This window comes from Populus alba, chromosome 10 (assembly GCF_005239225.2).
Source record: "Populus alba chromosome 10, ASM523922v2, whole genome shotgun sequence".
NCBI lineage: Eukaryota > Viridiplantae > Streptophyta > Magnoliopsida > Malpighiales > Salicaceae > Populus > Populus alba.
The window spans coordinates 5,433,935-5,506,023 of NC_133293.1; the positions used below are offsets into that span (position 1 = coordinate 5,433,935).

Genomic DNA, 72,089 nt, shown 5'->3' on the forward strand with positions numbered 1-72,089 from the left:
ACTGTAAAGCTTGAACCAAATAGGCACATACATTTATATAATCAGCTGAAGAATCCACATTCTGAGAATAAATAGTGGCATCTTCATCAGCAAATGCCGTTCCTTCATCTTCAGAATCCCCAGAATAATCAAAGGCATTACCACTTGGTGACCTTGGAGTCATTAACCTGCCCATAGATGCCAGTCTTCTAAGAGAACTAGAGTAGTTCAGAGTCTTATCATCACCTGCACAAAGCACAGAGGGAAAAAATATAAAAGGCTTGCCCAACTGAAGAAAATCCAATAGAACCATTTCTCCCTAAATTGTTACAATAAACTATGCCAATCACACCAGCGATAAAACAAAATTAACTACAGTTGTTAGCATAAGAAGTAACAGTAAAGGTTTTCACTGTGGGCAATAATCTCCTCAATCTACATATAAATAATTTACGAGTCTCACGAAAGAAACATAAGTAATACCTTGTCTTGGAACCGTATGCAGAGGCGGAAGCCCTAAGGGAATGAAATTGAGGTTATTGTCTTCTCGGTGAGAACCAAGGCCAAACCTCATTGATTCCTCATCGAACCAATCATTGCTCAACACGGCATTGGGCATGGAAGACGACATCCTCCTATAACTTGGAATTGCAGTATCATCATCCAAGGAATGCGACACACATATTTTCCGGTCAATAAGAATCAGTTCACCGTCTGATCCGTGCTCTTCATCTTCATCATGATTTTTATCATCAACTACAACGGTTCCCTTTTCCTTTTCTTTGAGAAGAGAATTGCGGCGGAGGGTGATGAGGCGATCAAGGACTTGATCGACGGAGCGCTTGTGAATGAAAAATGCAGAAATTGCCATAAGTGAGGCACCGACTAGAGCCGCCATGGCTAGTTGCAGAGAAGATGATGGCGACGGTGATGATGAATCCATGATACAATATCAGAGTTAGGAAGCAAAGGAGAACCCTAAAAAGAAAGGGAAGTCAGCGGTGAGGTTTTAATTTTGGTTTTATAGGTACAGTCTTTCGGCCTTTAGGTACGTGCCATACAACTGAGGGGAGGGGTGGGGAGGGGGGGGGAGGGCGGGGAGGTTGCACGGAGTTCAAAAGCCATTGGGACCCAGGGAGATGGTTTTATTTTATAGCTGCTATGCTGTACAGATTTTTCAACTCGCTTAGAAAAAAAAAAAAAAAAAAAGTTGAAATGTGAAATTACGAAAACAGTGTTGCAATTAGAATAATCATTTTCGATTCAGTTTGATTTTTATCAAAAAAAATTAATCAAATTAAAATTTTTTAAAAAAATCAAAACAAGTTTAAACCAACCAATTTTAATTCAATTTATTTTTAAAATAAAAAACTAGTTCAAACCGGTTTGGTTTGGTTTTCTCGATTGGCTCCGTTTTGGCTTGATTTTTCCAGTTTAACTCGGTTTTTTCAGTTTGGCTCGGTTTTTTTTCCAGTTTTTCTTGATTTTAGTTTGGTTTGTTTTTTCAGTTTTATGCTTATAAAACCGAACCGGTCGGCTTTTTCAAAATTTTAATCGGTTTTTTTTTTCATTGTTTGATTTTTCAGTTATTTTTTTCTAATTTTCTCGATTTATTCAATTTTTTGGTTTTTTTCTCGGCCCTAGTTGCAATCACAGCAAGAATGGAGTGCTGCTTTTATTTCCTTTTTTTCTCCTAGCCTCTCCATTTACATTTCAATAAAGGTCAAATATCTTAATTAAATTTTCAAATACACTATATAATCAATTTCCAAATTTTATTTAAAATACTATGGAATTAAATTTGAAAAATTAGTATTAAAATATAATAAGTTAAAATATAAGAATTCAAGTAAAACATCATAGTCACGAGTACTAGCATGGTATCAATCCCAAAAAAAAGACTAGAGTCACAGGTCATGAAATTGACTCTCAGATTGTTCAGAGTCAACATAACCTTTGATTTTTTAAAAAAACTTAAAACAATATTATTTATATATATATATATAAAATGGACCTTGCCTAGACTAGATCCCAAGTTAGCATATCACTATAAATTGATGGGTTCAGATTTAATTTTATAACTATAAACATAAGTATTTGAAAGATACTTGAAAAAAGAGAAAGCCAATAAGGTTGATATATTTCTTGAGGGAGTATGAGTGGAGATGGATCTGAGTGTGAAAATCAAGTATTTTTGCTTATTAACATGATTTTTTTTAAAAGAAGAGGAGTAAAATAACATAATTTGAAGATGGTGGGTGATTACTTACCATTGGTGACAAGTATGGCCCATCTCGGTTACTGTTGGTGACTTTCCATGGTGTTGTTGGAATTGTATAATCGAGATCTCTCTAATGATACTAACGGTGTCATAATCGAAGCTTTAAAATGTCTTTATAGTATTTTTCTTTTTTTTTCTTTTTTCTCTCTTCTCTTTCTTCACAAGTTATAATGAGGAGAGAAAAAAAATGAATAGACTATGGAGGCACATTAAAGCTTTAATTATGACACCACATGTATCATTGAAAAGATCTCGATGAAACAAATCAGATGGCACCAAAAATGTCACTAACAGTGACCACAGTGAGTCACACTTGCCGCCAAAGGTAACTGAGTTACCCGCCATCTTTGGGAGGCAAGTGTTAAACGCTCTGGTTACTATTGGTGATCTTTTTAAATGTCATTTGATTCCTCTTATCGAGATATTTTCAATAATACAAGTCGTGTTGTAAATAGAGTTTTGATGTGCCATTAGGATCTTTTTTTTTTTTCTTTTTTCTTTTTTCTTTTTTCTTTTTTTCTCTTTACCTTGTCCTCATTGTAATTTATGCAATCTATTTCATAATTTATTTGAAATGTCACGTTTATGAATAACAAGTTTGAAAATCATGTTTCCTAATACGACATTTACAAAATATTTTAGACCCTAGTTAAAGAGTAACACACCCTCTACAAGGTCTATGGTTCATTGGACTTCTATGATCTCCTATTCGTCAAGATTAATTTATAGAAGGCATACCCTCAATCAACCATTTTCGACCAAGTTTCATTTATAATGTTCCCAACTTTTGCTAAAAGTTTCAAGAGTTTGTTAGGCATATAAAAAGAGGGAAAACAAAAGAATAAAGAAAAAGAATGGTCCTAACATATTACAGGCAAAAAATAGGAAAGAATTCCATACAACTTAGTTTTGAAAATGAAAAAAAAACACCTTCAAACCCACAAGTAGTTTCACAACCACCTACCATTTTAAGGTTATAAAAGGTGAAGAAATCACATGGAAAAAAAAAAAAAGGATCATAGAGAAAACCATAGAGAAAAAAACAAAGGAAATACATGGAAATCAATAGGATACCTAGAAATAAAATTGAAGGGCAAGTTATAAAGATTGTTTGTTAAGAACAAAATGGTGGAATTTAGATTGAAAAGAAGTTGAAATTCAAAAGGAAAAAGCACGGAATCCAGATGAGGAAACAACATTCTCTTTGTTGTTACCTATTTTAGAGCCCCCTATAAACAAAAAAAAAAAAAGAAAAGGAAAGAAAAAATATTGAAAAATATTGGAAGAAAATCAAAAAATATATAGTAGCGAGAAGAGTACATCAGAATGCCCAAGAAATTGTTGAAGACTAGTTGAGGAAGACAAAATATACAAAATTAAAATATTTGACAATATATTTTTGACTGATGAAGGCTCTATTAGTAAAAAAAAAAAACTTTAATTTGAGGAGGAAAATTCAAAATTAAATGTTTAAAAACTTAATTACAATTTTTCAAGGTTTATTTGAATTTATTGAGGGCTTGGAAGTGGTTGTTTCTTGGCTGTAAATTTTTCTAGGTTTTTAGGTAATTTTTTTCGTATTCTTGGGGAGAACATTGCCTTAGACCCTTGATTTAGATCAATTTCTTTTGCACATAACCTTTCCTTATGCATGATTAACTAATAATCTAGTATTTATTTGTATCAATAACACGATTTAAATGGCTTTTAATCATAGGATTTAAATTTAGGATTGGGACCTATTCTAATAAAAATCATGATGTTTAATTGAAAATCGAAGTGAATGGATGTTACATTATTGATCCTTATATGATTTACAACATATATGTGCCTCTTGTTTTACCAAATTTGGTTTGTTTTGGAACCCACATTGATGGGTTCATGTTTGGTATTCTTGATGTTCTTTATTTTTTGTAGTTTTTGATCCATTTTGTTCAAGATTTTTTGAGTTTTTATGTTTTTAAGGTATTTAATCTATTTTTTTACTTTGATTTTGTTTTTGGGTTGTTTTCGGGTTAAACCAAGATTTTTTTGTCGGTTTATGGTCGAACAAAAATTTCAGGTCCACTTGGTCGAGTCGACCTAGTAAAACAAAAATCTAGGTCAAAGGGTTTTAATACCCTATTTAGTTTGCCATATTTTTGTTAAAGGGTCTTTTGGTTTAAAGGTATGTTTGGCAAACAACCATTTTAAATAGGTTTTTGCCAAACAAAGCCTAAAAAATATTTTTAAATTTTTTTTTTCTTGTATATGACAAAAAATATCCTAAAGTTGTTTAAGCATTTTTTTTTTTAAACCTTGAAAGAAGTCTCAATGATAATTAAGGAAATTTCACCTTTCCAAACTAAGTTCTTAACCTAGAAATTCAGAGTTTTTTTATCATAACAAACCCGTTATAATAGTTCAGTAGAAATAGACATCATCAGACCATAGCAAACAATAAAAAACAATGCAATTTACTTTAGGTAAGGCGTAATAAGTTAATACTTTCCCTTTATACAACCAGCCTCTTACTTAAAATCTTTGAAAAAATCCGATTAGGTTTCCTATTAGTCATAATACTATGTGGTGACTCTTCAAACAATCAAAAAAACCTTCTAGACCCCCATCTGGAAAGGGTTGTCATGACGTTATGCCTTCAAGATTTAAGGGTACGATAGGATGACGACTTCACTAAAGACCCTAGAACTAGGTTTTTGTTTGTTTGTTTATGCTATGTAAAAATTGATGCTTGTTTATTTTTTAGTTATGAATGGTTTAAAGGCTTTATCATGCGTCATTTTTTGTTGTTGTAAGGGCACACGCTATAAAACTTCATGTTAAATGGGGAACTAGCAACTTCCCTTATGACTTTTAATCAATGTTTAAGTTTGTGTAAACCCCAACTCTTTATTAAGTGCTTAGTTTGGTAATGATTGGTACACGTGCCTTCTAGTTGCCTATTAAGCCCTCCTATTTCCTTCACAAAAGTGATAATTAGGACAACCAGAAACCCTTTTTAGAGATCAAATAGTGAACCTACCCCCTATCTCTTATAAAAAAATTAGAACCTGCCTTTAGAGTGTATGCTTCCTACATATGTTTTGCATAAAGGCAAGCCTTTCATGTAACATCTTAAGTTCAGGACTTACGGGTGACACAATAGTTGTCACTCAAGAAATTTTTGTTGTAAAGTTTAGGCAAGAACTAAGATTCTTGTTCATCATGCAAGTATTATGACTATGTGTCACCCCTTGAATGACAAGTTCATATAAATACACGCTCATGCATTTAACATGCATGTTCACAGATTGAAATATAGGTTCTCCAAATATGGTTTTCTCTTGAAGAGTTAAAAGTTTTCAAAGTTTGATAGTGTTAAAAAGGATTTGTTTAACTTCTAATCTATAAGCATTATTGTGGTTTTATTCAATCCAATAATAAAAACCTTTGTTTTACCATGGACTCAGTTTGTCACCTATGCCCGGATATCATTTATGAAATTTTAATGAATTCATCAATGGAGACTGTGGGGGAAATGTAGGCTTCTTTCTAAGGAGTGCAACAAGTTCACTTATGAGTCCACTTTCACAAAGCTATACAACCAAAAAACCAACATTGTCTTTGGTTTCTTTATTTAAAGCATGATTAGGAATGAATATCATGTTTCCTTTATTTTGATTGACACTCCAAAGCCCCAACCTGAAATATCCTTTAATTTCCTACCTAATCATGTAAAGATTGTGGTATCAATAAATCAAGAAGTGTTACTCTACCACATATACAATGGATCATGTTATTATATGTGTAACCTGAATCCAAAAGATGAAATGAACCATGTTATTATCTAATGAAATGGACCATGTTATCAAACAATGATAAAAGATCCTGAATCCAAAGACACGGTATGATACTATAGAATTTGGCATAATGGTTGAAAGATCAAAGCTTTTACACTTCAAGATTGTGAGATTCTCGAAGCCAAGTTCTGTCTATATGATAAAGAATTTTATATGTTCCATTTCATTAGAGATAAGTTATTTGACTAAAAGAATTAGAGATTAAAGTTGATGGATGAAGTGAAGTTGCCACAAGAGGAGTCCCTTCATCGTATGAAAAAAAATATTTATGAATTATTCATTTAATTAGCTTACTTGGAAGAGAAACGTATTTGCATTTGATGTAAAAAAAATAAAATAAGAGCTATTGTTTGTTTCCACTTCCTCCACCAATCTCTGAAGGTAATGATAGCAAAGATAATAGGCTTTTTGAATACGAAGAAAAACTTATAATGGCTTGTATTGATAAGGAAAGCGATTTCATGAAAGTATGGATTATAAAGGATTACAATGGAAAACAATGAAACAAAAGACATTCAATAAACATAGAGGCTTTAATATGAAAGGAGCCCCATGCAAGTCCTTTGGCCTTTCACAATGCTGAAATTGTATTAATGAGAGAATATTTTCTTGACGTGATATTCTTTAATCTCAAGCCTGAAAGTATTGATGTGTTGTGATTAAGGAAGAGTTTACTCAATGAATGCTTCCTTTATTGTACATTTTTAATCCCAAGGAAAAAACACAATTAGACACAATATTGAAATTGTCCAGCCTTCAAAAACAATTACCCCAAACCACCATCCTCTAGGCGGTACACTAGACCATCCTAAGCATAATACATGATTGAAAATGTTAGTGAAACAAGTATATTGCCAGAGAAGCTTGATATGATCAAAATATTGATATCTTATCCTAAGTGCAAGAGTGTCGAAGTATTAAATAACTCGGCAAGACCGGGGTCGAACCACATGAATGTTAACTATATAATAATAATAATAATAATAATAATGAGTTAAAGAGAATTTTTAGATGTGAGATTAATGTGAGGATTAAATAATGATAAAAACAAATGTCAAGGTTAGAGGATCCACTAATGATATTTCAAATAAGTATAATATAAACTCTTTTTATTACTCAACTGGAAACTGCACATAAAGGAGGTTCCAATCGGATGATTTGTCATTAATAGCTCATTATAAATTATTAACATGATCATATTATTTATCTTATTTAAGTAACACCAATACTTTTAAATATTGTTAGAACTTCATGATGCTACAAATCAAGTTCCTTTCATAGCACAGATGTAGGTTATACCATATGGTTGACCATGAAAGTTCTAAGAATTTGTTGTACCAAGTGTTATACAACACAAATCTAGATTAACCATTTAACAAGTAAGGTATTATGAATTAATAAGATAAAAATGATAAGACATGTTAATAGCAACCTGTTTAGGATATAAGCATTAAAGTCCATATTGAGTTTATATTATACATATCTTAACACCATCAGTGAAACATTTTCACTTTGACATATTAAACTTAGCTAAACATTATGAATAAGAGAAATATAAATAAACAAGATGAGAACATAATTATATAAGTATAGTAAAGGAAATAAAAGGCATAAACAAGATATTAATGAAACTATAACATGAAATAAAACTAGAATATTAAAACTACAAAGAAAAAAAGCAAGTAAAAAAATGATCTTGATTTGAAAACCAAGATACCTAAATGCATGTCAAATGCCTCCTTTTATAGGCTAAAATTCGGAACTATTGATTTGATGACTAATTGTTGAGTGGGTGGCCACCTCTTGACTATCATAATCTTCTTGTTTGTAGAAAACGCCATTGCTAACATCAGAATTTAAATAGATAGTCTTTATGAAAGTTCTAGGAAATTGTCTAAGCTTTCTAAAAAAACAAGAATGAGGTCATTTGGACTTTTCAAACTCGAGATATGGGCTGGACACTGAACAATGTCCAGGCTGCAAGACAGATTTTAACTTCTCCATTGTTGCTACCATTTAAACTAAAAAAGGGTACTTTTAAATCCTGGACTCTTCATGAAAGTGTTAGGCCTATGTCTTAGCTTTCCATACATATAAACCAGACCTAAATCCAAGTTTTATAGCTCTAGTTATGATCCAATAACCGAATGGTGTTCTAGTTTGGACTGAACCAACATCTCTTTTTTAAGCTTAGCCCTCTCTTTGTCTTCTCAATTTCAATCGTTAAACTTATCAATCAATCCTTTGATTTATGTGATAGGCATGTATTTAAGATGAATATTTACCATAATTTAAAGGTATTTTATATTATTAGACATGTTATTATAAAACATGCTCTTGTTAAGGAGTTATTGATACTTTAAGTGCAAAATAATCATATAAAACCTTGATAAAAATACACTTTTAAGTAGTAATCAAAGCTAAACTAAGAAGGGTGTTGAATTACCAATCATGTTGCTATAGGACTTTGCTATTATGTTTTCCAGCATGTTTTTCATGTATTGGGATCACATCTCATCCTTTTAATAAAATATGTCTTTTATTTATCTCTTTGTTGTTTTGAAGTCAGTAGATGTTTAGCATTTTATTATTGACTAAGATATTTTGATCAAACTCCAACATGCAAAATTAAAGCTAATTAATCCTAAAAAATTAAAAGAGTTTTGATTGCATAAATGATTTAATGTTTGTTAAAATGGCATGGGGTGACCAAAAAAGTTTTGAACTCACATACAAAATTGAACCACATATCATGAAACTAAATTTCAGCAATATGCATAATGATATGTAGTGGATTTGACAGTTATAGACTTGCAAATCATGTTTCTTTATAAATCCAAATCGTTATACTAGATGAGGTCAAAATTTACATGTTTTGACTGACCTTGCTTGAAATGAGAAAAGACTATCTTTTTTATTCATTTCACAATTCTTAAAATATATATCTCTTGCAATCCCAATTTGAGCCTGATAGGATATTTCTTTCAAAAAAAAAAACCCTAACCTGGATCACACCACACACTGAGAACAAGTATGAGATTTTTAGTTGAAAAGATAAAGATAATGATAGATTTTTAGTTTTTAATGGGCTCGGGTACCTTGACCAGGCCCAACACTCTTTTGGAAATTTTTCCAGGACTTCACGTGGCTCCCTCAATATTTTATACTAATATAATACGTATTATTTTAAATAGAATACATCTCAAAACATCACAAGGGTGAAATTACACTTCATCGTCTCGTTTCCATAAAATGACAAAACTTATGAGCTATAAATACAGCACGAATCCTTCAAACTCAAGGTTCACAATCTCTTCATTCTTAATACTCTTAGCATATATTTTTTCAAAGTCTATCTCTCTAAAATATCATTGTACATTCTCTCTCTAAAAAAATATTGATTTGAGCATTGGAGAGTCCCCACATCCATTAAATACGATCTTTTACACTACCAGCTATTAGCTATCAGTCACCTTAACTAACTTACCAAACACCACCTGCTATCAATTACTTGTGCTTTCCATTTCAAGCTACCAGACACCTTGGCTAAGGATTATAAATCGAATTACTTGAATTAAAAGATTAACTTATTATCCATTACCTTAAACCTTATTCCTAAGTATTTTAAATTTTATTACTTGTCACTTTATTTATTCCTAACCTTGTTTTCATTGTAACTTATCGGTTTGAACTATATGAATCTCATGAGTTCTTGCAACATATTCCATTTTCTAACCTAAATTTCAAAAGGATAATATTGATTGATGGATAAAGCCAAGAAGAAAAGGTGAAAGAAAAGTATCTTTTATCAAAAAATTCATAATGTCAAGAAACATAATAATAATAATAATAATAAATAGATTTGAGAATGCAAAATATTTGTAAATGTGGAAAGTCATAAAACATTAAAATTTAAAAGATTTAAACAGACAATATTGATTGAATTATTTATTTTCATGCTATAGAATTTCTCATCATCAATGATAAGAAATAAATAGTGAATCTTTGTTTGTATCGTTATAAGTATATTTTAAAACATTTATTTGTGTGCAATGTTATACATATAGTCGTATTGAAACTAAACATTTAAATAATATGATCCTTCAAACATACAAAATGCTTATTTGCACAACCTAAAATACTTGATTTAATCTAGATTAATTTTTGTATTGCGTTTTAAAATTATATTTAAAATCATCATAATATTAGAACTAGCTTGGTTTAGGGATTTAACTCAAGAAACTGAGGTATCGAATCTTAAATTATATTTCAATATAAATTGAAATAAATATTGACCTGATCGAATTTAGTTGATTTAGACAAATCCAGTTCAAAACTCAATCAAATCAGCGCTATTTTTTTCAAAAAGGAACAAAATAACATAATTTTGATAAAAAATAATCAAATTAAATTTATCTAATATCTTATGAATTGATCAAATAACTCAATGATACATTGCTTTTCTCCAATAAGGTTAGGTATCGCAACCATGTTTAAAGACCACTTGGCATGTTATAGTTTCTGTTCTTTGTCCAACCACGTAAAATAAACATATTGGTTAGCCTAATAACTTTAAATTTTTGTATTAGACCCTATATATAATTGTGTTTCAAATATTATATTTATAAAAACTAAAATAATCTATTTTTCATTAAAAGGACTTGCTTTTAAAATTTATTTATTTTAAATGCAAAAATTTATTTATTTAATAATAATTTTAATCAAACACATGTTTTTTAAAATTTATTCTTTTAGATTTTAGAATTATAACTGCTATATTTTAAAGTACTTTCCATTAAATTTATTTTTAGATTATATTTTTTAATAATTTTGATATATTAATAGAAAAAATAAAAAAGAATTAATATATTTATTGATTAAAAAATATTTTACACAGCATTATCACAGTGTCCAACACTCCTTTAAAAACCAACCCGGCCAGTAGTGCACAAAGAAATTGCATTTCCTATTTACATTAAAAAGCAAAAGAAAAAAAAAAAATCCAAAAGGACTTTTGCAATCTTCCACATTTAGCCCGCACCAATCCTCTAAAACCCAACAGGCATACTCTTATCTCTCTCTAAAGTCCCATTCCGCCGCTTCCTGTTCCCACCTCCACTCCTCTCTAAAACCTCCACAGAAACCAAAACCAAAACCACCACCAACATCACCACCGCCATTTGGAGGTGCTTTCTGATCACAAACAAAAAAAATTAAAAATTAAAAACCCACCCCTAGCCTTTCATCCATAAGCAAATGGCGGCCACACCTAACTCAGAAATGACGGACGGACCGGTCCTCAGCCTAATCACCAAACGCCTTCGCGCTCTGAAGAAGAAACACAACCGAATCCTCCAGATGGAAGAGTCCATCGCTCAAGGCAAGCCTATCAACAAAGAACAAGAGGACTTCCTCCGTTCTAAACCCTCTGTTTCCGCCGCAATTGACGAGCTCGAGAAGCTCCGCCAGCCTCTCTCCATCGCTGTATCGGAAGAAATTGAGCTCGCTGCTCATCGACTCAACCCTAAATCTGACAGCACAGTTGTTCCGGAAGCAAGTGATGAAATGTTGGAGGATCTGTTGCACTTGTTGTATTTTGGGTCGTTGTTTGATGTCAAGTCACAGAACGATTTCACTGCCACCATGTTGACTCGGACACATGAAAGAGGTTGTTGCTTGACTTATGATTATGTCACCGATGATGCCACGGATCTGCTTGGCGAGAGGGATTTGGATATGATATCTATGTTGGGTGGTTTATTGATTTCGCGTCCTGGCAATACTAGCTTATCTCATAAGAATGCTTTGCAGCGTTGTATGGAGCACGCGAAGTTGTGGCTGGCTAATTCAGACCAACCTATTGATTCCACCACTAATGTTTCCTGTCTGTAATATATCTTGTTTTTTTTTAATTGTTGTTTACTTGTAATTTTTGTTTGTGTATTATGGGGTATTGAGGTTTTTTTTATTATTATTGTCTTTCAGATGCTGAATTGAGGGAGAGGCTGAACAAGATCATGGCTTCCGATTATTTTACTACCACACCGGAGATGAAAGCTCCGGTGGAAGTGGCTGCTGCTGCTGGCAATTACGTGCCTTTCCAGGTTCCTTTCTCAGTTCCAGTACAAGTGGATGACTCCGTTGCACAATACCAGCCAAAGGTATAAAGAATCATTTACTTGTAACTTTCATTTATTTTTTGTTTTGTTTTTTCCATGAATATTTTCTTGTTATGCGGTTATGTTAATAAGGTTTATGATTGATGTGTTTATTGATATGTAAAATGAGCTGTTATGGTCATTGTGCTATCTAAATATAGCTTAGCTGCCTTTTGTTTTCTCTTTTATTGATATTTAGTTTCTCTTTTCAATCATTAGACACATGTTGCTTAGGTATTTATTTTGAATGCCTTCTTGTCATTCAATACTCAGGCTAAAGGTCTTTTCTAGCATTTAGGTTGTGACCACAATAAAAAATAATTAGGTGAAGTGCATATTGTACTCTGCCAATTCTCTCTTCCTTCTCTGTTTAGATAGTGATTTGTAGAAATCAATACTTATTTACTCAAGAGCATTCAAAATGGTGGTTTTGGGCCCAAACATCAGAGCAGTCCTTGTTTAATTATGGTGATTAATCGCTTATGGGAGAAAGTCAGGTTTTATATGAAGAATGTTTTGTCATGATCAGTTTTTTAAGGTGCCTGACACTTGATCATCACTATATAATCAACCATGACATGGTGATGTAGGAGCAAAGCCAAAGTAGTATCTGAAAATCCGATAGTTTTCTGTTGTGCATTACCAAAGCAGGTTTCTTTGAATTAGGGTATTTCTGTTTCTGATTTAGTTATACACTATTTATTTATTGTATTTGAACTATTGGGATTTTGTTATTTTCAAGGGTTAGGATTTCTTTTTGTCATGGTTGTACTATCTATTTGAGGACTGCTATTGATGTGATGAGTATGATTGATCTTTTGAAGATAAAATGAAAACAATTCAAACAAAATAGAAGGTGAAATGATTGATGACTACTAGCCTCACAGGCTCACACTAATAGATTCAAGGAGCCTCTCCTTAATTGAGAGCATCACACTTCTCACATGTTAAGAAAAGGCTGCACTGTATTCAATGCTGTAATTTTAAATGCTACAAGCATATTTACAAGCCTGAGCTATTCTTAATCCTAATTAAACTTTGAGTGATAAAAAAGAAACATAAAAATTCCTCTTTGACTAGTCATATTTTATAATGGTACTCTATATTTTATATCAACCTAGTCATATTTTGGAATCCCTAATCCTAATCCTTGTAGGAAAGTAATCACTATTAAGCTCCCTGTCATATGGCTTATCATAAACGTCCTCTTTTCTTTCTTTGGTTTACTTTTCTATGAACAAGTGCTTTGTCATATTTATCAAGGTTGGTGTTGGCATTGATAGTTGAAAATTTTAGAACTTGGCATGATGCAGTATCGGAACCACGTTTTCTAATTTCAATTGGTATTAATAACTTGTTTGGCATTGAGGTTGAACCTGCTTTTCGGAAAATTTTAATTTTTTTGCTAAAATTGAGTGCGGTTTGTACTTTTTGGATCATTTTGATGTGCTGATATCAAAAATAATTTTTAAAAAATAAAAAAACATTATTGGCATGCTTTTCGGCACAAAAAGCTATTTGAAAAGCAACCGCTACCACACTCCCAAACACCCTGTAAGAACTAACTTGCAAATCAGATTCTTAACAAGTAGACAATTAGAACATGGAAGGAGGCTTTGGACGCTGTGACCCATTTACATTTGTGAAGAAAATTGTAAAAATACAAAATTGCTGTATCCCATCATAGAATACAGAATATTGTTGTATGAAACTATGTGAAACCAAAGAAAATATGTTATTCTGGCAAGATGGCCTATTCATTTGCAGAAGCAAACAACTCTATCTCTTCTCAAATTTACCGAATTATTTCGGAAGGATAAGGTTACTCTCTATGGCTTGGGCTTTTGTTTTGTTACCAACCCTTTGTAAGGTCAACATTGATGATTTATAACAAGTCTAGAGATCTAAGATGGTGCTGTCCTCAAAATCTAGATTCGTGCACCTTGCATTTTAATAGTAATGAAGCTTTGGGACCCCTTTTCTTGCATTGCAGTCACAAGTGAATGGAATGGTTTATTTTCGTAGTTTAGAGAGTGTTGACTAGGTACTAACAACTTGAATTAAATTCATTAATTTATTTTTTTTGGATGAAGGGAGGCAAGATTCTTTGAAAGTGTGCATTCTTAATTGTGATTTGTTAAATTTTAAATGTAGAATTTTTCAAGACAATCACTCTGTATAGAATTAGAGATGACAATTTAAACCATTCCAAACCGACTCAAATGGGTGGGTTATTTTGGTTAGGGTGTGTATGTGTGTCAAACATTTATATTTATTTAATCCAATATAGTATATACATATTTCAATATTGACACAATACACATGTATATAACATTTATAATTTATTTTATCATTTAATACACACACTTCAAATATATTTACTATTTTATTTTTTAAAAAATAATAAATAATAGTCGGATAATGGATACTCATGGATACCCGAAACTCGATGTATATGGTATATCTAAATTTTTTACTCGGTGAGTAATGGGTAGGGTATGAATATAGAGAAACCTGACCTGTGGTTACCCATTATCATCCCTATGTAGAAGTATTTTCCATGGCTTTGCCCTGTTCTTCCATGGACATTTTAAGATGAATTCCTTATTTGATTTATAAAGAGAATCAGCAAGCTCTCTGATTTCAGCAGTTATTTATCTGTGATGATGTCTTCTCCTTCATGATTGTCTCTTAATAAAATTCTTCTATTAGAAACATCATAGAAATAGATCTCTGTAAAACTGTTCTTGTTTTCTAGATCAAAATTCACAGGGCAATGTTAATTATCACACATGGTTGTTAACTGTATTTCTGTAAGAACTGGTGTCAAATTGTTGTTTACGTGTGTGCTAGTTTCACTTGTCAAAAAGGGTAATTGGGAATTTTATTTTTATTTAAGATGTGGCTAAATTATACTTGTAAGCATGTTTGAGAAAGTGCTTTCCATTTTGCTTTGCTTTGTGAAATGATGGGGAGTACTAACATCATCCTTTGTTGTTGTGAATTTTTGATTTTGTGCCTAAGCCACTTACACTTGTTTAGACATTGTGGTGCTTTGGACGGATGTGCTGTATTTTCTTTTTTCTTTTTTCAACTTTATATTTGAATTATTCAACCCAAAGGAGGGTTTATTCCCTTTGTCTGTCCTAGTAGGAGACTGTTCGAGGTGCTTGTGTGATCTAGAGAACTAACTTTTTAAACTTATCTAGTCTGGATAGCACATTTCAAAGCTTGGGCTTTCCATAAAGAAAGAAAACAGTGGGCAGTTTTAGTTGGAGTGAGGAGCAGGGAAGGTAAGGCTTATGAAAGAGGCCATTTCTTGTCGGTGAGAGGGGTAACACATCTGTTCTAAGTAGTAACATACTGTTAGAAATTGTGAATTGTGTTAAAAGTGGAGTTTCATACAGTTTTGTGGACGGTATGTTCCTGTTTCAATTAAAGGGGGATTGGATGAAAATTTTGAACCACCTCTAAAATATAATATAAGTGTTGCTTGTTTTACACTCCATCATATGAAGTGATTAGGGATCTGTTATCTATACCACTAGTAATTTGAAGCTGCCTTTATTGTAAGGACTGAATCAAGCAAAGTCATACCATTCCTTCCAGATGTGAAACATCCTTTCGAGCTCATTTTGCAAGTTTAGTTTGTCTCTTAAAATTAAAAATAGCTCTTCAAGAAGGTGCTCTAGTTTTCAGTCCTTGGTTTAACTGCTATTTTATGACTGCATATTATGTGTGTTTCTTGTCATTTAAATGAGTTAGCTATTGTTGATTACTTCCAATCTACTCTGTCCATTGTGCTAAATTAGATTCTATGTGATTTATTGTTGGATGTTTGCTGGTTGTGATTTGCAATTTCTTAAATCATCCTTTTGTTTGTTTCACTTATAATTTCTTTAGTAAGCCATCCTTTCATTCTGACAGTTCTTTGAACTTATTTCTATTCAAATGGAGTTTGTGCTATTGCTAGTTTTTGTTGATTTCGGAAAGGTGCAACGGATGAAAATTCTAAATTGCAATGGTACTAGCTCCCGTTGATTGCTCGATTGGAAATTTATTCAGCTTAATGGTGATGCATGTCTGAATTCTTAGAAATTTGCATACCTAAGCCAAATCTCACCTGATTATGCAGTTATTGTGTGATTTGATTTCTTTTCCTTTTTCTAGTTCATTCGGATTCGTGTCAGTTGGTTGGTGAAATATTCTCTTTGGGGAAAACTTCTTTGTTTTGTTTTGTTCAAGCTTTATATATTTTTCTTAAAAGACTTTCTAAATATTGTTGTTGTTACTTTTTGTAGGAACAAGAGACAGAAAATTTCCAACACGAGACTGGTGATAATCAGTCTAGTCCTACTGAGGAATCTCAGAAGGTGCTTGCACTTAGCATGATATGATCTTCCCCCTTGCCTGCATATATTTATTTGATATTGAATATTGTTGGTTTCTCTGTTGCAGGATGAACAGGAGACTGGAAATCCAGCAGTTGTCCTAGATCAAGAAGAGCAAGACAAGCCATTGACAGAAGTAGGGGTAGATCATAATCAGAGAGAGTTGGAGCCCGAGCAACAATATGTCAATCGAAGGAACTACCAGAACCAAAGAGGTGGTCGTGGTGGCGGCAATGGTGGTCGTAGGGGCTATTCAAATGGCCGTGGTGGTCGAAGTGGTTCTAGAGGAGGTGGTGGCTACCAAAATGGCCGCAACCAATATTATGATCAACCTGGAAACTTTCATCAGAGGAACTACTATAATAATCGAGGAAGGGGTGGCAGAGGTGGTGGGCACACTTATAACAACCATGGTTCGACAGGTCAAGGTGGTCCTGCTGATGTTGGGGTGGCTTCATGAGGGCACTCATTGTGTGTCCATAGGGTGTCAGGTTCCCAGTTTTATAGGTGGGTGGCGAAAACATTTCTTTTGCTTTGTGTGAGAAACTTGTCATGAATGCAGGTTAATGTTGATGGATAGACACTCGCCCTCGTTTTGTAGTTCGGCCAGCGAACTTTCTATTTAAAACTTGAAGAAAATGAAGTTCAACTTGATTTGCCAAAAGGGGGTTAATTAGCGAAAACATTTAGCCGCTTCTTGTTGATAAACTTGACTAGTGCTGATTAGGTTAGGCAGGGTTTTATGGCTAATGTATGGTTCCAAGTGGTGCATCTGGTCTGGTTTATTAGCCAGATCTGGAAGGTTTATTGTTATTTGACTATAGTTGACTAGCTGCCCGCTTTGATTGATCAGTGAATGTGATCCTTTAACCTTGATAGCAACATCACTATTTATATGCTTTGACTGTTTGTTGGATGATAATAATGCTGTGCAAAATGTATTTTAGAAGTGTTTTTCAATTTAAAATGTTTTAATTATTTTTTAAAAAAGTTTTTTCTTTTTATTTTTAATACAGTCATTACAGTGTTGAAAGGGTGTGGTGTTTTTTTAAATTATTTTTTTATTTAAAAATGCATTAAAATGAGTTTCAAATGCAAACGGTGAGATAGTTTACTTCTCTGCTTTTAACATGCCTATTGCCCACAAAATCAATGTGGAAGGAGGATGCTACTGTGATAAGATTATCACCCACCACCAACAATGTGGTTGATTAGTGGCGGAAGAACTTCATGCAAAAGTTTGCTTTCAAGTACAGATAATTGGATCAGGATATGGCTAACTTTTAAAATATTATTCATTGGAATAATTTTTTGTATTTATATATATATATATATATATATATATATATATATATATTTTTAATTTAACTCTTCAATAATCTAAATTTATTTATATTTTTTAAAAAAAACTTGTAACTCAAGTCATTACATTAAATCATTTAAATAGAAAAGTTGCAAAGCCCAAATTATTTTTAAATTTTTTTATTAATTTATCTTGATCTAATAATTTAAGCTATAAGTTTTGCAAAAAAAATTTAAATTCAAAAAAAATTATATGTATTTAATTTCTAAAGATATTTTTCTATTCATTAATAATGTTTTTTTGTGTTTTATACAAATGAACTTTAGTTTTTTAAAAATATATTTATTTTTAGATAATATTTCTAATATGTTCAGCCTTACATAATATTTTATTTTATTTTATTCAATTAATTTTATATTTATTTTAATTTCTATTATCTCTTATTAATTTTAATAAACAACCGGGTAAGTATTTCATTTCATAAGATTAAATATTTTAATTTACATCTATTAATTTTTCTAGTTTTTCTTTTACTTATTATTAATGATTTTTTTATTTATATATCAATTTACTTAATTAGATGATTGTATAAATTCTTTAATTTAAATTTTGAATTTTTATGTAACAAAAACAAATCAAAATAACGTGTATATCCAAATTATTATTATTATTATTTGAAAGAATCGGATTCGCGGGCTGGAAACAGATGAATTTCCACCATTTTGGACCTTATATAGAGCAGTCCCACCACCAGTCCACTTTTCAAGACAAGTCAAGTTTTTCCTCCATAGACAATACGGTTAGGGTTCTGAAGTGAAGCTTTATACTTTGTAGGTAGGCCAGCTTTGGTACTTTGGTTCTTCAGAGAGGAGCAACTGTGCCTGCCAACATGCAACTTTTTATTAAAAAAAAAAGAAGAATCTATTCTTTAAATGAGTTGATATCGTCATTTTTGTTGAGGTTTTAATTTCACGATTATGATATCACTAAATTAGTATGAACATCAATGACTTGTAAAAGCCCGATAAATGCCTTACCCTCAGGTATCCGACTACCTGTGGTCCTTCTTGTTATTGTTTTGTTGTTGTTATTTAGAAATATAATTATAGTTATTTTTTAAAATATTTTTTTATTTAAAAATATATTTAAATAATATTCTTTAAAATTATTTTTAATATTAATGCATCAAAATAATTTAAAAATATTAATTTAAAATAAAAAAAATTAAAAATTTTTTAAAAATACTTTTAAAAAACAAATACATTCGATACCTTATTTATAGCTGGTGGCGTGGGCGGTCCCAATTCCAATAATGCTCGCCGTTAACTAGTATTCTATCTGATTAACATCACCGTATTATTTTGTTACGGTTTCATCTTCTGGTGGTAGAGCTGGTGGTTGAATTCACGGCTAAGTCCATGCCCATGAAGGGGACTTTGTGTTCATCGGGATTGAATTGGACGTGAGAATGCTCTTTTCCTTCTGCAGCTACATAATTTGATCACACATCAGAAAGCTTGTGGCTCAGCAGTTTCACTCGTGAAGAAAGGGGAAGGTAGGTGGGGTCAAGAACTTGAGAGCAAGATTGAGAGACACAGGATATGATCACCATTCCTCTTAGCAACCAATGCCATGTCCATGGCGAAGCCTTGCTCGAGTGTGTGTATTTCAGTAGTGAGTGAAGAATTAAATAAGGCCTCGAAAGCAATTTGCTGAGGCAAAAACAAGGATCCTTTTTTATTTATTTAATATATTGCATTGCATTGCTTTCCCAGGTTCATTTTGTTTTGCCAACAGAACTCATTTGTCTCTCCATCCACTTTTACAAGAATTGCATTTGCTCCTCGGAAGGAATTGGTTAGGAGAGGGACAAAGCATCGAGCATGATGTGGAAAACAGAGGTTACTTTACAAAATCGATAGCTTCGACCATTTACGAGGACTCCATAAAACTTGAAATTGAAATACCTTCGCAGGTTCCTAAACTAGAAAGAATATCATGCACGACACTGTCAAGTAAAATGACTAGAAATCTAACACCTGTGTCCAACTCAAGCAAAATCAAGCGGTCTTCAGTTCAACCACACATGTTCCTGCACTGCTAGGACATGAACAGGATTCATTACATGAATTGGATAGAAAAACATTTAAACATCAACTTGAAAGCCATTGATGCATCCTTTTTCACATTCAACTTCGAAGCCATGAATGATAACAACTGAAATTAGATCAATAGTACACAAATTTAGATCAGAAGGCCACAGTCATCTCGTGGAAGCTTGGCCAATAGTTAACGATTACAGGTTCATCCGTACCAATAACGTGCAAATTCACAAAACGCCTTCAAGCTTTCTTTCCTACTATGCACAATCTTACACTAGGACAGTGGAAATCATTGCGTATTTACATTCAATTAACATAAATTGATGATCAGTGTTAATGGAATTAACTTAAATTGATGGATCAGTGTTAAATGGATAATTGACAACCCAAGCCTTGAGCTCTGAATTAATTATCAGGTGCACCTAGGGCCTTCTTGAGGTCAGATTTCTGTTCCGCGGTAAGTCTTGCTGGAAATGTGACGTCAAACTTGATTCTAAGGTTTCCTCTCTTGGCGGGCTCTTTTGAGATGGGCATTCCTTCATTTGAGACTAGCAACTCCTGACCTGGTTTGACAATATCTGTTACAGGGACTGGGAGATATCTTCCATCCAAGGTTGTCAATTCGATGGTTTTCCCTGTGAGAGCTTCCAATAACGAGATCTTCTGGTTGACCACCAGATCATTTCCATCCCTCTTGAAAACAGAATGGGGCTTCTCATCCACCACGAAAATTAGATCAGCTGGAGTGATTCCAGGTTCTTGATTGCCTTTCTCAGGAAAAGTGATTTTTGTGCCCTTCTTCCAGCCAGGCTTGATGTCTATCTTCAAGATTTCCTCCACGGTTTTCGGCTTGCTGCAAGAAAGTTACTAATGCATCAAACAACCGGAAGAAGAATGATGCCGACCAAAAAAAAAAAGTAGCAGCAAATGATAGCCGAAAGGGATAAAAAAAACAAGTAAACAAACAAGCTGGTGGGGTAGAAGTCAGTGCCATAAAATTCTTAATGCTCGCATTTCTCATCTCTGCAACTAGGACGGGTCTAGAGGACAAGATATTAACTTTTACAGTGCATTCCAACTCATTTCAAAGTGCCTAAAGCTATCTATGGCAGCAACGTTATTCAAAATAAGCCAATTGAATGTTAAACTTTTTGTATATCAACCTTGAATGACTTGCTCAAAGCTGTAAAGAACAGTTATCTCTGATATTAACATAAAACCCCGTCCAATTCAAGCTTTCAATTTTAAAAAGCACTAAGCCTGTGTTATCAACAGGACATTGCAGTTATACTATGTTGGCACCATATATAACTAATGACTTGGACTAATTGATGAATGGAGATTGTGCTAGCTCACTTCAGAGATTCATACTATGTTAGTTTCTTGGGCCATTTATCTCCCCAGAATTAGTTGGTCTCTGCTTTCCCCACAACTATGCATCCATTCTCCATTTGTAAATATAATGACTTTGAAAATTCTCTCATCCTCAGTATATCCTCATTGCTAAACTTATCAGTAATCAAAGAATGTGAAAATAAGTAGAGAAAAAAAAAACATGACGTTCCAAATCAGTCAGTAACCATAATGTGCCAACTACAATCTATATATTTGACATTAAAAAAAAAAAAATCATGTTTTCCCAAAAAAATAAATTTTTTTTCTCAAAAAATATAAAAACAACATCACGCCTCAATCCTAACACTAATTGGGTCGTTTTGCGCCATTCCCAATATCATTTTTTTTTAATTTTCTATAAAATATTAGAAGAAGAAAAAACCTAGACTACCAAGAGATAAATAAATCTAGAAAGTGCAATAACACTATAAAAAAAAGGAAAAGGAAGAGTAACTAACCCGAAATCATCAGGAACAGAACGAGAAATCCTCATCTTTCTTCGAGTTCCTTTATAAAGCTCTTCCAATGTGCAAAGCAACTTGCTTTCAACAGGCGCCGCTTTCCTGTTAAGCTCAGCCCCGTAATTATTACCATTATTATTCCGAAAATACCCCTTTCCAACACCACCGGATCCGCCACCTCCTCCAAAGAATTCAGCGAAAATATCCTCCGCATCACGAGGATTGAACCTGAAAGAAGCGCCCACATTGGTAGTTGGAGGTGGGATTTGATCAAAAGACTTGAGCCCTTCTTCACCGTAGAGATCATAGATCTGACGCTTGTTAGGGTCTGATAAGACATCGTAGGCTTCGGAGATAAGCTTGAACTTGGCTTCTGCTTCTTTCTTGTTTACAGGGTTCTTGTCTGGATGCCATTTCATTGCCAGTCTCTTGTATGCCTTTTTCATGTCCTCTTCAGTCGCGTTCCGGTTCAGTTTCAGTATGTTATAGTAATCGACACCCATTTCTTCTTCTTGATTTTTCTTTGGATTGACAGCAAATGCAAAGAGGGGGGGCGAGTAGAGCACAAAGGGTGTTTTCTTCCCTTTCCTTTCTTGCGCAAGAAAACCGGCGAGTCGGCAGGGCGGGCAAGGAAGGATAGATTAGATTGTTGTGAACGCGTACCGTGGGATATTTTTTAAGGAGTAAAATATAATCTAGTACCTGTTTTTATTATACTTCTTGGATTTAATCCTCTTTTCTTGAAAATAAGAAGCTAGTCCCTTTAATACACTCTATTTAAAATATTTTTTATTTAAAAATATATTAAAATAATATTTTTTATTTTTTAAAGATTATTTTTCACATCAATATATTAAAATAATATAAAAAAAAAAACAAAATGACTAAAAAATACAGAGAGATTATTAAGTTATTCTTCGCATCTTGTCATCGAATAAAAGAGCAAATAAGAACCTTGAAACTAAAAGGACCGATCGATTATCTTACAGAAATATCAGTGATTAGACATTGAGTAGTTTGTGTGACAGCTTTGAGGCGTAGAAAACACTGTGCCGACAGAATACGTGCAAGGACATCCAAACCTCTCTCTCTCTCTCTCTCTCTCTCTCTCTCTATATATATATATATATATATATATATATATATATATATATATATATATATATTCTCTCTCTCCTCGGTGCTGAATGAATGACGGCTTCTTTTCCCAATAAAAACGACCTCGTAGCAATAATCAATCGATCAATGTCTGGTATCTATTACTCAAAGATGGTGTGGGTGAGATGGATCGCATCCGCTTAAGAATTAAGATGATAATTGAAGCCACGTAGAAAGGGTATCCAGCGGACATCCCCTCCTGTGGGATTTTATGGTGTGAAATAATCAATTAATTTAAAGTTTAAATAATTAAATAAGATTTTAAGATGATTTATATTATTTTTTAATATATCATTTTAAATAAAAAAAATTTTGAGCTTTAAATTTACACAAATTCAAATTATTTTTATACTTAATTTTTATTAAATAAACAAAAATAATGAATTTCAAACTCGTGAGCGCTTAGTTATCAAGACTTCGATATTATATCAAAGAATCAATTCAACCCAAAAGCTTTAAGCTGTTAGATAAGGTTTCAATACATAATTTATATTATTCTCTAATATTATCTATCTAAAACCCTCAATTACTCGAAGCTTTAAAAAAAAAAACACAAATAATAGTAAAGATAAAAAGAACTTCATTCACTCGGGTATGGAATAATCAAAACCTAGCTATTATTTCATTGACTTTTCTTTAAAAAAATTGTTTGGTTCCTCCTTTAAAACAATTCTTTAAAGATTCATCTGGATTGACTCTTCTAAACTATAACCTGGACCATGCTTCAAATCTAGTTTTAAAACTATGCTCTTTAAATATTCACCTAGATTGACTCTTGTAAACTATAACTCGGACTATACTTCAAATCTAGTTTTAAAATTATGCTATTTTAGTGAGAGATCTGTCAACTTATCAAAAAGGTTTGATATACAAGTATAAAAAAAGATGGGAAAAGAAAATATAACTTGTGGTCGTGTCATACTTCTAATAGTTAAAGTGTTGTTGACTCACGACAGGCAAAGATATATTAAAATAATATTTTTTTTATTTTTTAAAATTGATTTTTAATATTAACACTTCAAAACTATCTAAAAACAATTAAAAATAATTTTAAAGAAAAATAAATTAAATTATTAACAAACAAATGATGACCCGTCTTACCAAGCATGATCATAATGGGCATGTACATTTTGTCTCTTTCTTTTTCATTTATAGTACCTTGTCGACTTATCAAATTTGGTGAATACAGAAGTTGGCTTAAGACTAATTTTTTTTAATGCTTACTTTTAATTGTGTCACGAGGTCGCACTGCGGTGATGTCTAGCGACGACGAAAGCTTTTGTCGTGCCTCCTAGTGAGGTGTTGTGTGTTGGGAAGGTTTTTTAGATTTAATCATAAAATTATGATTAATGTTTAGGAGTCGCCATCTAGTATTATGGTCACTAGGAATTTATGGTTCATGAGAGTCTGGGTAAGGGACCGGTTGTGTAAGGGGAAGACGCATTACCCCCAGTGCACCTTACCTAAGGTAAGCTGCATTGTTGTTTGATTGTTTTTCTGGATCGGGTTTATCTTCGTTGGTCATTTCTAGGGTTTAAAGTATATCTCTTTTTATGAGAAAGTTTATACCCTATTGAGTTAAATCCTAACCATTTTAAAGTCTGAATTTTAGCATCGTATTTTTACACCTTGTATTTTTAATACCTGAGGGTGTACTTTATCTTGTAATTTTACACCCCACAGATATTAAAATCTACATTCGGACCCTAGAAAAAAAAAAGTTGGAAAAAGGTTTTTGATAGTTTTGTCAAATCCTAATGGATAATCATAAATTGGTTATAATATCCATTTTGCATTTTAAAACGTGAAAAAGATGCAATTTATGTTTTTATGAAGATATGCTTGGAAAAATTTTAGGATTTGGCTGTATGCATGAAAACAAAATATTTTTTTTTTTGTTTTAGAAATGAGAAATTAATTTAAAATATTTTGAGATTTTTTGGAAATATTTTCAAATTTGTTTTGAAATATTTCAGAAATAACTGAGTATTGTAATACTAGATTTGTATTTCACAGTGTAAATATATAACTCGATATTATGCAAAATAGATAGAAAAACATTTGAGAAAATCACAATTTTTTAAAATGATTTTTAAATTTTTTTGGATTTTTTTTCTTTTTTTATTTAAATGGGGGTTGGGCCGGATCCAGCCCAGCCATTTAGGCTAGGCCAGAATTGACCTGGCCCAAAGACAAAGTGAATTATTCTGACGCTGCATGCACAAAATGAATTCTGCATGCAGTGGCCTCAACAAAAAAAGAGGTGAAGCAAGGAGGAGGAGAAGCTATTGTCACTGGCCTGGAGTGAGGTTGGAGGTGGTCTAGTCATGGAAGACGAGAGGCTGATTGGTGGAGAGTTTTGGCCGTCAAAGTCGCTATGGGAGAAAGAAGAATCTGGTTTGCAGAGAAGAGAGGTTCACGGTGGCTCTCGATGATCGGTTGGTAGTGTGTTGGCTTTTTGTGGTGGAGTTGATGGCGGCTTTGGTTGGTGGCTAGAACAACAGGGAGAGGGAGGGAGAGAAAAAACTGTAGAAACGGGGCCGAGAGGCTTGTTTTTTTTTATCAACTTTAGACCCAATTTCTCCTAACTCATGCCATGAAATTCACCTCTATTTATAGGCAGGGGAAAAGGAAAATCTTATCTACACTGAGGGAATTTGCAGCCCTTGATTCAGTTGGAAAGGCTCCCAACCATTGGCTTAAAATAGGAATCCTGATTTGTCAAATCTACAGAAAAAGGTTGACTGAGTTGGCCTTTTTAGGTCAATGCCAGCGCCGATGCCGATGGGTTGTCATTCAGCCTGAATGGGTCATATGAGGTCGTAGAGAAATTATATAGGATCATTTTCGTGCAAGATTTGTTAGCTTTGATGGATGTTAGATGCACTAAATGCACTTACAAAGTAGGTGACATGAGCAGCTTTATCCGGGTAAAAGAAGAAGACAATGAATAGTGACGAGACAACGCGTTGTCTGGTCTTTTTTTTATTATATACTCAAAACAACATCGTTTTAGTTTTGAATTAGGGATTTTGCCAAAGTTTAATGTAGTCCTCTAGCTTTCAATTTGTTTTAATAGAACCCCTGATTGACCATAAACTTTTGATTTAATTTAATTAAACCCCTAATGAACTTTAATTGGAACCCCCAAGTTATGCGCCTATTGCGATATGGTTCTTGGTCCCGGATTTGTTCAATTAAACCTCTAATTAACCATTAAATTTTTAATTTCTTCAATTTCACCCTCGGTTTTTATTAATTGAGCCCCTATAGTTTGATGCCTTTTGCAAATTAGCCCTTGACTGTTCAATTTAACCCCTAATTGACCATAAAACTTCAATTTTCTTGCAATTTTACCCCTGATTTCAATCAATTAACTTGGTAAAAATTAAATTTAGTCTCTAAAAATTTCAATCTTCTCAATTAAGTCCATATTAGGCTCTCAAACTTAACTTTTCACCAATTAAGCCCCAAATAAAATTAATTTGACCCATTCAATTAAGTCATTGCACTTAATTAAATCCTTCAATTGGATCCAAATTAATTCTTAAACATAATTAAATTTCAATTTGACTTATGATTAAATCAAATTGGCCTATTAAAAATTTAATTATGTCATCGAATTTAATTTTTATGCAAATTCATCCAATAATCATTCAATTTGACATTGAATTTGTATTTTTCTGCATTTTCGGCGTAATGGGGTGCCTTAACATTTCTCTTAATTTCTCAACCTGTTTTCTTCATGTTGCCAGCATTTATTTTATTTTTATTTTGAAAAAAATAAATTTTGAGGAATAACCGAGAATTAGGTTATGATAAATTGGATAATAAATATATTATTTACATGGTACATTTATCAAAATTATTTTAAACCACCTCTCCTATGATATATTCGGACTTCTATAAAAAATAATCGTATTTTCGGTATTGCGATATCAGTCTAATATATTTTGATAAATTTAATTCTTCGAAATGCTAATATCAAGATTTGAATTCATAACATCTAGGAAATTTTTTTTTTTAACCACTTTATTAACCTTTTAAACTAATGGTAACGCAAGAATAATACGTAAGCATTAATAGTTTTTTTTTTTTTGTAACTACTAAAAAGGTATAGACTTAAAGTTGCCCCTAAACTAAAAATTTCATGTACACTGCATTTTCATTTATATTTTGAACTACTATATTTACATGATAAATTATTTAGACAATTTATGGGTGTCTTATTTTTTACCCGTTAGAACTAAGAAACTCAGGCTTAGTTTTTCAGTTACTTCTTTTATAGTCTGCAACTAGACGATGCATCGTTTGTTTATATATTAAAATAAAAAAATCGAATGACATGTCAATCATCTTTTTAGCTAAAAACAAACGAGGGACAAACATGCAAGCCTCGCCTTTTAGTTTTATGAGCTAGGCGTGATGGGCCTCACAAGGGCAGCATTGTGGCCTTTTTTTAGCTTGTTTTTAATTTTTATTTTATTTCATTAAAACAAAAAAACTTAAAAATATATTAAGAATATATTTTTATTAAATATTATTCAATATATATTTAGATTTTAAATGAGATTATAACTCTTTTTTTCTTACAAAGTTACCGGCTATTTTAGCGCAATTCTTTGTGATTTGTCTATTTTTTTTCTCCTAAAATTTTATTTACTGGGTTTTCTATGCAATTATTTTTTTTATTATGACATGATCATATAAAAAATAATTCAAAAAAATATAATTTCTTTTTTTTATATTTTCCAATATGTCTGAAGCATGATCATCAAATAATATTATTTTTTTAATGTACTTTTATGATTTTGATAATTGTTTGCTTCAAATAATAAACATTATGATAAACAAATTGAAAAAAAAAAAGTAGGCACATTAATAGGATGAAAATGTTGTGATAAAAGAAATGAATTTTTTATTCTTATTTTGAATCATCTAGAGTCTTTTGTATATTTATTCTAACCACCTTCAATTTTTACTGAACAAAACACAGTGCTCAAGAAAACTATGTTTTTGGGTCAATAAAAAACAGTTAATAGGAAGAAAAAAAAGAAGGAGTTATACTAGAAAAATTATTTTATTTTTATAGAATTTAGATTATTAGTTTTCTTAAGAAAAGGCATTGGCATATAATTAAATTAAAAATTTCTCGATCCATATTTATCTATTTCCTTCTAAAAAAAAAATTTTTTTTTCTCATAATAAAAAATGCATTTTGAATGCCCTTATATTTCTCTGCATTAAAAAATAGATTTTAACCCGATATATGATGGAGTTTGGCTAGAAATTTGTTTAGGAATACAGTCTAACCTGTATTTTCAAAATTGATAAAAAAAAAAAAGAAAAGCAAAAACATGCTTTTAATGCTTCTGATTTCTTTAAATGTTTGCTGACTTGTTTTTTGTTTTTGTATTTTAAAAATATTTTTTTTTAAAAAATAATTTTTAATTTTTTTTTTCTTTACTTCAAATTAATATGTTTTTTGATATTTTTAAATTTTTTTGATACGTTAATATCAAAAATAATTTTTAAAAAATAAAAAAAAATATTATTTTAATAAATTTCTGAGTGAAAAACACTTTAAAAAGCAACAACAACCACACTCAATAGGCCAGTGTACTTTCAAAAAATGGTAACAAATTGAATTACCTTTTGTTTTTAGCACATATTTTTTAAATATTGGATAAAAAAACATGATTGAAAATAATATAGGTGAAATAATATAGTTTATACATGTCGCAATTAAAAAACACAATTTTTATAGTTTATCGCTATTTATTATAGCAACATCTAATAAAAAGTATTAAATTGCTGAAAGAAAGAAGACATGAGAGAGAAAAAGAAATAAAGAAAAAAAAAACCTTAGAGATATATCTAAATTCTGATTATGATATCATTGATCTATTAGAAAGATATCAATAAAATAAATCCAACAACATAAAAAAAGATTATACTAAGAAGGGTTATCAATGATGACTCGAGTGGGTCACATTTATTATTAAAGACAAGTGAGCCGCTTCCATTTTTGAGTGGTTAGTGTGACACCCTTGGATCATGATTGATAATATTACTTGATTATACTTTTACTAATCTTACAATAAAATAAGCTTATATTAGTCCATGTCCATATGGTTATATACACGTCTCAGAAGTTTGGGGGCTAAAGTCTAATTTCACTAAAATGTTTGGGATATAGAAGTAATTAAACTTTTTGCTGAGCCCGATAAGATACCAAAAGGTTTATAACTAAAATTGTCTCATCTTGACACTGATACACTTTATTTCTTTTATTTGACAAACGGGCACGCGTCCACAAAATTAGGTTCGTCTCCGCTTCCAGATCCGCCACCCCGGTTCCGTTGGCACATGTCAAAAAGTTATCTTGACAAAGACTTTAGCAAATAATTAAAATAATATAATGCGATGAATAATCAAGGATTCATGAAACGCAACGGTTTGTGTCGTTTTGAGGCATAAGCACCTGCCAAGTGCCACCCCTCTCCCTGCACGGCTAGGTGGTTTTGACCGTTAGTTCTAACTTGTGTTTTATAGCGTGAATAATGTCGGCCCACACGACAACAACACACGTGGATGGTAACAAAGTGCCTTTCATTTGTAGTTTGTCCTCTTTGCTTTTCTTCCAAATCAGGCAATGCCCCGCAATGTAAAGCATGGAAAGTTCGAACTCCAAAGGCATGTCGAGAGAGTGGAACCCTAAACAAAATGTCAATTGGTCCCCATTAGCAACTACCATGAACCAGGTCGTTGGAAATGGATCGAGTTGCTTTTTTGAAGAAAATAGGGATCAAATTGATTTTTTTTTTTTTATAAATCTTAACAACCTCATGGCGGCCAGGACCTGAAACTTATTTTATTAATAAATATAATATTTGTAAACTTATTTATTTTTCTTTGTAAATTATTTTTTTTCAAGAACTTTACCTTCATTTTATATTTATTTATTAAACATTCAATGATTGTTAAAAATAAATAAAATATTTATTAGAAGCACAGCACTTCTTTTCACAAAAGGGAAACCCTACATGACCACTTCGGAAGCCTAAAACACCGGCACCAACAGACACCAGTCTAAAAAACATAAATCTTAAACGAGAAAACAGATACGGAGATTTACAACAAAATCGTTCAATGAAGCTATAAAGGAATCATGCTATAGTGATATTCCAAGCAGACAAAAATTTTGGAGCATTGTTTATCTGGGCATGGAGCAACCGGCATCATACTGACCCTCTGCCCTGACAATAGCAAAATCATTTTTGCTCGGGGCTTCTTCCTTTTGCTGGTGAGCAGGCATCCTGTTACCATTGAATCACCAGGTGCTTTCAAACTAGCATAGTTCAGAGGCCGAAATAGAATGTATATAGTTCATGTAATGGTGAAGTTGGGCGGATATATAACAAAACTGCGGTACCCTGTCCATTGTATATCATAAAGGAACTCCTTGTTTTGCAAAATCCCTGGCCGCTGATTCACCAAAAGAAAACAAGTCAAGGAGAAGTTCAGAGACAAACAAATGAGCAAGGCTATCAGAAATGCGAGTGGGAATTGAAAATCAAGAACAGGATTTACAACACCATTGTTAACTAGGGTTAAAGTAGTTGTGGACAAAAAAGATCAGAGATTAGATTTTGGTTTATAAAAGAGTGACAATCATTTCTTCCCAATTCCTACCTTGTTCAAAAATACACCCAAACCTATATTGTTATAGCTTTTCAATGTTCCTTTTAGAGATAGCCAAATGACAATCCAGCCAATTCACTGTACTTTACAGCCATTGAGCCTCCATTCTGATGTAGAACAATAAAAAGGTCTATCCCAAGTCCATCCAACATGCTCTAACTCACAACTTTTTCTGGAGCCATGTTTATTATCATTCAATGCTATACGAGTATACAAGCATTTCAACCCCATCACTTTGGAAAGAAAATGCACTGAGTTGTCTTTGATGACAACCAAACAAAGCACGTATCATGCAATGCAAGGCAAATCTAGCAGCAAATACACCTACACTAAATATCATTTATCATAGGCGAGAACCTCATTAATCTTTTATGAGCTGAGGTTCCAATGCTAATATTAACCACATAGAACTGAATTGTGAAAATCAGAACAACATTAACGAGTAAAAAAAAACTAGTTCAACAACTGCGCATTGCATTAGAATCACCAGACCACAGCAAAAAAAAACAAAACTTAATGCATCATGAGCTCACCGTTGGACGATGACTGAACAAGAATAACATGCATATCTGCATTGTTTGGAGGAAGCTGCAATCGAAGTGGATAAAGCTTTGCATTCAAGGGACTACGAGTACACACAATAATATCCTCAAGGCCCGTGTCTTCCTTCAATTTTTGAGTCAACTCATCAACCCCATTTCCCTTAAAATTCAATGAGTAACCCACCGTTGCATCATCATCAACCTCACCACTCTCATCAGCCACATGGTAGTATATCGTCCTCCCTTCTGATTTCCTCGGCGAAGTCACATGAGAATCACTCGACTGTCCATTTCAAAAACAAATTACCACCAAGCAGAGAAAAAATCAAAAAGAAAAAAAGAACTATTCAATCAAATCAGCAAATCGAGATCAGAATTACCTCCTGTCTTGAAAAATTTCCTGATTTGATAGAGAGAGAAGTTGGAGAGGTGGACTCGAAATCCAGAGAATCGGCATGAGACATGATTTTGTTCAGATCAGGCGCATGACCAGTAGGAGACTGATGTACTTGAATCTCCAGAACATCAACATCCCAAAGGACCCAATCTTGTGTAGAAGTCCTATGAGGGATGTCATGAGTAACCGAGTTTCTCCAAGGTGGCAACCCCCCATTAGCTCTCAGGAAGTTCCCATATCGGGTCTTGAGCTTCATCTGACCCCCTTCTCTAACGGGCTCCCACTCGACGGACGAGTCAAGGCGTCTGGGAAGAGTCTGAAGGACCTTGCGACCCGTCATGCCCAAAAGAAAAGGCTGATTAGAAGCAGTGAGATATTTACCGTAGCAGGACTTGAGGCGGATGATGAAGTCAGATCCAGGTACAAGTTCGACAATCCATCTTGCGGTCTTGGAGGATCCGTCTCGGTCTTGGATCACGGACTCCTCATCATCTTCGGCGAGAAGGTACTTTTCATGGTGGCTGCGGAGACGGACGGCTTTTGCTTTGTTGAAGAAATCCATCCCTGACCGGAACTTGGCGGAGTTGGTCTGTGAAAAATTGTTCAAAAGAAGAAAAAGACTAGATATTAACGAAGAGTCGTAGGTGAAGTTAAGGATAAGAGAGAAGTGGTGCTGTGCTCGATCTTTGTTTTGGTTTCTTGGGTTTTTCTTCGATCTGTTCTGCTCGCAAGTGGAAACCGGAAAGGGATGGGTGTTGAGATAGTTTTTAAATTAAGAGTAAACGGTCAGCTTCAGGCAGCTACGGTAATTCGGACACGGCAATTACGTGGCCTTTTCGTGTCAGTCATGATTTCTGGCCGATTTTCGGACATAAGTTCAGGTTCGGTGATCGATTGGAAGGGTATAATTAGTTTTTTAAAATGTTTTTTTATTATTTTAAAATTAATTAAAATAATACTTTTTTAAAAAATTATTTTTAATATTAATATAATAAAATAACCTAAAAATTACACAAAAAAATTAGTTTTAAGCTAAAATAATTTTTAAAATATTAAAAATATAGTTAAACTGCAATGCTAAATATTATCAGTTCCTATAAAAATAATTTTATTTGTTTTGAAGTTTAAAATTATTTAAATAAATACTTGAAACTTAAACCTAATTAATAAAATAAAAAAAATCTTAATCAGTATCTTTGGATCTAATTTAGATAAGTTACATATTCACAGTTGATTTTTTTGTAAAAAAAAAAATACACATGTAAAATGCCGTGACAATTTTAACTTAATCTAAATGATAGAATAAAGAATCATGTTTGTTTTTATTAAAACAAAAATTTAATATATCTATTTTTTTCTTTTAACTCGGTCTTATCAACTTGGAGAGAGAGAAAATTATTTTATTACCAGAGTGTATTGGGAATCCGGAGTAGTCGACTTGTTTGACCGTATGCTTTATTTTTGGATAGCCAACTTGCATTTTTAATAAATTTAATTTTTATTTATATATTTTAAATCATTTTAATGCATTAAACTTAAAAATAATTTTGACTTTAACGTCACATGAATTGTGACTTTTCACGTCCTACTTCTCTATCTGTTTTAATAATGATTTTTTAAAAATATATTAATCTGTTTTAATAATTTTTTTTTTATTTTTAACGTACATCAATATCAAAACCATCTAGATATATATAAAAAAATTAAAGCAAGACAAAAAAATTTCATAAAACAGCCTCTTTCTCCTCTCAGATATTAATTATATTCCTTGTTAAAGTTTTTCAATATCAAAACCATCTAGATAAATAAAACAAAAATATTTTTAGATATTAATTATTGTAATCTTTTTTATCCCAAAACAATCTAGTTGAATCATTGTTGTTCTTATAAGGCCTCCACCGTCAACCATATCCATAAATTTTTACATGATTTTAAGAGATTATTTGTTTTTGAAATATATATATTAAATTAATATTTTTATATTTTTATTTATTTTAATGTGTTGATATAAAAAATAATTTTTAAAATAAAAATATATTATTTTTATATAATTCCAAATAAAAAAATAATTTAAGAACCAAGTTCGGAAGAAAGATCCTAACTCACCTCGCAGGCTCTCTCTGTTTTTGTTTCACATTTTTTTTTTTAATAATATTGAACCTTAATATGCTATCTCCTCTATCTTCACTCACCCGTTAATTTCACATTCACTCTTATTAATTTAATGAAATCACATCGAAGATGATGATTTTAAGAGAGTAGGAGTGATTTTATAAGAAAACGAGAAAGTAAAATAATATCTGGTTCGGTGTGAGTTTGTTTTAAACAATAAAGACGAAGAGAAGAATGGCTGGGAAGGGATTTTAGAGTCTGGATAGAGTTTCAGATAAAACAATAATCTCTACTTTTTTATTTTTTATTTTTTTTTTCTTTGGGTGGTCTAGGGCAATTGAGGTATGACCGTGGGATTGATTAATTAATTAATTTTTTTTTATTAACATGAATATTCAGATAAAGAAGAAGTACGTGCGCACTGCAATTGGCTATCATTTTCCGATTGGTGACAAAGACGTATACCAACCAAATCAGTGTCGCTAAGGAAGCGCCACGAAAGAAATCAAGGAGTGCAAAGTTGACCAAATTAATAAAAACTTGCTTTTTAGTGGGTTTGTGTGAATGTTTTTAAATAATTTTTTATGTTAAAATATATATTAATGATATTTTTTTATTTTTTAAAAATTATTTTTTTATATTAAAAAATTAAAATAATTTAAAAAATACAAAAAATATATTAATTTTAAAATTTAAAAAAATTTAAATTTTTTTAAAACAAAAAAAACAGGCAAGCAGTGGTGGCGTAGTGCCCCTTTCTTTCTTCTACTACTGTTTCTATTTCTGTTTCTTCTGACCACCTTTTTCTAGTGTGAAAGGGTGATGTTGCGTCTTATCTTCTTCTTCTTCTTATTTTTCTTATCAACGTGGTATTTTCATTAATTTATAAACTTAAATTTAATAATTATATAAATTTTTAATAATCTTAAAAAAAAATACAAATTTAAAAACTTAATCTATTAAGCGATCCCGTCTTATCTTGAATCTACTCTTGATTGTGTTCAACCAAGAATCTTGTCTACCATTCCCTCTTTTTCTCCCCTTCGAATCTTTATTTACGTAAATTACAATGATTCTTTTTATTATTATTATTATTTTTTTATTATAAGATTTATACTAATCATTTAATAGAGGTGACAGAAGCTCCTTGACATGTTTTCAAATTACCCCTAGGAAAGTGGGAAATTTTTTTACAAAATTAAAAAGCATCTTCCATTCTAATAGCGTGTTTCGTTTACAGATATGATATTTTTTCAAAAAAAATATATAATATTTTTTAAGCACAAATAATATTTTTAAAAACTAAGAAAATATATTTTTTTTATTAAAAAAACATAAATTATCTCCCATCCAAACATACGGTACCCATAAGTATTATCAGTTATTATATTACCATCCTTATTTTTTTTTTAATATTTTTTATCATTAATATTCAATTCATAGCAAGTTCTGGCAAGAGATTGAGTTTGCACATCATCAACGATGACAAAGACATACACCCAAAACGAGTTTTTTTCTTTTCGTCTCAATCAAGCTAGGGCGGGGCACACATAAAATCCAGATTCTTAAATGAGGTATCTTGAAAAGTATTTTCACCCACATAATAACAGAAATCAATTCTCGTATAAAAAAATAAAATAAAAATTTCAAAAGAATAATACTAAGTAAGCTACTCCTCCTATTAAATTTATTCGAATTAAGCATCGCAAATTAATTATTGACTCGTGATTCCAATCCGCCTCCTTTTATCCCTTCTTTAAATCATCTCTTGAACTAATTAGCATCGTAAATTAATTATTTACTCGCGAGCATCTCTTGTCTCCAAAATTATTTTATTTATTTTCACTAAAATGGCTTTTCTAACACAAACAAAAAACTCACTAAAATGGGAATGTTCAAGAACGGATCGGAAGAAGGAGGGTGATTTTTAGAGTTTTTTTTTTAAATGTATTTTTGTATTGTAAGTACATTATATTATCCGATTATTTTCATTATACTATCTGTTAGTGACTAATTGGGTAACTATTTTTAGGTTTTTTTTTTTTTTTTTTTGCATAGTTTAAACAAAGAAAAATAAACTTATAAAAAAAGATATTTTCTGCATAGCCTTGAAAAAAAAAAATTGAAGCGATTAATAAACAAAATGAAAAATAGTTTCAAATTAATCAATTATCTCTGATGAGCGTAATTAAATTCCAAATAAGATAATTAACACCAAATTTAATTTACCGAGTTTAAAGAAAGAAGAACGTACCTTAGTTGAGGACAAAGACAATCTTGGAGACATTGACTTTAATAGGGTCAATCTCGGAGTCCTCCCGGACGACACAACCGATATCGGTGACCCGGCTTCCGATCCCTTATAATCATCCGAAATAGCGTCAAGAACATCATCGGACACTGTAGAAAAGCTCGACATAGACGACAAGTAATCCTTCAAGGAATCATTTCCAATCTCTTGTGCCGCCTCAATATCCCAAAGAATCCATTTTCTCGTCGAACCAGTGTGTGGCTCATCGTGAGTGACCGAGTTTCTCCACGGCGGTGTCCCTCCGTTAGCTCGCAAGAACTTGCCACACCAGCTTTTAAGTTTAACCTGAAACCCGTCTCTTATAGGCTCCCATTCCAGCTTCCAGTTGTCAAAATTATTTTCAGACAGCTCTGTCTGGATCACTTTCTTCCCTGTCATGCCTAATAAAAAGGGCATGTCAGAGGCTGTGAGGTATCTGCCATAGCTGCTTTTGAGTCGAATAACATGGCTTTTTTCATCGACTAACTCCACGAACCATATGGCTGCTTTGCGTGATGAGCCGTGTCGTGTTTGGCGAGCAGTTTCTAGGTCGTCGTCTGCGATCAAGTACTTTTCAAGGTGGCTCCGGAGCTTAACTGCCTTTGTTTTGGTAAAAAACTCCATCAACAATCGAAACTGCAGTCCTAATAATTAAGTCCTATCCTCTTAATTAGCCAGAGACAAGTTCGTCCTGCTGCTTGTTACAGAAACCTTGATAACAGATTAATAAACAAGTAATATGGAAGGAAGATACAAGGAAAGGTGTTTGTCTCTGTGTTGGAGATGGCACAGCAGCTAGCAGGTCAGAGATGAAGGTGAAGAGAAATTAAGAAAGGTAATTTCTTTGATTATTATATAATATTAATATAGTAATAAATTTGATCAAAAAGTATGAATGTGTTTGGTCTTGCTTGACCTTACTGTAACTACGGTTACTATAGCTAAAAAAAGTACTTTTCTTTCTTAGGGAGCAAGGTGTGACGATTGCAGAAATGAGGGTGCGGTTTCTTACTTTCATACTTTGGACCTCGTTAATAATCCATGAAGGTTCGTTCCCGTATGCACAAGTCTTTGGGTCCCTTCAACTGTGAAGGTCTTCCTCGTTGAAACTTGTAAATTCTCATATTTTATTTATATGTTTTTATAGTAATTATGTTACAAATAGTCAAATTCATGGAAGAACATATCCTAAATAACATGGCTATAACATTGCTATGGCTGCAGATCCTTCCCTGTTACTAAAAATATTATCTTTATTTTTTTTTACTCCGGCTAACTTTAAATTCACCAAATCACAACTCTCCTACTCCTACACGTTTAATTTTATAACTAAATTAGCTAAAAAATCGAGTTAGAAGGTCGATGAACACCTTGCCAAGTTTGAAGTTTAATAATAATAATATAAAATAATAACTATTTAGGTGGTCATCTAGTGGTAAAAGCTTGGACCAAGAGGTTTGCTCTCTCTATGTTCTCAGGTTCGAGCTTTAGGTTGCTCATATGATGGTCATTGAAGGCTTACATGGTCGTTAACTTCAGGACCCATGAGATTAGTCGAGATGCGCACAAGCTGGCCAGAGACCCACATTAAACTAAAAAAAAATAATATAAGATAATGAACATTTTACTCGGTCGTCGGGAATGGGCTTCCACCGGAGTTTCGAGAGAAGAACTGTCATTATCGGGAAGTCTTGAGCGATATGGCCGTTAGTTACAGGTAGCTATTGCCTAATCACCACTTAGCACCCTATTCCCTCCTCCGAACTAGTGATGTTCTGTGCTTCGATTTTTATTTTTATTTTCCCAGAAAAAGGAGGCATCATGGTAAGAGAGCAGAAACGCAAGAGAAGGATCATAAGAATGGACTGGTCGGGTATTATTGCTCACGCGCATAATAGAAGGAGATGCAAGAGAGCGTGGCCTGGTAATGACGCGTCTACGCCCGCCCATGGTCTTCTGCCTCCAGAAGCTCCATAACAGACCCTTCGAGAGAGAGAGAGAGAGAGAGAGAGAGATGGTAAAAGAAACCGTGGAGACTGGGTTCTCTTTTCTTGACACTTGACTTTTGCTTTGTCTGGTGCGTACCATTTTTTTTTTTTTTTTTAAATATGTGGAACTTCTTAAAATATCAAATCATTACACCTTTGATTCATTTTAAATTTGATTGCTCTGAAACATGTGCCATCACCATTAACACTCTCTTATTACTCTAAAATGTCAGGATAATAATATGGAGAGCCCACAAGAACACCACACCACACCACGATCATTGATTCAAAATACCTAATCGGTTCCTCATCTAGGCTATCTTGAAAGCTTACGCGCACCACGACTGAGAACATCCTGCAAAGTTTAAAGCTTCGGTTTTTTAGTTCAATAATAAATTCTGGTTAATTAAATGATTCATATAGCACATTAAATTTTTTGAAGGAAAGAGTGATATCGGTGAAACATACATAGATTGTGAAGCAAAAATGTGTGGATTGAATTCGCTTCGTGTTCTACTTTTTTTTTTTTTATTATTTTTTGAATTTTTTTTTCATCTAATCCGTCTTTTATATATATATATATATATATATATCTTTTATTATTATTTACTTTGATTTTAAGTTAATAATTTATTTTAATTCACATATTATATCATTATCATAATCTTTAAAAACATTCTGGTATCAAGTTCATACCTCATTTTATAAAAAAAAAAATTTAATTTTGTTGTTTTCAAGAAAATAAAAATAAGAGAATCAAAATTAAAACAAAAAAATAATAATGACAGACCTTTTATTGTTTAAGATAATATAGTGTCAACTCTAGTCCTGTTTCTTCTTCTTGTTTTTTTTTTTTTTTGTCTTTAATCATTAATTTTTTTTTTTAATTTGATCATTGAATGCTATGTTTATTGAAATTTTGAGTTAATACTTTTTTTTTTTAATATACTCTTACATGGTTATATCATTCTTGAAAAATATCCTGGTATTGAGTTGACGCTCCATTTCAAGAGAAAGAGTATGATTTTATTGTTTGAGAAAGATTAAAAAAGAGAGGATTAGAATTGAATCAAGAAAAAAAAAATATGAGGCTTTAAAAAAAAGTGTGTCGGGTGTATTTTTTGCCTTTGGAAATTTGTCAAAAATCCTTTTTCATCCTTTTAGTTTGAATATGCAACAGTTGGTCTAATACTTTATTTTACTCATATTTTAGTCAATAAGTTTGAGAGATAAAAGAGTCATTGAATTACGATGAAAGTGAGAAAAAGTTGATAAGTGATCATTTTTCAATGGCAAAACTTATCGTTCTAAGTATAAATAAATTCTATTTGACGAGATGAGTTTCATTTAGGTTCCTTTCCCCTTTTTTTTGTTGCTAAAAAACATAAATCATGCCTTGTTATTTATTTGGATTCGGGTTAATATTTTGTTTGTTAACCAATTAAAAGCTAATTTAATACCAGAAATGGTTTTTTTAAGGTGCCTTGGGTGGGTTTTAGACTTTTTAGCTGAAAATATAAGTGAAATAAATTTTTGATCCCTTGAAGTTAGGTTTCAAGATTCTAGCCACCTATAATGATTGAAATCTGGAAACAACATATAAAGTTTCACTTGTTATTTTTTATTTTAAAGAAGTATCATGTCATCCACTTTATAAAAAAGAAAAAAAAAAGAATCAAGCCAGCACGCATTGAGTTTTTTTTCTTAAGACCCAATAGTGATAACCCTTTTTTTCCTCCTAAAAGGTATTTTTATTGATAATTTTTTCATCTCAATTGCATATTTAAACATTTGGCTGTTTTTGAACTAAGTTGTTTTAGTAAGCTTTTTTTTAGATTTATCATGATCTCAAACAAATGTTTTGATATTTGATTTGTGTTTAATTTTGTGAGCATTAATTTAGTTATTGTATAAGAACAAAACATAGAGTTTTAAAATAGAAAAGTTATTAAACTCATTGACATCTATGATTCAAACAACAACTTTAAAAGGTTATCTTGAGTTGTTGGGAATTAGGTTTCATAATTTTTATTTATTTATTTTCTATGGTACTATCACAATCTTAAACAAACATCGCAATAATGAGTTAACGCACGCTTTGTGAACATATTTTATTTGTCATTTAATTAAAAATAGTTTTAAATTTTTTTTAAAACCCAGTGAAATCCATGATCTAGGTTACAGGCTTGACAAGTTAACTTAGATTGATTAAAAATTTGCTTTATGATTATTTTTTGTTTGATTCCTAAGTAGTCATTGCGATCTCAAATAAAAGTCCTACCATTGAGTTGGTGCTCAATGTTACGAGCAAATCTTTATTATTAAATAAAAAATAATTTATAAAAAAATTATAAAACTTGGTAAAGACCATTACCTAGTTCATGGGTTTGGTTATTAGGCCACGAAACCTAGGTGGATCCAATATTTTTTCATCTTAATATTTTTAAAAAACAATGTCTTTTTTAGATTTTTATTTAAACCCAAACTATATTTTTATCGCTTTACATTCATTGACTTTGACTTTTGTACAAGTTAATTGAGTCAAATGAGAAGCTATTCTGGAGAACCTCTCTACAAATCTTTTATAATATCCTACTAAACTTAAAAAAACTACAAATATCTGTCATATTGGTAGGCTTTTTCCCATTTTAAAACAACATTCACTTTACTTGGATCCACAAATATACCCATGGTTGTGATAAATGCTCCAAGAACACCATTTTTTTAAAACCAAAACTCATATATATCCAACTTAGCATATAACTAGTTCTATGCTCATTTAGAATTTGCAATACTTTTTTTAAGTGTTGCTTATGCTCTATATAAGAACTCAAATATACCAATATCTCGTCAATGAACACCACCACATACTAGTCCAAAAATGGTCTAAGTCAATTCATCAATTCCATTAACACCATTATGACATTAGTCAACCTAAAAGATATTACCAAAAACTCATAATGTATAAATGAGTTTTAAAAGCTATTTTTTTGTATATCTTGTTCCCTAATCCTCAATTGATGATACCCGGTCTCAAGTCTATCTTGGAGAATACCCTTGCCTCTTTTAATTGATCAAAAAGATCCTTTATCTATAGAAGTAGATAGTTATTCTTCATTGTTAATTGGTACAACTTTTAGTAATTAATACACAACCTAATAGTGCTATATTTCTTTTTTTTTTTTTTTTTTTATATATAAACAACAATCAAGCTCTTCAATGCGAGTTGCTAGGTTGGATAAATCCTTTGTCTAGTAACGCCTAAAGCTCTCCAATGCTACTCCCTAACCTGAACCTTTAATTTTTCCAACTTTGCAGGCACCATTTTATACAGAGCTTTTGCTATAAAGGTGGTTCTCGGTAATACTTCAGTTGGCACTTAAATCTTCCTAAATAGAGGTAACCCCAAGAATTCTTTCAGAAACACATTTGAATATTCCCTCACTATTAGAATACTAGCTAGCTCTATTTTTTCCTTTTCCAATTCTCTTATATAAGCCAATATACATGGCATCCTTTCCTTATTAGCTTTACTACTTCCATGACCAAAATCATGTAGTTGAGTATTACTTTTCTCTCTTTTCTAAATACCACTCTCTTGCCACACTCCTTTTAGATAATCACTATTTTGGTGAAACAATCCATTTATACTTGATGTACACTTAATTAATCCACACCCAAGATCAAATCAAAATAACACAAGTTCAAAGGCATCAAGTATAACTTTTTATATACATTATTGATATCTTTATTTTCTCCTAAAAGTGTATTAACAGTTACACTTATATCCATTCTATTAAACAACATATACAAGTTATTTATAATTTGACATGATACAAAAGATTGGCTTGCTCAAGGATCAAATAAATCATAACCTTGCATAGATTTTATTTGCAATGTATTTGCCATAATATTTGGTGCAGCTCCCATGTCTTAGAGTGTCATTTGATACACTCGACCCTGGGTCTTCTCCTCCTGAATCATGGGTTGGCTTTTGTTAACACTTACTCCAGACTAGGTGATCCTTGTAAGTCTATAAACAATGATAGATTGCTCCTGAATATGTGTAGCAATCCTTTGATCCTAAGTAATTGTTGTAGGTTGCTAGAGGCACTCCTTCTTCTCGTGGCCTATCTCTTCATAGTAATAACAATCTCTATTTAAATACTAACAGTCTTTCCACTTATACCCCTCACTTTTACATATGACACCTCCCTGTTAAAGTGAATAATCCCCAAGATGTCTCTAATTTCACTTTGTATATAACAAATATATGGACCCTCTTTACTCAGTAGACCTTTCTGCAGCACTTATCCCTTGACAAACTTGTCCATTAGAGGACCCCCTCCACTAATATGTGTCCATCCTCTTGAATTTCCTTATATGGTGAAATTTCCTCCCCTCCTCTAAAACTGACCAGATGATTGTCCACTTTTCCTCTTATTTGGAAGAAGAGGTTTACCAATGAAGAATACATAATCCACCATCTTCACTCCCATCATATATCCCTGTTTAGCTTCCTTTTTATGTTCATCCATGGTCACTTTCTTCATAACCTGAACAACTGGTCTAAAACTGCATGGCTATTAGTACCCTTTACAAATCCTTCATAAACCCATTACACAATCTTTTTATCTAGTGTCGCCTAGTAGAAAGGTGTGGAAAAACAAAGACATATAGGTTCTAAAACCTCCTCTCATACTATAGGAAAATCACATCTTTATATCTCAAGTCTAAGAACTTATGTTTTTTGTCTTTTTATGCTGCCAAAAGTTATATCGCTCCTTAAATTCTGTCCTAAAATCCTGCCAAGTTAGCACCTCTCTAAACCTCCTCACCCTAATAGTCTCTCACTAAGAGTGGGCATTTTTTTGTTAAAAACTAGGTCACACAATCAACCTATAACTCTGTGCACTAACATTTGATTAATCTTTCTTTCTACCTTCCTCAACCAGTGTCCTACAATCTCAACATCCTTATCCCCTAAATATATCACACATGTTATCTCTCTTATGCCTTTCACTCAATGTACCAGGGTGACAACTTTTTTTTTTTTTGATGCAATACTAGAAGCTTCAATTATCTCTTTTCCCATTGCTTTAACCAATTACTTCAAAAAGGTAAGGTTTGATATGGTGTAGGCATGATAACCGACACTATTGGTGGGGGTTTATTTGCTTACCTCTATCTATCTGATGCTTTGGGTAATGATACATCTGTTCATCAAAATATAGAATCATCCGACGCCTAGTTGATTCACCCCTTTTAAAGTGCACTAAAACCACATGTAATATGAAGCAATATTTATCAATGAATCTCCTCCCTACCCATCATCATCATCATAGAATATATGTATTCTCTTCCCTGAACTTGGGATGGATCAGTCCTGGTTCCATATCTAGTCTGGATCATTCTAAAACACATTCAAAATTCATATCAATCATCAATCCAAGTTTATTAGATCAAAGCTAGTGCTTTAATACCAACTGTAACAACCTTAATTTCTGGGACAAAACACACACTTAAATACAAAATTATTAAGAATTTGTTTTCATATATGTATTCCTTTTAGCATGTACAATAACCTTTTAAAATTACTAAGTACTCTACCATAATTTCTACCGAGATTCTAGCAGAGTTTCCTCCATAATAGAATATCATAAGTTATCAACTTAACCTGTTTTGCTTCCACACACAAACACAATTCCTTGATCTAATTATCCTGGATCATAATCCACATCAACTCTATTCCAATAATTTCAACTCATCCAATAAGATATATAATCAATTATAAAATGCATTAATTATAAAGTATGCGAGTTTATATAAAATCCAGCTCATCAAGTCCACATTTCTTTCATCCTATATTCTTTCATTTATTAATCATGAATTGAACATTTAAAGAAATTACAGCTAACTAATTCAAGTGATACAAATAAAATTATTAAAGTGTAAAACACATGTTTGTTACACATGGAGTTCTTACTTCGTACTATGGTTTGGCTGCAGTTGTATCCCTAGTCAACACAAGATAAATTCATCACCATCTTTTTATTATAACTTTTGGATCCATACCTAGATCCCCAAAATAACACCATTCTTTTGTTTCAGTACATATACATATTTCAAACTCATACATTTATAAATCCATATTCAAGTTTCATTTTATCATTTAATTCATGAATACTTAAGCAAACCGATTTAACATGATCCTTATTTTTCTATCTTAGTTGTATGGCCACCTTGATTATCCATGGTTAATTTTCTTCATCTTTTCTTTATAATTCAATGAACATAATTAGATTCAAAGCATATTTCCATAATAATTTAATGCATGTGTTTTGTCAATTTATCTTCCTTCTTTAATAGCCAATTTGGCTGAACTCATAGGAAACCATGGGTTTCCTCCAATTCCTACACATTTAACTCATCATAATAATTCATCATACATCTATTTAGACATGATTTAACCCAAATATCATAATAATTAAGTTAATTAAATTCACTCTTCTTCCACTTGCTTTGGTTGAATATCACGTAGGGAAGAAACAAAATTTATTTTCAAATTCCTTAAATCTCCACTTATTGTTCAAGTCACACAATTATACTCATTTTACACAAAAAATGAATCAAACAAATTCAAACCTTTAATCCTCATATTGGTCAAAACTTCCATTTAGGGTCAGTGATAGATTTTCTCTTTAATTTTGTCAATTAACACTTACCCAATCCTTGTTTTTTTAATATATATTGCCATATTTAAATATATCTCATCCATCAATTAAATAAAAAAAAATCCCGGTTAAACTAAAAAATATTTTTTTCTTAAAAAGAACAAAACAACATGATTTGATAAAAAAAAATCAACAGGCTTTGACATAAATTTCATCCCGGTCAACCAAGTTGCAGCTCAACTCAAGTTTTGACCAGGTCTAATTAGGTTAATTCATCCTCTATTTTTTTTAAACTCGGACTTATATAGGCCTGAGCTGGCTAAATTCTAGGTAAATCTACAAGCCGATATGAGGTTAATAAGTAAAGTTATTAATTTCAATATTCAATGTAAAATAAAATAGAAAAAATAACATTAATTTATTTTTAAAATATGTAAATTTAGTAGTAATATTTATTAAGATTAAAATAAATATTTTTATATTTTATTTTATTTATTAACTATAAATGAAATAAACATAATAAATAAATAATCAATTTATTTTATAAATCATTATCAAACACAATTCTATTTTTTTCTTCGTTTATTTCGTCTTATTGTTTTAGTTTCTTGTATTCTATTCGATTCGAGGATGTTAACCAAATTGAAAATGAAAAAACAACTCATAAATCGCCAAATCAAAATGTATAGTTAAATGCAAATTCACCAATAAAATGGCAATAATTTGAAAGTAATATAGAGTACTTGAGTCCAAGGTCATCACTAGGCCCACCTACCCACGTGAAGGAGCGAAAGTGATGTAAAATTCCAAAAGCACATCGAGAGAGCAGAAAAGCCAACTCTAATATGTTTCCGCTTCTCTTCACGTGACCTACCTTCACTTGTCTCGATACCCCCCCACTTGTCTTCCCCGTCACTCTTTCATCTCCTCCGACAACCTAGGCAGTAGCCTCCACTGAACCAGAAGAATCCACCCCAACTCTCTCAAGCAAGATTTAGTTTAGTTCGAGAACCCATCTCTCTTTCTTGATCATCATCATCATCATCTCCACCAATCCAATCCAAACCATAGCAATGCCTCAGCAACCCCACCATTCCTTTCTTCTTCTCTCCATCTTGATACTGATCTGTTCTCTATATAGCATTATTTCAGCAGATCCTCTGTTCCATGAATGTACTTCAAAGCAAGATACATCCTTGAGATCTTCTTCATGCCCTCCATTCGCATCCACTTCTCCTCCTCCTTTCCCCTTCTCTTTCTCACCTGGTTGTGGTCACCCTTTCTTTCAACTAAAATGCTCTTCTCCTCACTCCATAATCTCCATTAATAACCTCTCCTTTTCTCTCCTTCACTTCGACCCCAACTCCTCCTCTCTTCTTCTATCTCCTCAACTCTCCTCTCTAACATCCTCAAGAACGATAAGATCCGCTGCTACTTGCTTGAGTGATCTTTCTTCCATTCCTGCCCATTCCATCAATCTCTCCGGTTCACCATTTCGAGTTTCTGATTCTTATTGTTCTCGGCTTTCTGTTCTGCGCTCTTGTTCCCCACCAAATCTCCCAAACTGCAGCCACTGTCCCTGGGAGTGTAAGCTCGTCAAGAACCCACTTCACCTCCTCAATGACTGTGGATCTGCTACTCCTCGTAGTCTCCAAAAGCAGGGATGTCAAACCGACATCTTAGAGTACCTTGACAATTTCTTGAAAATCGGGTTCCAGGTTGAGTACGATGAGTCTCAAGATTCCTTCTTCTCCAGCTGCAGGGAATGCAAATCCAAAAAAGGAATCTGTGGCTTCAATTCCTCAGACCCAGAAAAGAATTTCTTTTGTTTTCAGTCCAAAAATCGGTTTTCACCTACATGGATTCACCAAAATGATCCAAACCGAGTCGCCATTTTGTGCTCCATCTCCGCAGTGTTATGTCTTGTAATTGCCGTTTTGGTTTTTGGAATTGTTTTTAGGTTTAGGCGATTGAAATCATTGAAAACAGAAGACGACCCAACGACACTGTTCCTTCACCGCCACCGCTCTGCTAGTCTTCTCCCTCCTGCGTTCACCTTCGAGGAGCTTGAATCCTCAACTAACAGGTTTGACCCCAAGCGTAAAATTGGAGATGGAGGGTTTGGGTCTGTGTATCTAGGCCAGCTCTCTGATGCCAGAATCGTTGCTGTTAAATACCTCCACAGGCACCACCAAGCTGCAGCCGCTGGCAGAGCATTTTCAAACAAATCATTCTGCAACGAAATCTTGATATTATCTTCAATAAATCATTCAAATCTCGTGAAACTTCACGGGTATTGCAGTGATCCAAGAGGGTTACTTCTGGTGTATGACTACGTCCCCAACGGCACTCTCGCTGACCACCTCCATGGAACAAACAACTTGCACCGTAAAAGTTCTTTAACGTGGCAAGTGAGGCTTGATATCGCATTGCAAACGGCTTTAGCTATAGAGTACTTGCATTTCTCAGTTAAACCACCCATTGTTCACAGAGATATTACATCATCCAATATTTTTATAGAGAGAGATATGAGAATCAAAGTGGGTGATTTTGGGCTTTCAAGGCTTTTAGTCTTGCCTGAAACATCTTCATCTTCATCTGGGTATGTTTGTACCGGGCCTCAAGGCACACCTGGATACTTGGACCCGGATTACCACCGGTCGTTCCGGTTAACAGAGAAGAGTGATGTTTACAGCTTTGGAGTGGTTTTGTTGGAGCTGGTTTCAGGTTTGAGGGCAGTGGACCAGAGTAGGGACAAGAGGGAGATGGCTTTGGCTGATCTTGTAGTATCCAAAATCCAAATGGGTCTGCTTCGTCAGGTCGTTGACCCTGTTTTAGGTGTTGATGAGGAAACTATGAACGGTATTGAATCCGTGGCTGAGCTGGCCTTCAGGTGTGTGGCGGCGGACAAGGATGACCGGCCAGATTCGAGGGAGGTTGTGGAGGAGCTGAGTCGGATTCGAAGCCGAATTATTGGCATTAAGTAAATTGTCACGACCCAAATCTGGACCATCACAACATATCTGCATTATCTGGTGGGCAGTTGTGCGAAGGAGCTGGCATGGCTAAAGGTTTTGATTATGTTGTGGGCATGGCTGTGCTCTGGTGTGGGGAGATCAGTTGTTGATTGTTGTGGTTTGGGGCTTTTGATTGACCTGACTACTAGTCATGGTTGGGCGTTTTATGTTGTCTGGTTTGATTACAGACACTTATAGTTTATGATGAAGAGAAGATGTCCATGCCTTGTAAGTAGTTAGCTGTCTTCACAGTTTATCTAAATCTTCAGTTGTCAATTTTGCTCTCATCATAGCAAGTATGAAGACGAAACTCTGCATATTTTGTATAGTATAAAAGTTCGTTAAGGATGTAGCAAGGAGTACTAGAATTGTTGCAAGCTCATCCTTTTTGGCTCTGTTCTGATCAAGTTAGCAACATGGTTACTAAACTGCAATTGCACAGAGTTACCTTTCTGATGTAACAACAATGCCATGTATTAATTTCTGGTGAAAATGTTTCTATCAGAGAAACCTAATCTGCTGTGACAAACTAAAACAAAAAAAACCTCCCACCTTCCACTTCTACTCCTCGGATGAAGCTTGCTGCCATAACAACAATGACTTCACAAGCAATCATTTCGGCTTCATTTCTAGTTTAATCTTTTTGCCTTTCCCAGTTTAATCTTTTTGTACACCGTCATCAACTATTATTAGCGTAAGGTGTATTATACGATTGAAAACATGCTCTATTATTATCTCATCAGTGTCAAAATATCTGATAAGCTGATCAACCAAAATATTGATTGCCTTTATTTTTGCTTTCACACTATGGTAACTTTATTTAGTTCAGTCTTCAGACAAACAGACTCATCGATTCACCTTTTCCTTTTCATTGTTCTCCCTTGATTGAGATGGAATCATGGGATGCAGTAAAGGATAACTAGGAACGATGGAAGAAAGGTTACACATTTTTCATCTGTAATTCACACAGTTATGAAGCCCTAGAGCCGAGTAGAATTCATGTATGTAACAAGATGTCCAAATGCATAGCTGGTAGATTGATCCATCTTTCATACCACCTGAACAAAATGTGCAGCTTCTAAGGCCCTAGCCTTCTCACCAGCAACTGTTGCTTCCTGACTGCCTGTCATTGCATAGCCTCTCTCCTGCAATAGGACATGAAATTGTCACTCATCCAGATCTTTTATCCTTAAAAAAAAACTCCGCATACAAGTAAGGGCTATACCAATAAGCGCCACATGAATGGGGTTCCTTCCCTCTTCTTGACCTGCTTCTCCATTGCTCCTATTGCTACAACTCAAGAAAGAAGTCAGATGAGCCAAAATGAAGTTAAATTGCAGAAATAGGAGGTTTGAGATGCCAAACGTATGTACCCTTGGCGGCTTGTCCAGTATTTAGTAACATGCTGTACCAGACTTCATTAAATACATCAAGTTGTTCATCTGATGCCCCAAGCATCTAGCACAAAGGACAGTAAAATTCTTATCTTTTAATTCAAATGTGTAAATACAGCTGATCAAAACACATGTCAACTTGATAATAGTACCTTACAATCATTGGCATTAAAGTCTGAATCAAGTAAATCTAATGCCTGCTTGTCATTACCCCTCCCGTACTCGAATAAGGCTTCTGCAAGCTGAGAAAAGGGGAAAATGAAATCCTTGCACATCTCAAAAAAACCTTTCAAAAAGCATCTGAAGAAAGCAATAGCAAAAGATTTATGAAAAGTAACCGCCACGTTAACATAGAACCAAAGGAAGTTTTGTGAATTGAAGAGAGAAAAATGCGAATCCAACCCACAATTGTTACAATTTTCTTTGTTACAAACAAAGAAAAGAGGAAAAGGTTATATATTCTAATTATGGTCAACATCCATACCCCTCTAGGATGGGGGTTCACTGCATCTTTGGGATGTGGCCTAGTTGTATCATAAGGTATCTTACCAGCTACTAACATGAAATTGTATAAATGGAGATAAAAAAATGGTAAGAGAAGCAGCAATCAGAACAAACCAGAATCACTTTCTGCATTCTTTGTTGCTTCTTCTTGCTCATCTTATGAATTCTGCAAAAAGACGATGAGATTACAATAATGTAGGGCCATGCATGAAAATGTATAAAGATAGCACAGGCTTCTACCTGGATTTCAAGCCCTCAAGTAAATCTTCTGCCTTTGAAGGTTCACCAGTTTTAGCCAAGGCCCATAATATCAACACATCAAGGTGCCACTCTAAATACCAGTTGGCCTAGATATTTTAATGCACATGGAAGTATCACATAATAATCAGACAACACGTACACAGTAACATGAAAAATACATGCCCATATGCATACCAATGGTATTCAAACATAATTGCTAGTGAAAGCATGAAAAATGCATCTCAAAACAACTTATCATTGGAATTTAGAGCTTTAATTAAAGTCAAAGTCTTCAACTTTTGCAAACTTCACTCCCGGGTTGAGTTAAAAGAAATTTTGTTCCATCCGCTCCTTTGGCATGTAGATGCAAGCTCCTGATTCTTTTATTATAAGTTTGATAATGAAGAGACACTATGCACAAACAAGATAATAGAAAAACAAAACAACAGCATGCAAGGTGCTCATAGCTGAAACACAATCCAGGACTTGTCTGTGTCCAGCATATCCAGCGCAGAAGACACAGCTAATTGTCCAGCAAACCTGTAAGGATTTATATATCTAGGACAGAAAACTGCCAAATCCAGGGAAAGGGGGTTCTTTTTCCATATGGAGAGCACAATTTGCATGCTTTGACCTTTGATTTCTGAAACTTAATCTTTTCAATAACAACTATATTTTCATATTGTTCATTTCAGTTATAGTGATTATAGTTATAGTTACGGGGCTGGTCTATTATAACGAAGTTATAACAACAGAACATTATTAGTTACTAGATTTAGCATTTTGTTTCGGACTGTGTGAGGATACAAAATTCTTGAAATAAGCCTTCACAGAAAATCTCAGACTTTTATGATCTCTCAAATAGAATAAAGTAGAGATGATCATTCAGATATGTTTTGCAAAGTTTCAAGAGAGAACTATATTCCAACAAATCAAATTGTAAGTAGACATCACTCATTGATTGACTAGTTACTTTTTCTATGGTTCTTACACTAAAACACATATAACTTACTTGATCCGTTATGCAGGAAGCTAAAGTCTTCAGACGGTCCTCAAAGATGTCAAGCTCACCCCTTAGATACACACGCAACAACAAACCCAGAGCATTCAAGTACACCTGAATGCACAATAAAAGTAAGACCACTTCCGCACAAAATGAGGGCGAAATTGAACAGATAGCAGAATAACATACTTCTGGAGGCACAGTATCAGCCTTTTCCAACTCTTTCCAGATATGTTGGTCATAAACTTCTAAAACTTTTCTCACCGGAGCATGACCTTCCAAGTAACAAAGAGCAACATGCCACCAATTATGTGTCAGCCTGTAGATTGAAACAGCGACGCCACCTCGGGCATTGGAGAGAGCCATCAGGAAATTTATAATAACATATAGCATCTCATTTCTATACTATAACATTTTATACATACATAAATGACAAGCAAGAACTCCATGAAGATGAGCATTCTTCCATGAAGTCTACTGCATCTTTGAAACGGCATTGATACTGAAGGACATGACACATCTGCACAAGAATTGACACTCAAAAGGATGGTCCATTCTAGCTCTTGCTATCATATAGTACTTAGTCACTCCAAACCAAACTCATACTCCTGATCTCTCTTAAAAGACGAGTTAAAATTTATCCATGACAATGAGAAAAATAGTATGTTCCACTATGGTGAAAAAAACATAAAAAGGCAAGATATCATGTACTGCATCATACTAAGATGATGAGAACTCACAGCATGTTGCGCCCAGTAATCTTGCTTGTTGATCTCATATCCCTTTCTTGCTGCTTCCTCAGCATCAGCCATTCGGCCCAGCTCTAGTAATGGAAACGCAAGCATGCCATAAATATAATCTTCTTCTTGGTTTCTGGGTAGAACCTGTTGAAATGAAAAGTCTTGTTAACCCCAAGGTGGTTGATAATAAAATATACCTTATGCTATCTGGACAGAAATGAACCTGTTGCACAAGGTCCAGGGACAGGTCAGGTCTACCCATGTAGAAACATAAAACTTGAGCTCTTTTAAGAGCAACTAGATCTCTTGGGTAATCATTGAGGAGCTGTAAAATAAAATGTATGCATCAAATGAAATTAGAGGTTGTATGATTAAAGCCCATATAAATCATTTAATGACATAGTGTTCTAGCATTATAATTTAAATTATGTAACTAAGGAAAAAAAAAAGACTTGAGCTAAAATAAATTTAGAAAAAGCCCCCCTTTTTTGAGCATTAAGGAAGAATAGGGATTTTCTCTCATGGCCAAAATGCATTAACAGATTAGCTTTAAGGATAGAGGGGGTGAAAGGGTACGCGTACCTTAGAATGAAATTGAAGAGCAACATCATCATCTCTATTCTCACAAATCAAAGAATTAAGAGCATCGAAAACTGCTTTCTCATAAGGGGTGGCTTCTTCCTGTTTGTTAAAAGAAATTTCACAGGTGAAACATCCCATCAAAAGACAAAGGCCGTACATGAGTACAGAGGGCAAAGCACTTACAAGTCGAGCGTTTGCAGCCTGGATATGGAAAGAAGCTCGGGAAGGATTGGCAGAGGAGCAGAGGAAATGAGCTGCCAGAATATTGGCTAACACGCAGTCTTTGTCATGAAGTGTAGCTTCCAAAATCACACGCCTCCCTCTTCCATAACTAAGAACCTTCATTTAGCCAAGAATCAACACCAACCCAAAAAAGAAACTCCCTCTTTCTCTTTCTCTTTCTCTCTGGCAATCCAATTAATAAGTGGAGATAGAGAAAAGAAGACAGACCTGGTGGTAATAAGAGTTGATGGCAGAGATGCAAGCATCCGAGGAAGTGTTGACCTCGTAACCCCATTTGTCCAATTTAACACCACCTTCCATTTCTTCTGTCTTTCTTTCAACAATCACAGTGTTGCCGTCGCGGTCTCTGTAGGAGAAATAAGGACAGTTGCGACAGGGAAGGGTGTCGCGGACTCCACTAATATCTATTAGTAAAATTACTTGACATTGTCGTGACTCGATCCTTATACTGTGACGTTGTCGTGACTCAATCCCCATTGGAAATGGCACAAAAAAAGGAAAAAGGACCCAAACGTCATAGCGCCCATAAAATAATTTTTATTTATATAAAAAAATAATAATAAATTTTTAATATCTGGTTTTTTTAAGGAAAAATATTTTATTTAAGAAGTCTTCATCTATTATTATGGTCATTAAAAATCTTAACTAGTAAACTGAGATTCTATAGTACGAGACTGGTTAAGTAAATGAAAAGATATTATCACCCTTTAAATGTTCTACCACGAATAATTTCAACTCTGTTGATAAAAATTCGTAACTATGAGGAAAAAATCAATATATATATATATTCTTGATCCTAATATTAGTGAATAAATTAACAAAAATATATTTTTTCTAAGACATGTAAAATTTTTATTTCTACACTTTCCATAATTTTTTTGTTTATTTATTTTTATTTTTTTAGGGCTGGGCCCAACTCAGCCCACATGGGCTGGGCTGGACCCTGCCGGCCCGGCCCGGTCACTGGCCCAAGCCAGTGACCTGGCTGGGCTAAGCCCTGCACGCGTGAAGTAACTTCACGCGTGCTGCACTGTGCGAAGGTAATTAAATTACCTTCGCACAGTGTTTACAAACACAATATGCAGAGAATGAAAGGAGAAAGGAAAGAGCGTACCTGCTTCGAGAGGTGAAGATGCTTGCAGCGCTGATGGATTCTCGCATATTGCTCCCCTTTATCTTCCTTCTATGTTCACTTGTCTGCGTGTTCTTTTTGTTTGTTCAGCGGCTTTTGAAACCAAGAAGATGATGAAGAGGCCGGCCTGCTGAGAATTTGTTTTGATTCTGGGTTTTCATTGTTTGCAGGGACGAAGGCAGTGGTAGAGCCAATACTCGTCTCTGTGTATTGCTGCTCTCTTGTTCTCTCCGTCTCTCTGTGTATTATTTCTTTCTCTGGATTTATGCTATGTTTTTCCTCTATTCTTTTCTCCGGTTTCTCGTTTTTTGTCTGGGTTTTAGCTTTTTTTTTTTTTGGTGCGCATCCCTTCTCTGGTTTTTTATAGTCGGCGAATGACATGCATTTCCCTTGGTAATGAAGACTTAGGACCGTTTATTGCAGGAGCAGTGATGGCAGGGGCGTCCGTTTCTCTGGTTTGGTGAGCGGAAGAAGACGAACAATTCTCTTGAAACGACACCGTTCGATTGTTAATAGCCATTTGTGTTTTGGTCCTTGAAGTTTTTGAAATTTTCGTAAGCAAGCCCTTGGGTAAACTTTAATTGGACCCCTGTATTTCAGCACCTTTTACAAGTTAATCCTTGGACTTTAATTTGTTGCAATTGTACCTCCAATTAACCCCAAACTTTGCTATTTCTTCAATTAAGTCCCTAATTTTATTAATTTAATTAAATCTAAGCCCAATTAAGTCTAAAACTTATCAATTCTTCAATTAAGACATTGATTTGATTAATTAAATTAAATTCAAGCTTAATCAAATATCAAAACTTATCAATTCTCCAATTAAAATCTTGATTGGATTAATTAAATTAATTTCAAACTTAATTAAGTCTTAAAACTTATCAATTCTCCAATTAAACCCTTGATTAGATTAATTAGATTAATTTCAAAGTTTAATTAAACCCCAAAACTACTAATCATGTTGCCCTTAACCCAAATTTTAATTCATTCTTCATTTATTTCATTCTACTTGTTTTTAATCATTATTATTTTTTATCATCATTTTTTATCCTTTTCAGTAAATAAAAGAATAATAAAAAAATAAAAATGATAAAAAAAATTAGGTTATGACAATTGTCGTAACTTTATCCTTATACTGTGACATTGTCGTGACTCAATCCCCATTAAAAATGGCACACAAAAAAACTTTTCTCTAGCGATTTAAGAATGGAGTTTTGTGAGAATAACTACCATTAAAATTATATTTAATTACAACAATGTAAATACTGTTTTATTTTTTTTTGGTTATCAGTTTTTTTTTAACAATTTTATCCTTATATTTGGTATTTACCTCAATTTATAAATCATGATTCGTTTATATATATATATATATATATATATATATATATAAAACGAATCATGATTTATAAATTAAGGTAAACACACACACATTTTGGTGCCATTGGTTTTCAAATTATGTTTCATGAAAATTCAATTTTTGTTACTTAAAATTATCTTGTAATATTTTTGAATCGTTTTAATATATTAATATTAAAAATAATTTATTATTTTAATATATTTTTAAATAAAAAATATATTTAAAAAATATAACCACTACCATTCTTTCAAACAAATTTATCTTAATAACATACTTAAGGTCTCTCATATGGTGTTTGGTGCTATGGCTCTCGTTATACAAACATGAATTTTGTTGTTCTTTCCAATAGGAAAATGACAGAATGCTTAATTTTAGGACCATTTCTGGGCTGAATGCAACCTACTTGCTTGATTGGGTTCATATATACCACAAAAGGAACTGAATAATTGTGATGAATTCCATGTCGATCAAAATTCATGATTTGCATAAAAGTACACGCAACCTTCCCTTCACGTAAGACTGCTGCTTCTGCTAGGTTATTAATTATTATTATTATTATTATATATAGCTAAAAGAGATCAATGTTTTACTGTGGATTGCACTGTGGAGTAAAACATTGATTCCTATTATTTTACGTTTTTTTTATATAATTTTTGCTTTTTTTAAAAAAAGTTTTTTTTCTTCATTTTTTCTTTGTTTTTTTTTAATGGATATTTTTTTAATTTTTTCTTTTGTTAATGTTAAATTTTTTTGTATCTCAAACTTTTATAACACGTATTCTGGGTTTAATGAGTTAACCTAGATTTTTTTTTTTTATAGTTTTTTATTTTTAATTAATTTTTTTGTTTAATTAATTATGGGTTAACTAGTCAATTTTTTTTTTCTATGCAGTTATCAAACTTTCATGACGCGAATCCCAGGTTTGACGGGTTAATTTGGTTTGAGGGTTAACCCAATTAATTCAGATTTTTTTTTTAACTTTTTGCTTTACTTTTTTTTTTTTCATTTTTTTTAATGGATATTTTAAAAAAAAAATTTTGCTAATGTTAAATTTTTTTCTATCTCAAACTTTTATAGCACGCATTCCAAGTTTAACAGGTTAACTCAATTTGTTTTTTCTGGTTTTTCTTTTTAATTAATTTTTTATTTCCACAGTAAAACACTGATTTCTTAGGCCTTTTTTTTTTTTTTTTTTTTAAGTTGTCTTAGTTTTTTTAGCTGTTTTTTTTTTTTTATGTTTTTTGGGATTTTTTTTTGCTTCTTCCTTTGTTTTTTTTTATTAACAAATTTTTTTTGTTTAATTTAGTTTATTAATGTTTAATTTTTTTATTTAGTTGTCAGATTTTTATGACACGTTTACCGGATTTAACCGGTTAACTTGGTTTGACAAGTTAAAATATAATTTTTTTTTTGCTTTTTATTCTTTTTAATTAATTTTTTTTGTTTAGTTTAGTTTGTTAATGTTAAATTTCTTTCTATTTAGTTATTAGACTTTCATGACACATATCCCGAGTTTCACGGGTTAACCTGGTTTCACGAGTGAACCCAGTTAATTCCGGGTTGACCCGTCAATTTTTTTTTTATTATTTTCATAAATGTTTTTGTTTAATTTAGTTTGTTAATGTTAAATTTTTTTATTTAGTTATCAGACTTTCATGACACAAATCCTGGGTTTAACGGGTTAGCATGGTTTGACGAGGTAACCCGGATTTTTTTTCTTTTTAATTAATTAATTTTTGTTTAGTTTAGTTTGTTAATGTTCACTTTTTTTTTATTTAGTTACCAGACATTCATGAAACGAATCCCGGGTTAACTTGGTTTGACAAGTTAACCTGAAATTTTTTTTGCTTTTTTTTTTTTTTCTTTTTTCATTATTTTTTTCGTTTAGTTTAGTTTGTTAATGTTAAATTTCTTTATATTTAGTTTTTTTTCTTCTTAGAGGTTTTTTTTCTTTTCTTTTTTCTTTTTAATTAATTTTATTTAATTAATTTAGTTTATTAATATTAATTTTTTTTTCTAAGTAGTTTTCGGCCGATGCCTTTAGTTTTTTTAGTTTTTTGTTATTTTTATGCCTTTGACTGTGGACTGCACAGTGGAGTTCACAGTGAAAAGGCTGATGCCTTTTGTTTTTTTTTTTTCAATTAATTTTTTTTCTTTTAATTTAAATTGTTAATGTTAATTTTTTTTCTATTTAGTTATCAAACTTTCATTTCACGGATTCTGGGTTTGACATGTTAACTTAGTTTGACGAGTTAGCCCAGTTAATTCTGGGTTAACCCATTAATTAAAATTTTTTTTTTAATTATCAAACTTTCATGATGCGAATTCAAGTTATGACGGGTTAACCTGGTTTGAAGGGTTAACCCAATTAATTCATATTTTTTTTCTTTTTTCTCATTAGTTTTTTTCTTCCTGTTGGTTTTTTTTTAACTAATCTATTTAATTATTACACTTTTATGACACGACCTTGCAGCCAGACCCACGTCCAATGCTATTGGATCTGGTATTGTAGTTCAGACACTTTTATGCTAAGGGTTAAACCAAGTTTAATGTTATTATTAATATTATAAACATTACTCTTGGATCAGGCGATGTAACCAAAACTGAGACTCTTAGGTATAACTTTACAAAAAACATAACACTTTTAAATTTTGGCTATTTTTGAAATGCAAAAAATAATTGACCCGCGGCATCGCGTGGGGCATGTAACTAGTTATAACTAAAAACAATTAGTGTTTTACTGTAATAGTGTGAATTACTTTGGACTATAAGTATTTTTATTGTGAATTGCACTGTTTGATATTATAGTCTTAATTATTGGAGACCGTAAGTGAATTCAATGTGAATTATATTGTTTGGTGAGGTATAATGAGGCTACAGACCCTAGGTGCCTGGTTGCAAACCCGCTCCCCTGGGTCTGAAGATCTCTCAATGAAGAATAATAAATTTATTTGGTGGGACATGATAAAGTTGTAGACCCCAGGAAAGCGGGTTTGCAGACTTGCACGCCTGGGGTTTGGAGACCCGCTCCCTGGGTGCAGACCCATCTGCTGGGGTCTCTTTTGATCTGTACCTAAGTTGTATAGACCCCCTAGGGGTTGGAGACTTGTGTGGCTGGGTCTGTAAACCTTGTAGAGAAGAAAAATAAAAAACAATATAATAAAAATTATTATTATTATTATTATTATTATCATCGTTAATAGTTAATAATTGTTTTTTAAAAATTATTGCTATAAAAACTTTAGTCAGACATGTTTAATATTATTATTAATAAGATAAGTATTATTATTTGTCTTCTAAATATTATTATCTTTATTATAATTACAAGTATTAATATTAAGAATATTATTGTTGTGATATAAATATTATGATTTTTATTTTAATTAATATTAAAAATACCTCTATTTTTATTATAAATATTATAATTTTGATTATAATTAATATTATTCATATAATAATTAATAAATTTGTAGAAATATTATAAATATTGAAAAGCAAAAATAGATTTGATTTGTAGGGTAAAATTAAAAATTAATATTACTATTATTGTTATTGTTATGGTCATTAGTATTTTTGTTTTTTAAATTATTATTTCCATCGAAGAAAAATCATAATTTGTTTTTTAAAGATTGAAAAATATAAGAACTTGGATACATATACTCGATTTACAGACACCTAAAGCTGGATTTGCCCACCCCTGGGTGATAGGGACTAATCCACGCGCTTGACTGTAAACCCAGGCGAGCGAATATGTAGGAGCATGCGCCTGGCTGCAGATATAAGCAAGCAGGTCTGCAAGCCTGCACCCTAAGGGTTGCAGACCCGTGTGCAAGGGCTGTATACTTGAGCGGTGGGTGCAAAATCACGCATTGAGCTGTCTCTTCTGGGCTGTCTCTTCTGACCTGCGCCGGGGTTCTACAGCAAGTCCACGTACCTTGTACTTGGTCCCCTGCCAAGTCCAAGTACACTGGACTTGATCACCTCTGCGGACGCTATAGAGAAGAAAAATAAAAATAATAACAATTATTGTTATTATCATCATTAATTGTTAATAATTGTTTCTTAAATTATTACTATAAAAACTTTGGCCAGACAATTTTAATATTATTATTAATATGATAAATATTATTATTTGTATTCTAAATATTATTATCTTTATTATAATTAAAAGTATTAATATTAAGAATATTATTATTGTGATATAAATATTATGATTTTTATTATAATTAATATTAAAAAAAACCATTATTTTTATTATAAATATTATAATTTAGATTATAATTAATATTATTCATATAATAAATATTATAGATTTGATTTGTATGATAAAATTAAGAATTAATATTACTATTATTATTGTTATTATCATCGTTAGTAAAAAAAAAAACTAGAATTGTTTTTTTGAAAAGATTAAAAAATATAAGAACTGTCGCACTCGACATCGTGGCGATCCTAAAAATAATCCTCGAATATGGAAAAAGAACATATTTCTGGCATCCGGTTCTTTTAAGGAAAAAAGTCTCGTTTGAGGAGTCGCCATCTAGTATTGTGGTCACTAGAAACCCTAACTGGTCAGCAGAGATTCCATAGTTCGGGATTGGTTACGTAAAAGAGAAGATATTATCACCCCTTAAATGTTCTGCCTAAGGCAAACTGCATTGCTGGTTTTGTCTTAAATTGCTACATGCTTATTAGTTTATACTATGATGATTTGTTTAAATATTCCTGACTCTAGCGCCAGTTAATATTTGAGCTCGAATAATTCCAACTCTGGCGTTGGTAAAAATTCGTAGCTAACAAACAATTAGATCAATATTCTTTATTTCCTACTCTAGCACCAGTGAACAAATAAATAAAAATAAATTTATTTTTATGCATGCATATATTTTTTTATTTTTCTAGCTAAATAAAATAAAATACAACGAATAAAAATAATATAAATTTAAATCAATATTTTTATTCCTAACTCTGGCACCAGTGAATAAACCAATAAATTTACATTATTTTTATTCATGATATACATTTTTTTATTTTTTTCTACCTTTTTTATTTTTCTGTTTTTTTATTTTTTTTTCTTTTTTTGGGTTGGGCCCTAGCTCAGCCTACATGGGCGTCTTCAAAACGACGCTGTTTGGGGATAACAGTTGCCATTTTCACTTTGACCCGCAAAGTTTCAACATTTTATAATTAAGCCCCTGGTTTAAACTGTAATTGCCCCCAAACGTTAATATTTCTTCAATTAAGTCCCTGATTTCATTAATTTAATTAAATCCAAGTCCAATTAAGTCTCAAAACTTAACAATTCTCCAATTAAACCCTTAATTGGATTAATTAAATCAATTCCAAGCTTAATTAAGTCTCAAAACTTATCAATTCTCCAATTAAATCCTTGATTGGATGAATTAAATCAATTCCAAGCTTAATTAAGTCTCAAAACTTATCAATTCTCCAATTAAATCCTTGATTGGATGAACTAAATTAATTCCAGGCTTAATTAAGTCTCAAATTTATCAATTCTTCAATTAAACCCTTAATTGGATGAATTAAATTAATTATAAGCTTAATTAGATTAATTCCAAAGTTTAATTAGACCCCAAAACTTCCAATCATGTTGCCCTTAACCCAAATTTTAATTCATTCTTCATTTATTTCATTTTACTTGTTTTTTTCATCATTATTTTTTTTCATCAATTTTTTTTATTCTTTTTAGTAAATAAAAATAATAAAATGGTCAAAAATTGGGTTATGACAGTTGCCCCCTCTTTATAATATTTACTATGCAAAGATATTGGAAAATTTCATTTTCCTTTAGCTTTGTGTAGTAAATTTATAAAGAAAAGTAAACACAGAAAGAACTTTTTTTTTTTTTTTATTTTTTTAATTTTTTTTTAGTCTTGAAAACTTTGAAAGTAATAGATGGACACACGACCTTTACAGAGAGATGTAGAAATCAAGAAACAAGTCATTTGGAAGATAACCCATTTTTTTGTTTTTTTTTTTAATCTTGAAAACAATAGATGGACACATGACCTTTATAGAGAGATGTAGAAATCAAGAAACAAATCATTTGGAAGACGATCCACTTTTTTTTGTTTTCTTAGAAGTGGTCTCATTGTGATGGGTGACCTACCCAAGTAAAAAAGGAAAATGAGGGCTCGAAGGCACACTCAAAAGAATGTGAGGGCTCAAAGGCACTCAAAAAGTAAAACGAGTGCTCAAAGGCGCTCGAGGAGGAAGGTGAGTGCTCAAAGGCACTGGTGCTCAAAGACACTTGAAGGGGCAAGCGAGTGCTCAAAGGCACTGGTGCTCAAAGGCACTTGAAGAGCAAAGCGAGTGCTTAAAGGCACTTGAAGAGGGCTCAAAGGCGCTCGAAGAGAAACAAGGGCTCAAAGGCGCTCCAAGAGGAAAGCGAGTGCTCAAAGGTACTCAAAAAGGAAAGCGAGTGCTCAAAGACACTCGAAGAGGAAAGCGAGGGCTCAGAGGCGCTCGAAAAGGAAGGCAAGTGCTTAAAGGCACTCGAAGGAGAAAGCGAGGGCTCAAAGGCACTCGAGAACGAAGGTGAATGCTCAAAGGCACTTCAAAAGAAAAGCAGGTGCTCAAAGGCACTCGAAGAGGAAGAAAAGCACGAAGATTTTTCAGATGGCCTATTTCTTATGGGCGGCCTTCCCATGTTGAAAAATTCTCAAAGATGAAAAACATTCAACATCAATTTTGATCTTTGGCCATTTCAAGTTAGCCTTCCACTTGATGGATTCCGTTGGAATTTTCTCATATGAAATTTAAAAAAACTCATTGTCCAATGTCTCAAATTTTAGATGATATGCATGCATCTTTACCTGTTTTGAAATATAAGCCCCCATTTCTTCTTAGTCTTCTCGTTGCTTGGTTGGTGAGATCTTGCTATCTGATTTGAGTCATCTTTATCGTTTGGCTTTCTAGCCCACTCGAGTTAGCCCATATAAGTCTTTTTCCAGATTTGCTTGGACAACTCAACCTTTGTGGTGCCTATTGTGACCCACTTGCTTGCTCAAGATTTTTTTGACTCGTCAAATAATTTCAGAGGATCATTCATTACCCCTCGTCTCACTGCTAAAAACATTCGGTATCACTTGCTGAAAGGATCAAGTTGTCTTTTGTAAACCAAAATGCCCCCTTGTCTAGTTGAAGGAAATTACTATCTCATTTTCTTGAATTTTTCCTTTTAAGCACAATGTTGCCCCCTTATAATGGTCATCGCCTTTAAGTGTGCTCCATTAGTGACTCAGACAAATAATGGTTTTAAGAGGTCATTCTCTCATTTCTATCCTTTTCAGTTTGGTGAAGGATATATGGGTCTAGAATGAATCTTGAAATCTTGATCTTGCATTTTGAAAACAAAAATTATTTTGATATGAGTCAAACAATTTGCTTTTGAAATTTTGCAACTCCTTGGTATTTTCTTTCTTAAAAAAGAGATTATTTGCTCTTGTGTTTGGCAATGAGGTCTTCAGTGAAAATATATCATGAGATGACCTTTTATTTCAAAGTGAAGGGCTTGAGAAAAAACTCGAGGTTTTGTATGAGAAAAAATTGTCTCTTTTTGAACATTTATTTTTATCAGCATGAATAATAATGAATAGTTTATTCTTGATGTCATAAACTTATGAAAAAGTATTCTTTGCATTTTGAGAGCATTGTTTATTGTTCTAGGTTGCTTGCTTGCTTGATTAGATATGACTTTTACAGGCACGTAATGTAGGCTGTGGTTTTTGGCTATGAAAGAAAAGGATTCATAAGGCTCAAAGAGTGTTTCAGGGTTTCAAAGACTGAGGATCACCATCAACAGTTTGACTATTGATGTCATTCATATTTTCTTTTGCCGCTCTTCTTTGATTTGCTGCTTTTTTTTTTTCTTTCTTTTTGTTTTGCTAGAGCATACTCACTTCATCTTGGTTATCACTTTTTCTTGTGATTTGGGCATGCCCCCTAGCATTTGAGTTTCTTGGGCTCTTTTGCCTTTTGGCTTTCTCACGGCTTTATCATCTTTCTTGATCATTGAAATTTCACTTTTCCCTAGTGTGGGGTGTGATCCTAGTCAGGTTTTTTCATGAAAGAAAAATTATTCAGGCTCAAAAAGGGATCGCAAGGGATGCACTTATTTTAGAAAGTGAAAGGAATAACAAAGATGACCTTTCCTCATTTCAAGCGCAAGCAGTTAAGATCAATAAACTTTGACCTTATCCAGTATGATGGTTTGGTCTTTGCAAAGATGTATTTCATGAGTCATGAGTAACGAGTTCACTACATACCATTATTCATACATTTAAAAACACATGTTTCAAGAGTCATGGGGTAAGGGTGTTTATTCATTTCTTTTTTTCTTTCTTCTTTTTAGAGTTTGGTCACCTTTATGAAGGATACATTTAAAAACACATGTTTCAAGAGTCATGGGGTAAGGGTGTTTATTCATTTCTTTTTTTCTTTCTTCTTTTTAGAGTTTGGTCACCTTTATGAAGGAGTTGCTTGATTCACTTGTCATTCTACAAGTATAATGTCAAAAATATAATTTTTGAATAAACATCAAATTATCTTTGAAATCAAAATGCCAGATCAATTTTTTTTAAAACTCCAATAGGAAATTGATTTTGGTAAAGGAGATGAATTGTGTCTATGAGATCACGCAAGGCTTCAAAGATGTGTTTGTGAGTCTTTATAAGAAAACTCAGAAAAATGAATAAAGCTTAATCGTAAACACGATTGAATGACAAACTCATTATTTTCATTGAAACTTTAGAAAATAAGTTCAACAACAAAGAACTTATGACAACATCTTGGGTTATGAATATTGGCATGATAACATATAAAGAGGCTAAACATTTAGCAATCATTAATTGGAATTTCTGGAATCATTCATTCACCTTGACAAGGGCATCTTTTCAACAGTCAATTGAAGTCATATGTAGATCATTCTCGGCCTACTATCACCATAGCTTTATTTTCAAAACAGTTGATATCTGGGAGTCGATGCGAAGAAATTAACTATAGGAACGGTAAGTGCCTTGGCAACCACCTTTTGTGAAACCTTTCTTCTCAGTCGGGTTAGCAATCTTACCTAACCCAATAGCTTGTTCAATCCTTTCAGCTATAACAACCAGGTCAGTGAAATGTTGTGCAGAGCTTCTAACCAAGTATTCAAAGTACGGAGCTTCAAAGGTGTTGGAAAATAAATTGATCATCTCTTTTTTCAATATGGGAGGATTAACTTGTGCAGCTACCTTACTCCATCTTCGGGCGTATTCTCTTATGGACTCCTTGTTGTTCTTCTCCATAGCTTGCAAGCTTAAACGATCAGGGCCCACGTCTATATTGAACTTATATTGCCTCATGAAGGCATCAACTAAGTCCTTCTATTTTTTAATCTTGGTATTGTCCAACCATATATACCAAGTGAGGGCAACATCACTCAAGCTGTCTTGAAAGAAATGAATCAGCAGTTTCTCATCATCAACCACCTCGGCCATTTTGTTGCAATATGCTTTAAGATGAATTATAGGACATTGAGTTCCCGTATATTTGACAAATTCTGGCATTCTAAACTTTTTGGGAATGACAATGTTGGGCACCAAACACATCTCAATAGCCTTTATAGGATCATATAGGCGAATTCCCTCCATTGCTCTCAATCTTTGCTCTAGGGCAACTAATTTTTTCATACCATCCTTTTTTACCCTCTTGCCCTTTTGAGATTCCTTTTCTATAGAATCAATGGTAAACGACATTCTCGTGGGGTATGCTGGTTGAAAACTCATGGCTTGTTGAAAATCAGATGACAACCCATTTGCCCCCAAATTATGTGGATTGAAGGGATTTGCGAGCATAGGTTTAGGCTGAGCTATAAGTGTTGCTTTTCTAGATTTATCTCTCAAGGCCTGCTCGAGTAGACTAGTAAGCCTTACGACTTCTTCCTTAAGATTGTCCACCTTTTTTTGACGTTGGGCTTCCAACTGGGCTTTTTCTTCGTTTTCCATTTGTCTAACGAGTGTTATAGATGAGTTTCAATGAGGAACCTATATTTCAACATGCTAAATGTAAATCATGTAATTATACAAAAATGCTGAAGCAATTAAAAAAAATGCATATGAAATGCGGACTTGCCGTACATGGGGTGACAACCTAATAGGAAGATCCTAATTATTGAGTGCATCAAAGGGTTGATCATTATCTAGTTTCAAAGGGTCCCTTGCATGCTTAGTGATCGTCCATGAAAGGTCGATATGAGGCTTACAAGTAGTGTGAAGATAGAGGCCCTGAGTAATATCAGTTTGGCATATCAACCACTTCCAAGTAAACAATCAAACGAGAGTTGGATGGTTTCACGAGTCTTACCCAGGCTAAAGCATTAGGGTACCGTTACTTCCCCACTTTTCTTAGGATGTAAAGTGTGTGCTCTTAACGTGATGCATGGCAATATAAACAAGGATGCATGCTAAAGCAATAAATGCAAGAAAAATAAATAAACAATTAAACACAACAAACAAAATAACAATAATAAGACAAAAGACAAAGCTTGATCCTAAAGTCCCCAGCAGAGTCGTCATTCTATCGCACCCGACATCACAACGACCCTAAAAATAATTCTCTTGAATTATGGAAAAAGAACAAATTTCTGGCATCTGGTTCTTTTAGGGGAAACGGTCTTGTTTGAGGAGTCGCCACCTAGTATTATGGTCATTAGGAACCCTAACTGGTCAACAGAGATTCTATGGCTCGAGATTGGTTACGTAAAAGAGAAGATTTTATCACCCCTTAAACGTTCTGCCTAAGGCAGACTGCATTGTTGGTTTTGTCTTAAATTGCCAAATATTTATTAATTTATGCTATGATGATTTGTTTATAATATTCCTGACTCTGGCGCCAGTGAATATTCGAGCTCGAATAATTCTAACTCTGACGTTGGTAAAACTTCGTAGCTAAAAAACAATTAGATCAATATTCTTTATTTCCTACTCTAGCACTAGTGAACAAATAAATAAAAATAAATTTATTTTTATGCATGCATATATTTTTTTATTTTTCTAAATAAATAAAATAAAATACAACGAATAAAAATAATATAAATTTAAATCGATATTTTTATTCCCGACTCTGGCGCTAGTGAATAAATCAATAAATTTACATTATTTTTATTCATGATATACATTTTTTATTTTTTTCTACCTTTTTTATTTTTCTGTTTTTTTATTTATTTTTATTTTTTTAGGATGGGCCCAGCTCAGCCCACATTGGCTGGGCTAGGACCTAGCCCCGCCCAGCCCAACCCGGTCACTGGCCCAAGCTAGTGACCTGGCTGGGCTACGTCCTGCACGCGTGAAGTAAATTCACGCGTGCTGCACTGTGCGAAGGTAATTAAATTACCTTCGCACAATGTTTAGAAACAAAATATGCAGAGAATGAAGAGAAAGGAAAGACCGTACCTGCTTTGGGAGGCGAAGATGCTTGCAGCGCGGATGGATTCTCGCCTTTGCGTGTGACCTTGCCTTCTGCTTTCCTTTGCTGCCGTTCCTACTGCCTTTTCTGCTTTTTCTTTGTGTTCCTCTGTTTTCTTAGTTCTTGGGATGGAGGAATTAAGAAGATGATGATGCCGGTTCTCTCGGGTGGTTCTTCTTTCTTTGTTTTCTTGCTCTGTTTTAATCTGTGTTATGCTTGAATCTGGAACTAAACCAAAGCTGGGTTTAGTCCTCTATTTTCTTCGTGTTCGTTTTCTCCCCCCTGTGTCTGCTTTGTTTCCTCTCTGTTTTTGCTCGTCTGGTGGTGTTCCCAGTGTTACTTCCTCTCCTTCGGTTTGTTCCCTTTTCTAGTTCTCTGTCCGATCTTCTCCGTCTAAGACGAAGACAATGGTGGTAAAAGCACGAGGTGCTGCTGGTTGATGGACCAAAATTTTCCCTGGTTCGGTTTCTCTCCCTCTCACTCCCCGGTTCTATCTTTTTTTCCCCCCACCCTTTCGTTTCTGTGTTCGCTGCTTTAGGTTGGTATTGGTTAGGAAAAGGTTTAATTCTGGTGTGGGATTCTAAAAAAAAGGCTTAAAATTCGGCTGGTATATGTGTGTTTCTCTCCTCTGGTTTCGTTCGTCCCCCCCCTCTCTCCAACCAGCCCCTGTTCTTCGAGTTCTCTCGGTTTATATAGAGGTCGGCGGGTTGGTAATGGGTGGTAGGCTGAGGGTCAACCACCATTAAAGCACTCATAACTGAAGCCAACGGACGATTACTGTTGCAACGCCTCTCTGCCTTTACTGTCGAAAACCGTCGCTGGCTTAAAGAAGAAGAAGATGAACAACGTCTTCAAAACGACGTCGTTTGGGGATAACAGTGGCCATTTTCACTTTGACCCGCAAAGTTTCAAACATTTTATAATTAAGCCCCTGGTTTAAACTGTAATTGCCCCCCTGCATTTGCGCGCCATTTCCAATGTAATCCTTGGATTTTAATTTCGCAATTTGGACCCCAAACGTTAATATTTCTTCAATTAAGTCCCTGATTTCATTAATTTAATAAAATCCAAGTCCAATTAAGTCTCAAAACTTAACAATTCTCCAATTAAACCCTTAATTGGATTAATTAAATCAATTCCAAGCTTAATTAAGTCTCAAAACTTATCAATTCTCCAATTAAATCCTTGATTGGATGAATTTAATCAATTCCAAGCTTAATTAAGTCTCAAAACTTATCAATTCTCCAATTAAATCCTTGATTGGATGAACTAAATTAATTCCAAACTTAATTAAGTCTCAAATTTATCAATTCTTCAATTAAACCCTTAATTGGATGAATTAAATTAATCACAAGCTTAATTAGATTAATTCCAAAGTTTAATTAGACCCCAAAACTTCCAATCATGTTGTCCTTAACCCAAATTTTAATTCATTCTTCATTTATTTCATTTACTTGTTTTTTCACCATTATTATTTTTTTTTATCATCATTTTTTATATAATAATAATAATTAAAATAAAAATGGTCAAAAATTGGGTTATGACAAGAACTTGGATACAAACACCTGATGCTAAGGCTATCAAGCCGTGGGCACTAGGCCAGACTCGCAAACTTGCCTGTTGGGTCTCTTTTGACTTGTGTCTGGGGCTAACAGCCAAGTCCACGTACCCTGGACTTGGTCCCCACCCAAGTCTAGGTACATTGGACTTGGTAGCCTACCAAGTCCACGTATACCTTGGACAAGGCCGCCGCCAAGTCTAGGTGTATACTGGACTTGGCCGCTCCCAAGTCCACCTGTCCATCATCTGGACCCATATGTAATAAGTCCATCATTCGAACCTAAATATAATGGGTTCATCTTCGAGACCCAAATATAATGAATCCAACATTTGTACCCATCTCTCTTGAGTCCGCACAAGACCCAAGGCTGATGCATCCATCGACAAAGTTGGACCCAAGAGAGGTGGGTACGGATGCCGGACCCAAGTATTTTGATTATAAGTAATATTATTCATATAATAATTAATAAATTTGTAGAAAATATTATAAATATTAAAAAGAAAAAATAGATTTGATTTGTATGGTAAAATTAAGAATTAATATTACTATTATTGTTGTTGTTGTCATCATTAGTAATTTTTTTTAAAAAAATTGTTATTGCCATTGAAGAAAAACCATAATTGTTTTTTAAAAAGAATGAAAAATATAAGAACTTGGATATAGACACCTGACGCTAGGTTAGACCCGCGTGCCTGGTCGCGCCCCCGGGCTACAGACACTTAGCGTTGGGTCTACCTGGCCTTGGGCAATAAGGACTGACCCATGCGCATGGCTGAACCCAGACAAGTGAGTATGTAGGCTTATGCCCTGGTCTACAAACCCGTGCGCAGGGATTGCATACTTGTACGATGGGTACAGACCCAGGTAAGCGGATCTGAAGGCCCATTGCCTAGGGTGTGAAGACCTATGTGTTGGGTCCTGCGTCAAGACCCAATTGTCACGGGTCCGGTGTCAAGACCCAAGTTTCTTGGGTCTTAGGTTTCTAAATATAATTATTTGTATTATACATATAATTATTTTGATTATAATTAAAAGTATTGATATCAAAAATTATATTATTTGTCTTATAATTAAAAGTATTGATATAAAATATATTATTATTTGTCTTATAAATATGATTATTTTTTGTTATTATTAATATTAAAAATACTATTATTTGTATTATAAATATTATTATTGTTAAAATTATTAATAAAATACTTATTAAATTGAACAAAATATTATTAATATTGAAAAAAAATAGATTTCACTGGAAGGGTAAAATTAAAAAGTATTATTATTATTATCATTAATAAATTTAAAAAAAATATTATTGCTATTGAAGAAAAACCATAAATTTGATTTGAAATGATTAAAAAACTATGAGAACTTAAATCATGCAAGTTTAATATTATAAATATTATTACTATAAAAATATATATAATTGATTTCAAGAGTAAAATAAATTATTATTATTATTATTATCATTAACTTGGATCAGACATCCCCTTCGAGACCCAAAAAACTTGGAGCTGGAAAGGACGCCTCACCAAAGTTGCTTGAGTGTGGCAGGAGTGTAGACTTAAATCCTTTAAGTCTTGCAACCTCGCTTGACCCAAGACTATGTGTCCTGTGTATGGATCCAATTCTCATGGGTCATGTATCGGGACCTAATTATCTTAGGTCTGTTGTTAGGATCAAAGGCTAATGGGTCATGCGTCAGGACCCAATTCACTTGGGTCCTACTTCAAGACTCAATTCTCTTGGGTCTGGTGTCAACACCCAAAGCTAATAGATGATGCTTCAAGACCTAATTTTCTTGGGTCTAGTGTGGGGATCCAAGGCTAACGAGTTTTATGTCAGGACCTAATTCTCTTGAGTTAGGCATCAAGATCTATTTCTCTTGGTTCTGGCATCAAGACCTAAGGTTATTGAGTCTTAAGTTTCTAAATATAATTATTTGTGCTATAAATATTATTATTTTTATTATAATTAAAAGTATTCATATCAAAAATATTATTATTTTTATTATAATTAATATTATTAATAAAATAAGTAATAAATTTGAAAAAAAAATTATTATTAGTATTGAAAAACAACCATATATTTGATTTGAATGATAAAATGAAAAATTATTATTATTATCATTAATAAATTTGAAAAAAAATATTATTGCTATTGAAGAAAAACCATATATTTTATTTGAAGGGATTCAAAACTATGAGAACTTGGGTCAGACCAGTTTAATTATTAATATTATTATACTCATTAATATTATTAAATTTGAAATAAATATTGCCACTATAAAAAAACATAGAATTAATTTGAAGGGTAAAATCAATTACTATTATTATTATTATTATTATTATTATTATTATTATTATTATTATTATTATTATTAACTTGGGTCATATATCACCTTCCAGACCTAAGAAACTTAAGGCTGGAAAGGGGCGCCTCACCCAAGTTACTTGGGTGTGGCATGAGCGCAGACCCAAATCCCTTAGGTCTTGTAACCCCGCTTGACCTGGGACTATGTGTCTTGCGTGAGGACCCAATTCTCATGGTGAATCGTGTTGTTGATTATATTAATTATCATTTTTATGATGTTAGTGGTGGCTTTAGAGGTGTTGTTGATGATGAAGATGACAATGATAATGATAGTGATGAAGATGTTGAATTGTTTTGGAAGTGGTAGTTTGATAAAAAAAAAAAAGTTACTTTTGTTCACAACTAGGGCTTTAAACATTTATTATATTAATTATATGCACAAAGAACCTTATATGATTTCATATAATATAAACATGAAAATGTTGACTGAAGTTCTAAGAGGATATTGGGAATGATGTGTCCACATGTTTAAGATGGATACTACAACTTTATTGAACATGTATAATGATTTAGAAACACAGTAGAGTTAAAACCTTCAAGAACAATGAGCGCTATTGAAAAGGTATATGCAATAATATTAGGGGAGTCAAAATAAGTTTAAGAAAGATTTTAACATTTAAGTGTAACTGTTAGTAGATGCATTAAATAAGTCCTAAAAGCGATATACTTGTTCGTGGTAGCTGTTATAAAACCAAAGGACCTTGATTTTATAAACACTCAAAGAAATTGCGATGAATCCAAGATATATGCCTCATTTCAAGGTTACACAAATTTCATTCTTTATTGTTAATGCCTAATATTTATTGTTTTCAATATATTGGTAATTACTTACAATCTAATTGTTATTGTTTTTCATGTAGAATTGTGTTGGTATGACTAATGACACACATGTGCATGCTTGCATATCTACCGAAAATAAAATTCATTTATCAGTAGAAAAAGTGTACTAGTGCAAAACATAATAATTGCTTATAGTTTTGATATGTAGTTCACATTTGTTTAAGTAGGATAAGAAGACAATACGCACGATACACATATTTTTCTTGAGGCTATTGACAATATTAATATAAGATTTTCCAAACCACTGGAAGTTAGTTAAATAGTAAAAAATGAATGTTAACTTAACTATAATAAATTGCATCTTTATTTACTAAATTAATTACAAATTCATAACTTGTTTGTAATTGGAGAGAAATACTATTTAACTGATGTTGGATATTCAAATGTATTGTTCTAGGATTAAGGGAACAATAACATATAGGGGGTGAATTAGGTGTTTCACAAATATTAACAAATAATTTATTTTAAAAAAATTAAGCATAATAAACACAATAACCACTAATATAATTAAAGTGCTTAAAATAAGAAGTAAAAAAGGAGAGATTGCAAACTCGGTTTTTAATATGGTTCGAAAAGATTACATTCACACCTCAAGTACCAATCATACTTGAGTATTATATTCTTTTACTAATCCAAGTTAAAGATACAATATCCTTGATGAATCTATATCCTGCTTATATACCACTTAGAGATGTCTCATTCTCAAGATTGTTCTATTGGTGACAATACCTCACTAATACCAAGAGTTTATCCAAACTTTTAAGTTTTTACAAGTGTGATTTTGTAGTAACAAAATACTTACTCAATAGAGTGGATTTTACAATTGAGAATTTATGATCTCTATAGCTTATTCAATAGCAATTAAG

General features: G+C 32.8%; 6 protein-coding genes across 6 annotated transcripts in view; 2 read left to right on the forward strand and 4 right to left on the reverse strand.

Annotated features, from left to right (window-relative positions):
- Positions 1-1,044, reverse strand: part of LOC118044579 (AMP deaminase) — a 15,456-nt gene extending 14,412 nt beyond the window's left edge. The window contains 2 exon segments of the mRNA XM_035052945.2: positions 32-225; positions 463-1,044. Coding sequence (XP_034908836.2) covers positions 32-225; positions 463-922 — 654 coding nt within the window. The 5' untranslated portion in view covers positions 923-1,044.
- A 10,060-nt stretch (positions 1,045-11,104) lies between these two features.
- Positions 11,105-17,530, forward strand: LOC118044598 (uncharacterized). The gene is made up of 4 exons (XM_035052974.2): positions 11,105-11,983; positions 12,085-12,260; positions 16,559-16,630; positions 16,716-17,530. Exons 1-4 carry the CDS (start codon positions 11,356-11,358, stop codon positions 17,106-17,108), a joined length of 1,269 nt encoding a protein of 422 aa, XP_034908865.1. The 5' UTR covers positions 11,105-11,355; the 3' UTR covers positions 17,109-17,530.
- A 2,574-nt stretch (positions 17,531-20,104) lies between these two features.
- On the reverse strand, positions 20,105-22,746 carry LOC118044605 (uncharacterized). The gene is made up of 2 exons (XM_035052987.2): positions 21,907-22,746; positions 20,105-20,906 (listed from the first exon to the last, which is right to left on the reverse strand). Exons 1-2 carry the CDS (start codon positions 22,410-22,412, stop codon positions 20,459-20,461), a joined length of 954 nt encoding a protein of 317 aa, XP_034908878.1. The 5' UTR covers positions 22,413-22,746; the 3' UTR covers positions 20,105-20,458.
- Positions 22,747-30,047: 7,301 nt separating this feature from the next.
- LOC118044611 (uncharacterized) lies at positions 30,048-36,846 on the reverse strand. Its single transcript, XM_035053000.2, has 4 exons — positions 36,077-36,846; positions 31,694-32,299; positions 31,305-31,596; positions 30,048-30,555 (listed from the first exon to the last, which is right to left on the reverse strand). The coding sequence occupies exons 1-4, from the start codon at positions 36,734-36,736 to the stop codon at positions 30,518-30,520; spliced, it is 1,596 nt and encodes a 531-aa protein (XP_034908891.1). The 5' UTR covers positions 36,737-36,846; the 3' UTR covers positions 30,048-30,517.
- Positions 36,847-45,552: 8,706 nt separating this feature from the next.
- LOC118044619 (LEAF RUST 10 DISEASE-RESISTANCE LOCUS RECEPTOR-LIKE PROTEIN KINASE-like 1.5) lies at positions 45,553-48,219 on the forward strand. The gene has a single exon (XM_035053013.2). The coding sequence runs from the start codon at positions 45,848-45,850 to the stop codon at positions 47,759-47,761; it is 1,914 nt and encodes a 637-aa protein (XP_034908904.1). The 5' UTR covers positions 45,553-45,847; the 3' UTR covers positions 47,762-48,219.
- A 338-nt stretch (positions 48,220-48,557) lies between these two features.
- LOC118044626 (uncharacterized) lies at positions 48,558-52,891 on the reverse strand. Its single transcript, XM_035053035.2, has 14 exons — positions 52,705-52,891; positions 52,438-52,593; positions 52,255-52,353; positions 51,896-51,997; positions 51,673-51,816; positions 51,358-51,452; positions 51,122-51,251; positions 50,942-51,046; positions 49,930-50,036; positions 49,804-49,855; positions 49,338-49,427; positions 49,165-49,249; positions 49,017-49,081; positions 48,558-48,936 (listed from the first exon to the last, which is right to left on the reverse strand). The coding sequence occupies exons 1-14, from the start codon at positions 52,795-52,797 to the stop codon at positions 48,841-48,843; spliced, it is 1,419 nt and encodes a 472-aa protein (XP_034908926.1). The 5' UTR covers positions 52,798-52,891; the 3' UTR covers positions 48,558-48,840.
- Positions 52,892-72,089: the final 19,198 nt, after the last annotated feature.

Bases quoted from the DNA above. Each gene is read 5' to 3' on its own strand.
- LOC118044598 (XM_035052974.2), top strand. From the start codon at position 11,356: ATGGCGGCCACACCTAACTCAGAAATGACGGACGGACCGGTCCTCAGC. The intron at 12,261-16,558 runs GTATAAAGAATC...TACTTTTTGTAG, and splicing joins TTGCACAATACCAGCCAAAG to GAACAAGAGACAGAAAATTT. The intron at 16,631-16,715 runs GTGCTTGCACTT...TCTCTGTTGCAG, and splicing joins CTACTGAGGAATCTCAGAAG to GATGAACAGGAGACTGGAAA.
- LOC118044605 (XM_035052987.2), bottom strand. From the start codon at position 22,412: ATGGGTGTCGATTACTATAACATACTGAAACTGAACCGGAACGCGACT. The intron at 20,907-21,906 runs GTTAGTTACTCT...ACTTTCTTGCAG, and splicing joins TCTGTTCCTGATGATTTCGG to CAAGCCGAAAACCGTGGAGG.
- LOC118044611 (XM_035053000.2), bottom strand. From the start codon at position 36,736: ATGGAGTTTTTTACCAAAACAAAGGCAGTTAAGCTCCGGAGCCACCTT. The intron at 32,300-36,076 runs GTACGTTCTTCT...AATTTTTCACAG, and splicing joins TGTCTTTGTCCTCAACTAAG to ACCAACTCCGCCAAGTTCCG. The intron at 31,597-31,693 runs GTAATTCTGATC...TGAAATGGACAG, and splicing joins GAAATTTTTCAAGACAGGAG to TCGAGTGATTCTCATGTGAC.
- LOC118044619 (XM_035053013.2), top strand. From the start codon at position 45,848: ATGCCTCAGCAACCCCACCATTCCTTTCTTCTTCTCTCCATCTTGATA.
- LOC118044626 (XM_035053035.2), bottom strand. From the start codon at position 52,797: ATGGAAGGTGGTGTTAAATTGGACAAATGGGGTTACGAGGTCAACACT. The intron at 51,252-51,357 runs GTATGTATAAAA...TTCAATCTACAG, and splicing joins AGTTCTTGCTTGTCATTTAT to GCTGACACATAATTGGTGGC. The intron at 48,937-49,016 runs GTATAGCCCTTA...GTCCTATTGCAG, and splicing joins CATTCATGTGGCGCTTATTG to GAGAGAGGCTATGCAATGAC.